The 72,089-nt window shown below is 34.5% G+C and overlaps 2 protein-coding genes across 2 annotated transcripts in view; one reads left to right on the forward strand and one right to left on the reverse strand.

Annotated features, from left to right (window-relative positions):
• The window catches only part of LOC128548826 (uncharacterized), a 6,927-nt gene extending 4,959 nt beyond the window's left edge, over nt 1-1,968 (reverse strand). The window contains exon 1 of the mRNA XM_053524329.1: nt 1,861-1,968. Within this exon, the coding sequence (XP_053380304.1) occupies nt 1,861-1,968 (108 nt within the window). The remainder of the gene's footprint in view (nt 1-1,860) is intronic.
• An 18,379-nt stretch (nt 1,969-20,347) lies between these two features.
• LOC128549180 (RNA-binding protein RO60-like) lies at nt 20,348-47,838 on the forward strand. Its single transcript, XM_053525688.1, has 9 exons — nt 20,348-20,705; nt 26,879-27,080; nt 27,232-27,559; nt 27,818-27,995; nt 31,340-31,505; nt 32,273-32,349; nt 39,145-39,325; nt 43,121-43,376; nt 43,460-47,838. Exons 1-8 carry the CDS (start codon nt 20,438-20,440, stop codon nt 43,320-43,322), a joined length of 1,602 nt encoding a protein of 533 aa, XP_053381663.1. The 5' UTR covers nt 20,348-20,437; the 3' UTR covers nt 43,323-43,376; nt 43,460-47,838.
• Nucleotides 47,839-72,089: the final 24,251 nt, after the last annotated feature.

Genomic DNA, 72,089 nt, shown 5'->3' on the forward strand with positions numbered 1-72,089 from the left:
GTGGTTTGGTCTGATAATAGATAATGCTGCTCTAAGCATTATATGACGAAACATCCCAACTGCCTGTGACGCAGTTCGAACCTGGGTCGCTCGGATGCCAGTCCAATGCTCTAACTACTGAGCCAAAGACTCGACTGCCTGACGCAGATGTGAGAAATTGGCTTAACGCGTGTAAGCTATGCTTAAGCGGCTGTAACAAAGTCTTCATTTACATCATATTAATAGAGATTTTCAACTTACCATGACGCGGGCTGCGGACAGCTGACTTCGTAGTTACAGTAGGAGTTTTCTCAAAATATTTAAATGTTTGCATGAAAGAAAACATACAAAAACACACGTTTGAAAATATATTGACAGAGAACTTGCAACTTTCAGATGCTCCTATTCTATCAATCTTTAGAAACCAGTTCTTGACATATTTTTATGATTCGACTCCACAAGATGCCTCTAGATTCAGCTATATATCTGTCGCATTTTAACATCCCTTTAGCATATTTTGCATATATACGTATAAATGTATGATTTAACGTTTTGTTTTGATATTGAGAGATTTCTAGCGTTACCTATCTTCGATTCAAATCGAATGACACGGCAATTTAAGTTTTGAACCCACGGTGCTACCATAACACTTCACCTCAAACTGAAGAGATGGTACCTAAAAATTCAAATTCATCTTTACAGATAATTACTGCCAATTTCAGAATAGTGCGCCGATTCAATGTTTGCACCATACACATGGAGTGACTGACTGATATCGATTTTCTTATCGTGAGTGGCTAATTTTGTAACAGTCATTTACATAAACTCCGCCCAAGACGCGAGATAAGTTATGTACATTTATATGATTTAATATTATGTGGGGTTTTCCCGTTAATTGTCTAAACAACACATAAACTGAAAAGTCAGTCATGCAATGTATTTACGGTTTTTAAAAACTGATGATATTGCAGTTTTTAGCCGTGTCTCAGAATCAGTTTCAAGTCAAACATTTTTTACAATCTCTATCCAGAACGGTACAGAATAGATTTTCTTTAATTGATAAACATTTCCTTGTGACAAATTCATAAAAAAACCACTCATTACAAATTACAAAGTTAGTCAGCGGGTGCATATAAGTTTTAAGATCAAAAGATGTCTTTATACATGTAAAATTACACATGTCCTAAACAACATGTGTATTTCTGTCGCTAGGTCATGGACTTTTCATGTTGAAAATACAATATTTAATTTAAACATAAATGCGCTGTTTATATACGTAACTCAAGTTATAAAGGTAATAAAGTTTTATGTGTTTGAGAATCTAGTAAGCATGCGATTGAATCAACTGGAATCATTTATTTTTGTACATTGAACATGTATTTACACCTAATCATCGATTCAACTTTCGGTCCTGTAGCCGTTGTACATGAAATCAAACGCGGAGTGGTTAAGGTCGCCAACTTCAAATCACATCCCCCTTATCGAAGTGGGTTTGAGTCTCACTCGGGGCATTTAATTCTTCATGTGAGGAAGTCATTCAGCTGGCTTACGTACGGAAAGTCGGTGGTTCTACCTAGGTGTCCGCTCGTGACGAAATAATGCATGAAGGGGCACTTTGGGTCTTCCTACCATCAAAGCTGGAAAGTCGCCATAATTATGACCTATAAATGTGACGATGCAACGTTTAAGCCCAAACAAAAATAAGTGCTGGACTCCTTCATTTAACTTCTTTATATAATAGGGAATTAAAACTTGATTCGGGATTCATGACTAAGTAAGTTTCCTTGCCAAGAAACTTGCTCACGACGGAAAAATCTTCTTTTTTTTTCTTGGGTTTAACGCCCGTTTTCAACAGTTCTTCAACAGTTTGGGGCAGTTTACCCAACCATCGCTCCTGGGAAGAACCAGTACAAGGCTCCCGTCCTCCGTAAGAATCTGCCAACCGTTCTCACATAAAGAGATATGGCCGGTAGCAAGGCTCGAACCCATCTCCGACAGGTTACAGTGATTTCAAGTCAGCGACTAACCACTCGAGTACAAGGGCGATCACACGATGAATGGTTACTACAATTCGGAATCTAGAAACAACATGGGTACATAGTTGCAGTAATGCCAGACTGAAGTCGACATAGAGCTTCCAAATAGATTTATGTCGATGGGTTCGACTAACAGCTTATTTTTATCTCTACTTTTTTTTTTGTTTAAAGTTTTCATGACATCGCATACCACATGTCTTCAGTAGGCAGTAATTATTTGACGGATTTCTATAAATAATGTATATCTTTTCATATGGAATCTTTTCTTATCGATGTTAATTCTTTGGTTTGGTATTCTACAGTTTGAGAAAAACGGTAAAAATGGAAGACTGGAAGTAGTAATCAGACTCAGATGGAGGTATACGGTTATAATGACCGCATCACTTTGTATTTTTTACCGACGATTGTTGCGTAAATTCATACCCAGGAAAGGAAATGCATATATGTTTAATGAAAATTGGCTGCGTGTTTATCTGCACCATTTAGCAATTTTTTAAGCAGTCTAAAAATAAAAAGTGCAAAGACTGCACCCGGTCGCACTCAGCGTGCGTTGTGGTCCGATACACATGTGTAGAGGAAATGACTTACTGAACTAGACTTAGTGCTATTGTATTATAGTAACCTGAAAGAATATGTAAAGTAATATCAGTTAGAATAGCAATGCATCGAGTGGCGCCTGCGCAATAAACTTTTTTTACAAAATCGTGTGCAAGGTCATAGATTTCCATTCTCTATGTAACAAGAGCCAAATGTTCTATTATTTGCAACAAGCTGCAACAGAACTATGTGCTTTTTAAAACAGAAGGGCACTACACATATTAGTCCGATCCTAGGAAATACTGAGATATTTTTTTCAAATGGGCAATATCCCTACTCGCGTCAAACACTCGAAAGACCAAAATAATTGAACAATTTCCGATGAAATTTTCATCGCTGCCTGACGCTTTACATGCTACAAGTTTAAATGCCGATTATTTCACGAAATGGCCATAAATTAAAATAAAACTTACATGCATCGAAAGGGGATTCAATTCCTCATTGACTTGTGTAAAAATCATCAAAGAATATCCAACATGACGAATTTTCTGGTGATTTAAACCTATGTATGTACTGTACACGATTAACGTTTACCGTGCTGACACACTAATATGCACAAACGATAAAACCAATACATAACTTTACATGACTGTGTTCTGTGATTTATCCTCCATTATTTTGGTCCTTCCAAGTTTGACGCATAGATTGCCCGTCACAAATATAAAACAATCTGAACGTCGAATTATTTTGACTAATACATGTACTAGGTATTACCAAACGTTCACGAGTCTAGGGACAAAACTTCCAGTTCATTTCGACAAGATACTGCATGTAGTTTTAAATAAATAAATGGATGAATATTACTTATAGTTCAATGTGTAAAGACAACATCGAGTATGCGATATTTTCCATGACCGACATTCGTGGACATTTTACGAAGACTGGATACATGTACATCAATTTAAAATAAATACATGAAACCTACGAGACAAAATCTGCGGTAGCAGTTTTGTGTTATTTCGTCGAGAGTTGCTATATAAATACATGTATACATTTATAATCTACATAGATTTAAGTGTATATGCTGCACATGAATGTATTTATTATGCAGAATCAGAGCTATCTTGAAATAAATACCAGTGATATTTTGCTTTTGTAACTAACCCGTAACGATCAATAGAAAACTACTTTAGGGCGGACCAAACTACAAGCGTGATCAAATTAACCTCTCACCGATAACTAGCGTAACACCTACGCCATTTACTACCAGCGTTTGGTGTAAACGCCCATTCGGCGAGCTTTTCTGAAATTGGCAGTATCTTTAGAGTGAGATGCTAGTTTAGTGCACCAATTTACTAAAGATATTTGTGTTTTCCTCCATTCCATGTAAAAAAGGAAATGTTTGATATTTAAAAAATGACCTTCTCAAAATATCGGAAGCAAAATGGACAACTGTTGATTTGACAGTTTTTCAAAGAGTTTGGGATTTCTCCAATTATAGTCTATATCAAAAGTCTCCGCAGCTTAATAAATTCAACAGAATGTAGTGTAAATGTAGTCTACTTTCAACACTTTGAAAGAGTCTATACTGAACTTTCTTTTGAAAGTGAAAGAGAATGTTCTTTATTATAAGTGTACCGAAACCATACCAAAAATTGACCTGAAAGAAGTTATTAAAGATTTTATAATAAAAACGAACCCCTACAACTTTTTTCCATCAATATTTTCCACTCATGAATGCTCTCGATTCATATGATAATTGTTGATATAATTGTTAATGAGAGGCCCCAACAGAAAACGTTTTTTTCATGTTGTGTAAACAGTTAAGTTGAAAATTAATGTTAATATCTGAAGTTACCCGCTCTCCTTGCTTACAACAATAAATAAAACACCTTATAGTTTGTTTAATGTAAGGGACCTTTAAAGAAAATCGTCAAATAACGTAATATCCACATTATTTTTCAGCATTTGTTCATTTCTATTGGAAAGCAGTGGTCATGTTAAGCTATAGTTCCATCTTGAGAATGCTGAATTGCTTAAAAATACATAATTACCAGAAAATGCAGCGAGTCTTTACCTTTCCACTACATTAAAATGTTGTAATTACATTTGATGACAATAGCTAATTTGTGTTACATTATTTGTTGCAGAAATGCCTCAAACTGAATAAAGCATAAGAAACACTTTCAAAATAATGAATTGAAATGATGGATATAACAAAAGTCTATCTACGTTGCTACATGTATGTAATACCAATTTAACGTTGTTTTTTTTTATTATTTAACAAATAATCGAGTGGTTTATCGTCTGATTTACCACGGTTCAGAGTTCAGATGCGTAGGAACTGAACCACGGGGGCGTTAGCCCGAGTTGTTAAAACCTGAAGCATCTGAACGATGAACCGTGGTAAATAAGACGATACATCACAAGAAGGCCTTGATTGTTTTCATTCTGACATGCTTATTGATATATTTTAATAAATATTATGCTGGACTTCATTTACGCGAGGAGTAATGTATCAGACGTCATGCGGCAATCTGACGTCATAATTGACGTCATAATGCTCTCGCGCGTCAATCGTTGTTTATCGCAGAATATATAGAGCTTGACTTTCTTCTTTGTTAAACTGGAAATCAAACCGAGCCATGTTAGAATGTTGGATATTTACATTTTATATTCAAATTCATGAAATATTGTGTTGACCAAGGTATCATAATTGAGAACAAAAAAATGGCTACTTTCCAGATTTTTTTGGGGGGGCTAAAAAGCCAAAACATAATAACGTTTCTTAATGTTGTAAAATTTCTTTAAAGTAATTTATGCATTATTTTACATTCTTTTGATGCACTACTAAGTTTTCTAGCAGGGCCTCAGAAAAACTTGAAAATGATTGTCAGTGTAAGCAATGAGAAAAGTGTACATTTTGTATATCGAATACAAAGAGATATAAACAATTGTAAGTCATATTTTGTCTGTCCGATCAGTTGTTGGGAAAAGGACCTATTTAATTTTTCTTTCACTTTTGACCACATTTTTAGTTTGGATTCAGCTTCTTGGTATATTCAGAGTTGGTCCCCTTAGAGTTTCTTGTGTAGGTACCATCTCTATAAAATGTTCATGCATTTGAAATATAAAACTTGCAATATGGATTTGAAGATAACGGCGATACCTTTAAAAACAGTTTGGTTTAATTTGTGGCCGTCCATACGATCTCTAGACTTGTTTGTTCTTAGCAAGATAAGAAAAAACGCAGTACAAAAATAATTAGATGTTCCGAATAAAATGAACGTCCGTTTATTTTTTACATGATATAAAGACTGTATTCGTGTAGACCTCCGTACGGAAAAAGTCATTGTCTTTCATTATTTTTTATTTTAAAATTGTAGAATGTTCCATAGATTAAAGTTTTAATGAAATATCTCGAATGATTGTTTTCAACACTTTGTCTAAACATACATGAAGTTTTCATACTTGTATCTTTCATCATACTTTCTTTGTTTCTTTTATTGTTCCTTTAATTGTGTCTAATCAGATTGTAATCAAGTAATGGATTTCGTCGACAGTTTAACAAAATGATCATTTACACTTATGTATGTGTGTTCACTGACTGCTTAATATATGTAAAATTTCACTGTATGTGTTTTTTTTTATAATTTGATTATCCTATCCCGGTTGCCAAACCGCGATAGAGTTATTTAAGCATGTGTATAAGTTTTATAAGCATACTTTGTATATTAGACATGAAAATTGCATTGGAATATTTGTTCCAGTTACCAATCGCACTGTAGTAATGGTAGGACAAAATGCACCTCAACAAAATGCTTCCTCCCCAGTTTGGCCAAGGCGGACACAATATCCCTTTTATTTTGTTAATAACATAATACTAGTATTGGAGATACAAAATATTGAAAATTACAATTTTTAAGAATAGTACAAATCCATCTGAAACGGCATAATTGGAAAGCAGTATAATTTCACAGCCGGTTCATTTTGTATCAACAAAAATTGTATTTTTGAGGAAATTTGGACAGGTATAACGTAGGCCTAACTAAACTAAAGGAACCAGCGTGGGAGCCATCTGGTCTAGTCGCGTAATGGCTGCCAGGTATCTGAACACTAATTTTTCACTTGGCATGGCAACAGAGGTCTAAATTTTTGTTTAAATTTCATTGTGGATGTATTGTTGACATTTTGGTAGGAAAAATGTGAGGACAGGTTGTATTTGGTGAAGTCAAGCTCAATTTTAGTATGAGTAGTACTTCCAGGTCACAGCAGTGTGATTTTGATGTCAGTTTACAGTAAGTAAATGTGACCAGAGAAATCTCTCTTAGAAGATACATGACCCCTACTTTTCTCTTCATTTTATATCAGTTTTATCATAACTCTTTAAAATGAGGTAAGGATTTGTTCTCTGAAATGGGTCTAGCTATGTTTGGTAGCTCTTTGAAAAAGGTCAGTTTTATATAGAATATATAGGGAAAACTATTTAGGCTATTGTGACCTATAAGAAAATGTGGGCAAAAATTGAGATTTGTCCAGATATTGATATAAATGAACTAGTTTGGTCAGATTTTGGTGAAAAATGAGCATTTCATTGAAATTTTGCTGCAAAAATTGATAAAAAAAAAACATCACATTTTTTCTATTTTGGGGGTATTTTTTTTAAAAAATGCAAATTATGCCCATCTATACCTTTCAGAGGGGACATTTGGTATATTTCAAAGTGTTAATGTGTAATTTGCTTGCAAATTATGGTGAAAATTTATGAAATAGGGCAAAAACCAGCTCTGGCTAGAAGAACTGGTTAAAAATTATGTCGCAACATCAGCTTCGAAGGAAAATTGGCGCAGGGACCCGCGTTACTGAAAATGCCATAAAACCTGGAAAACTGATTTAATCTAGCTGAAACTTGGTATTTTTCATGCAGATGTGTTACTGGTACTATACAAATGAAATTGAGACTATTACAGAAAAACAGTTTTTCTTATAGGCCTAACTAAACTAAAGGAACCAGCGTGGGAGCCATCTGGTCTAGTCGCGTAATGGCTGCCAGGTACATGTATCTGAACACTAATTTTTCACTTGGCATGGCAACAGAGGTCTAAATTGAGGCTAGTTTTTGTTTAAATTTAGAAGATACATGACCCCTACTTTTCTCTTCATTTTATATCAGTTTTATCATAACTCTTTAAAATGAGGTAAAGATTTGTTCTCTGAAATGGGTCTAGCTATGTTTGGTAGCTCTTTGAAAAAAGGTCAGTTTTGTATAGAATATATAGGAAAAACTATTTAGGCTATTGTGACCTATAAGAAACAGAAGAGTGTTTGCCAACGAATATTTACCACAATATCAGATACGAGTGACGTTAGGGATGTAAGATCATAATTTTACTACAATTAAGAATATTTTCATACTCTGAAGAACATTAGTTTTTGTACCCCCCACCCCCGACAACAAAGTTGTAAGGGGGGTGGGTATACTGGTTTCATGTTGTCTGTCTGTCTGTCTGTCCGTCTGTCCGTAGACACAATCTTGTGCGCACCATCTCTCCTCATCCCCTTGACACAATTTAATGGAACTTCACACAAATGATCAGTAACAACAGTAGTTGTGCATGGGGCATGTAAGGTTCTTTCAGAAAAAAATGCAGAGTTAAGGGACTTTGTCTTTTGTTACTATACTATATACATAGACACAATCTTGTGCGCACCATCTCTCCTCATCCCCTATACACAATTTAATGAAACTTCACACAAGTGATCAGTAACAACGGTAGTTGTGCATGGGACATGTTAGGTTCTTTCAGGAAAAAATATTGCAGAGTTACGGGACTTTGTTTTATGTTACTATACTATATACATAGACACATCTTGTGCGCACCATCTCTCCTCATCCCCTCATCCTCATAGCATGGTACATGCTATGTTCTTTTAGATAAATATTCTGCATAGTTATGGGACTTTGTTTTTTGTTACTATACTGTATACATACAGTCTATATACATACAGTCCACATAATTATGCAATCGTGTGTGCGTCAAATTGCAATGTACTGTGTCAGTGCATTCGGGTGATACATTCATCACCTTTAGTGATAGCTCTAGTTATTTGATGAAATAACATGATTCCATACATGGCTTGGTTATGTTTATCTACTTAGTTTGTTGAAGTGAGCTAGTAAACAATCAAGAATATGCATACTTTGAACTTATCACATGCAAACTGATGAAACAGTGATCGAAACGCAAAGATTTGTATTATTTATGTTTGTTTTGCTGCAGAAAGTGCAAATTTTGGAGGGAGTATTCGTGCAACTGGCGATGGAGATGCATGTGGTATGTATTTAGTTTTTATAAACTCACTTTTTGTACCCCCGACAACAAGGTTGTAAGGGGGGTGTATTCTTGACACAATCTTGTGCGCACCAACTCTCCTCATCCCCTTGACAGAATTTAATGAAACTTAACACAAGTAATTAGTAACAACAGTAGTTGTGCATGGGGCATGTTATGTTCTTTCAAGAAAAAAAATTGCAGAGTTACGGGACTTTGTTTTTTGTTACTATACTGTATACATCGAGTTTGCATATGCAATCTTGTGCGCACCAACTATCCTCATTCTCTTGACACAATTAGTAGTTGTACATGGGGCATGTTAGGTTCTTTCAGAAAAAAAATTGCTGAGTTACGAGACATTGTTTTTTGTTACTATACTATATACATAGAGTCTGCATACGCAATCTTGTGCGCGCCTAATCTCCTGAACCCATGTACACAATTGAATAAAACTTAACACAATTGATCAGTAGTAACCATAGCTGTGCATGGTGCATGTTAGGTTCTTTCAGAAAAAAATTCTGCACAATTATGGGACATTGTTTTTTGTTAATATGCTATTATACATACAGTTTGCATGTTCAAGCTTGTACGCACCTAATCTCCTAAACCCTTGCAAGCACTTTAATGAAACTTCCCACAAGTGGTCAGTACCAACCCTAGTTGTGCATGGTGCATGTTACGTTCTTTTAGATACATATTCTGTAGAGTTATGGGACTTTGTTTTTGTTACTATGCTATATACATAGTAGTCTGCATATGTAACATTGTGCACGCCTAATCTCCCAAACCATTGCACACAATTTAATGAAACTTCACACAAGTGATCAGTACCAATCTTACTTGTGCATGGTACATATGTGGTTCCTTCAGAAAAGTATTCTGCAGAGTCAGGGGACTTTGTTTTTTGTTACTTTACTATATACATAGAGTCTTTGAATATACAGTCCACATAATTACGCAATCTTGTGTGCGTCAAATTGCAATGTACTGTGTCAGTGCGTGGGGTGGGAGGGGTGGGGGTACATAAATCACCTTCAGTGATAGCTCTAGTTATTTCATAGGGCATTTTCTTCACCCACTGTTTCAGCATTTTTTATATTAGGTAAAACTGGAACAATAGAGGAATAGGGCACTTTCTAGAACATATAATATTCTACTTTTTATAGGTATTTCAGGGCTTACGAGTTACATGGTTACATCAGTAAAACAAAAGCATAGATGTCTTCATTAATCTCCTTCACTTTTATATGTTGACATAATTTATCCCACCCACATTTTTTAAATTGTAAAAATATATTTACATCTACAAAAAAAAATTGTAGTTTGCTGCTTTAATGACAAACAAAAGTTCTCTAAAATGGAAAGAAAAAAGTTTGAGTCACCGTTCATCTTAGAGGTGTATTTAGAAACAAAAAGCAATTTTGATATTTTTTGTCCTTTTTATTTCAATTTATACTACCTAGACAAAAGAAAGCATTTTGTTGAATACTTCGTTTTAAATTGTAGCTTATTATTATATTATATATATCAGTCACCAAACCTGAACTACTTTAATAGATATTTGAAATTACCGACCCCTATCCCATTGTACATCTTATATCAATTTCAGGCAAATGCCGACCAAAAATAAAGGTGAAAAAAGTTTGGGTTTTTTTTTGGCAATAAGTAGAATCTGTTTGGTAAACTAGTACATTATAAGTACATATTTTAATTATTTAGCATTAAGTTTTTGCATAAATTTTGTTAGAAAGAAATAACCGAGGAAATATTTTTCACAATGGCGGATGTCCTAAAAGCCATCGTACATCCTTAACATAAAATATGTCCTACAGATATATTGTAAAACGGCGTTAACTTTTATATTATTTCAGCACCACAGAACCAACCGCTGTTTACCTCTATCAGAAACAGAGATCCGCAGGTAAATTTTGTTCACATTGTAACATTACTTCAAAGAAATATATATATCATCATCTTAAAAGTACATGCTTTTAACACAATTATATAGTCATCATAATCCTACAACAAAGACTTAGTCTGCTATTTTCTAACAAAACCTTGTCTCTTTTTAAATGGACGAGATTTATAAACTCTAGCTTTTTAATATAATTATATTTTATCATGCAACTACTATGCAAAGTGCCTGGTATCACTTGCCTGATACTTTATTTTGTTATCAGGTCATTGACCTGATATCAAATTTTAGCCCCTCCCATATTGACGGACTAGTTTTTACATAATTCCAGATTGAATTTTATAACCGAGTCCAGTTTTAATGTTGCACAACTTTTTTTTTTCTAAATGTAATCTCAACAAATTTCCTCAAATATGGTTGTCTCTAATTTTATCGCACGGACAATAGCACTGAATGACGTCATTGTGAAACGTTCAGTATGACATGACAATTGGGAGGGCTGTCGCTAATGTTGTTAAAACTTGTAGCCCGACCCATTTGCACTATATATGTATACATATGTATTGTTTTCATTCATGTCTGTAATAGTTGCAATAAAATATTATTAAACTAAACAATGTTTACATGGATAAATTCTTGGAAAGGTTTACAATACACTTGAAAATGTATTATATTGTTATTCTTGATTTATGCCTAATCTAAGGCATGCACATTTTATTAAGTATTAGCAAAAGTATTTATGTGAACACTGTAAATCTAGTGATTTTAAAAACTTTAAAGTATCTCAGAGAGTTTGGACATGTAGTTGTTTGAGTCAAATGTTTCATGATATGGAAATAAAGCATGTTCTGGTTTATTCAAGAGGACATTGTTTAATTTTTAATGCAGGTAAGAGTTTATTTCATTGTTACTTTTTACAAGAATATCAAATTCAAAACACATTGTCGGAGTTGAATTCAATATGGCTGCCGTATTGACTATTGTTTCGTTCAGATGTTTTAGGGGCGGATGGATTTTCAAATCCGTAAAATATAATTTAAATTTTTTTGCTTCAGTAGACATTTTTACTAAATAAGAGATGAAGACATATATATGTTGTTCTAAGCAATTTATGTGAGTTCCCTCACCCCTTCCAGCCCATATCAACCTCGACCTGATAACACTGATATCAAAAGACAGTAGCCTGTTATTCTCTATCAATCGACTGGAAAGGTTGATATATTGATTGACTTGAACACCAGTATAACCGTTATAATTCTGCCCGGAATAACAATAATATTATATCCCTCTTTGTACTCACTTTTTCTTCCAATTTTAACGTTTTGACACCAACTTACTCTGCGGCGGAAGAGTATTTAACGTAATAATTGTCATGACTAGAAATAAACAGAAGAACCATCACTCTTTAATGTTACTATGTAGACTCATGTTTTAAAATTTTGAGAATAACTTTAAATAAGTGGGGGCCAGAAACGTCTAGCACGCACCCCGGGCCCTAGACTTTTTTTCATAGGCACCAAACTGTTTGGCAGGGCCTGCCATTTCAAAATAAAAATGTTCCTATGTAATAAATTGTAAGGATTTATAAAATTTATGTTTAAATGCCAATTGCATTGTTGTCACAATTCAGTTAAGTTTTACGACCTCTATTTAAAGTACAAATACCTATCTGATTATACAAATAGGAAAAAGGCATGAACAGAAAGCATTTTTGCTACATACATGTATATATTGATGTACGTTTTAGTGGTATGTGAACGTTTTAGCCATTTTGTTTGAAATAAAACAGTTAAGATATATCACAATGCCAAATTCCTTTTATTGATATCAACAAAACCTTTTAATGTGTAGGCCTATGCTATGAAATAGTGCCAAACTATCATTAACCATGCATTTGCTTGACATTATGAATAGGTAGTACAGAATTAAGAAGTATGACGCGTATCGTATCTGTATGTTGTTTGGTCTTATGAGTAATGTTATTGGTTATAATCATTATTGTTTTAATTAATGTTTAAAGTAACGTATGTTTCAACCCATTTAAGAATGTAGTACATGTATCAATAAAAGAACTTCATGATACATGTATTACCACGAAATAAATCATATAACAAAAAAGATTTTTACAACATCAATTCACCACTGACGTGTTCCAAACAAACGGTGCAGACGTCTTAAGCATGTACGTACGCATCAATTCATATATGACGAACTTATCCTGTTTCCAAAAAATGACTTCTCGCAACCTCTAATACATAAAATGTTAGATAATATTTCTGTCATATGTTGTTCTTCTCCTAACACCTCATTACTTTAAATGTTAGAGCAGTATTAAATTAATTTATACTTATATCATATTAAATTAGTTTTTAATATTGTTGTTTTTTTGTCTTCAAAATACATATTGTTGTTATGATATGTCTAAGTTACCCTTATGTATTTTTCCCAAAGTAAAATTTGTTTCACTACCCATCATGCCCATGTTGTCCTGTATATGTATGATGTACTATAAGAACAAAAATTGCAGTATTTAGTTACATAGGAATTACATTAGAAAATTTGAACACATAATTGATCTTGATATAAACCGATAAGTTCAGTAAAGAATACAATCTTACCTTCCATTTAATATCAAAACACATACGCATTTAAAATATAAAAGCCACTGTCGTAAAGTCGCCACAGTACAACGAACCCCATACGCTATTATGGCTGCAGTGTTACTTAAAGGCACCTCCAGATTTGGCTAAAAATAATCTGTCTTTCAAATTGAAGTTTGGTTATACATTGCATTATGAACATTAGAATATGATTTTTTTTTCTAAAATGTTAAAAATATCTAAATCAAGATAAAAAGATGACCGCGTCGGGAATCGAACCCCGGACCGCCTGAAATGCTATATAAATGACTTAGAACGTTCTTTGCATTGCCAATTTGCATGATTTATGCATTAGTCATGCTTTTTACCCACAAGAATGACCATGTAAATATTTTGATCATATGAATGAACAGACTGATAGTATTGTGTGCTTTATTGAAATTTCATCTAAAATTATAGTTACACAGAATGTGTAGTATATATTTTAGGCAACTTTCGAGTTAACAGAAATCAAAAATAATCTAAACGTCTGCCTCTAACAGTTTGAATAAATCAGTATGTAGATAATTTTGGCTTCAGCGTCTTCTTACATAACTTTCGTAGTGGTAACGTTCTTTTTAATCTGTGTTACGGAAAAAGTCACACTATCTGACAATTAAAGAGGCATACTGCAGTCTTATAGTACAAAATAACTTATATTTGCTGTGTATTTATAAATTTTCTAACTAATTTATGCAATTAAAAATGGTTGTTAAAATGGTAAAGTGACATGTGTAAAGTATGTTACATACTGATTTCTCCTTTGATGAAGTCTTTACTGTATGTCTGCGAACAGTCAAGAATATATAAGTCTTATTTCATTAACAACAATTAATTATATCATTTTGTTCAGTGTTAGTGGTCTCAGGTTTTCAGTCGTTGGTTGCGGCACGCGCTCATTCTATGCAAATTAGCTCAGGATACCTGTTTTGGAGTAAAAGAAATACCATAAGTATAACAAAATACTATTTTAGTAAACTCAGTTATTTAGACATTGATTGTGGCATTGGTTCATTGTATGCAAAAGAGCTCAGCGTACCACAAAATCTTGATCAAATATGATGATTGACAAGCTTGTAGTTATGGAGTTTGAATTATATTGCTATAATTGTATTGTATATTGTAAATATGTTAGATGGCGTATCTCATGAACAATCTGCAAAATATTTATATGGAAAGTATATGTTGACAAGCAGTAACATTAGTATGATACATTGACATAATTGCTGTCGTAATATTAAGATTTTTGCACTTGAAATAGTCAAATACATCAATTAACAATGTTGACACAATAGAATATTTCTTATGCAAAGTTCATTAAAACACTAGGTTGCTAGGTCAAAGGGTCACAGGGAAAGTTTTCGGAACACTGAAATACCACTATTTCCTTTAGATCGGTTTGAATTCTGCACAAGAACATAGTAGCACTGAGAACGTTAAAATTAGGATTGAATTGTTACGGTCTTTAAACAAATGTAGCTCAAATGGGCTGCGACCAGTGTGAAATGATTACCTATCAAACCACACTTTATAAACAATTTTTTTGTTCTTTTAATTTTAAATGTTAATTAAATCTGATAACGTGCATTGAAAATCAATTTCAAAAACAAAGTTTCCATTGCTTTAAGAAATATACTATGCAGCAAGTAACATTTCTCCATTATAAATGACTGTTAAGACAATGCTATGATGATATTAATTTCCTTAAATGTCATATTGATTAATAAACGTATTGAAATTTATATCAGTGTTTATGTCCAGGTAATGAACAACGCGGGTGGCTATGTATTCCGTGTAGACGACCTCAAACGTCTCCAAAGGTTTGTTATCATAGGCGATGAAGGCGGAAGCTACTATATAAAGGAACAGACACTCAGAAGAGAAAATGTTCAATGTATTGACAGGTATAAACTACTTATTTTTGTTTAATTATTTTACTACATCTAGTTTTTAGAATAGCCCTTTACCGGCTAAATTATGTTAGATTGAAATATTTTTTCATCTTTGCCGAAAGCGAAAGAAAACATGTATATGCTCTAGGGATTCCTTCAATGACTAAACGTATTACATTTTTTTAAAATAACCAATATTTTTGACATGACAACGCTCATCAATTATATCAGAAATATAAACAAGTGAAGGGCAATGTTGAGATCATAACAAGTAGTTAGAACTTCTTTTGGAAGTCAAGAAAATTAATATTCATTTGCCTTAATGAAATTTCCTGTTACTGCGAATATCAAAGCTATTTTGCAGCGGACAGTCCGTTTTTATCGATTCTGTTTCTCGCTAAGTAGAAATCTATTTTATTTTCAAACGGTATCGAACAAAACAAGCTAGGTGTGAAAAGGTAATATGGTTGGTTTCTATGTAAATGAAAGACAGCTGCAATGAAAAAGAGATACCTATTTATAAGACGACTGAAAGTAAAGAAAATGTAGCTTTTGGTAAACTACTAGTGTAGCATCGAATTTCTACAATTTCAGCTGAATTCTAATTCATGTTCAAGCATTTTTAAGTGTTCCATAAGACACATGTGTAAAGGGCCATTTGCCTTAATCTAACACCGAAAGAATGAAACAATGCAGGCAGATAGTAGAGTTATGGACCCTGGCTTAAACGAACCAAAATTAGAGAAACATTTATATACTGCAGAAAAAAGCATGTACACCCTTGAGTTTCGTGGTTTCTTCCTGATTTATATGACATAAATACGAGGAATCTTTCATAATATTTGTCACAATGAATTTACCTATCATACAAAATATTTTACTACGTTAATACAACTGAGTAAAATAAGAACAGACTTTTAAGTAATGTAGCGGCGGTGTGCGTAACCATTGCAACTGCTGGTGGGACAGGTCAAGTTCGAAAATTCAGATTATAAAAATTTATTTTAAACAAAAACGATTGAATATTTTTTCAGCGAAACTTGAGAAACGATATAATTATCTATCACATAAATTTTGCATAATAGAGATTACTATCTAAATGACAAAAATTGGGGCGCACGTGCATAAGTTATTATTTTGTTTTTTAATTAATTCATCTTAAAAAAAGTTTTACAGCGTCATTTTATGTCACTGCAATTTTTTTATGCAAAAATTTCTACTGTTTATAAGTGGTCAAACAATAGGTTCAGTTTGTAAAAGGATGGGCGGTAAAATCTATATGTTTTCATTCCAGCTCCATTACTTCAACAATTTGCTCCAAAATTGAAAACAAAGAATACCAAATTATCGTTCTTTACCACGATGACTTATATTCTAAACATTGTATATCCCATTATATCCTTTTAAAAAGCAATCAGAAGGCTAGTTTAGGACTACGTGTAATGGCAAATTCTCAGTATTAATGAAAAACTCCGGATACCCAAACCCCGAACAACCCACCCCGACTCCTCCTTACTCAATTTGGGTAACCTGAACATATCTTTGACGTCGCGATGCTCCAATTGATTCTTCATTGCAACTTAGTACGCCGCTCCGATTCTTATTGATATCGACCTGCATCGAGTAAAAATACCGGAAAATTATACATATAGATGACGAGAAATTTATTAAACCAGTTGCTTCCTTCGCTCTGAGACCGATGCGCCATACTAATTGCCAAATGCTAAATAATAAATAGAAAATGCTAAATGCTAATGGTTCGATGTTAAATGTCTTAATGCTAAATGCGACTTACAAAATGCTATATCGATAACTAACTGATAAAATTCAAATGCTAAATGCCATAAAAGCTAATTGCCATATGATGAATGGTAATTTTCAAACAATTCAATGTTATTGATAAATGATCTTTATCTCTTCCGAAAATGGATGAAGCTTTTACACATTTGGAAAACAAATATTATTTTCTATCAGTCTGATTTGCACCTTTAAACTATTTAGCTTTACAATGTTTACAAAAATATCTTACAGAGCAAACGCAAATGATTATATAAAAATGCATTCATCCGCTGATATATTCGGCTCTTTATTTCAGTAAACTCTTAGGATTAGTATTTAGCATTTATTTTCTTAACAGTTAGCGTTTATCACTGACAGTTTCCATTTGAGAGTCAATTTTTGACATATTTTAATAGCATTTTGCATAAACGATTGGCATTTATCTTTTGAAAATTTGGCAGTCGGTCTTTCATAGGCATATAGTATAGAAGACCGATGCGGCATATTATTTGATAAAATGCCAAATGCTAAATAATTACATGTATTGCTAAATGCCAATTATTTGATGAGAAATGCCAATTACTTCATGCAAAATGCTACATACAAAATTCAGTTCTTTATGCCATATGCTTAATGCTAAATGCCGAATGTTAAATGTTTACTCGTTTCTGCTTATTGCTACATGATAAATTTCAATAATCGACAACTTACCTAAACTTATGAATTAATGAATTCTATTTCTTAAACTAATAAATGTAACTTTTACCGGTGCTAGGGGGCGTGAGAGGTGTTGCACATTTCATTACCTCCCATGAACAGACTCATGGAAACCAAGTCTGCTATTATTCTTGTTGGTTGCATTCTTTGCTTCCAAAGGATCTTTTTACAGATTTTATTTTAATTATTTGAAGACAAAATATTCTACCAGTCTGACTTGAAACGATAACATGTTTTACTGGTAATAACAACATTGGACAGGAACTGTTTACACTTGAAATGTTAAGAAAAACATTTTTGATAGAGACACGAAGACAAATTGCTATTCAAAGGATTCATACTGATATATTCAGCTTTTTTATAAGCACTTAGCAATAAGAATTTGGCATCTTTTGTTTCGAGTGTCACAGAGCACATGAAGGTATCTATTTTTTTATAGAAAAAATGAAGTTAAAATTCAATGTCGATGCTGAGTTTGCAACCCACACTGCAAAAGATCTGTTAAACATGGAAAGTACGCTTTACCTCTTAGCTAATTTGTAATTGGTACAAATAAAATCTGGAAAAAAGATCACTCGGAAGCACCGAAAACAAGGCAAACAGTGAAAATTGCAGACTCGGTTTGATTGAGTCTGTTCATGAGCAGTAATGGAAAATGCAACACTACCCACGCCCCCTAGCACCGGCTTAAGCAGTATTCAATCTTCAAATCTAAATGAGTTGAAATCAATGATCCCGAAGGACCAGAAAATATAACAACACTGAGATGAAGTCGGGGCGACTTTTTACTTTTACTTTTACTTTTTTACTTTTTTTTTTACAAAAACTAGCAATATTTAGATTTTAACATGTTAGAAAAATGTTGAAATCCCTATGTTCCATTTAGATCTATTTATAGGCATGTTTGTAAACATCAAGTATCGTTGGGCCAATTAATGATATCATTTTATTCAGTTTTAGAGGTCCCTTGTTTTCAGACTATGATTGTGGCATGCATGTTAGCTCAGTACACTTGGTTTGAAGTGAAACTTTACAATAAATTTAACAAACTTCTATTTTAGTGATCTCAGATTTATAGACACTGATTGTGGGTGGCATTGGTTCATCTTATTCCAATTAGCTCAGTATAACTGGTTCGGAATTTAAAAAATACCATACGTATTTTTCGTTGGGTTTAACAAAAAGTTCCTTTAGTGACCCCTTTTAAGTAATGTTTGAACTGATCATATTTGTCGAAATACTTGGCAGCCAAAGGGAGTGGTAACACTTTCCTATATCTTTATAGTAGAAACGTTAAAAATATTCTTGCACGATTTTAAGGAAATTTTAAGGAAATATTTCTTAAGCAACTATTGACCAATACAGTTACAGTTCTTTCAATTCCCCAAATCATGGCCATCAAAGATAAAAATCAAAACGACATCTGTTTAGCCGTTCAAATAATTTAACAGAATGTCTTTTTAGCAAGAATGTCCGAATGTCCGTATTATTTTGATTTAAAGAAAACGTACCGTCACAGCTGAAAAGACAGTAATCTTCGAACGTCATGTTCCAAAGGACTTGTCGGATTTTTAAATACTTTCACAGAGTTTGACAAGGAACAGGAACACATTTTGACTGCTAGGTAGGGTCTAGCATTCCTGTATAGCACTTACGAAAACTTCTTAACCATTAGGTGTTTTCAAGGCGAGGAATTCTATCTATGCATGTTTGACTTGTAAAAATCTGGTTATACCCCAGTCACACATACGGCGCGGATAGCTACGTTTAGCCATGGATAGAAACTTAGTAATCCGTATCAATCCGTACCTGAACCGTTCCTGAAAGTAGTAATCCGTATCAATCCGTACCAGTCCGTAGTAATCCGTACGGCTCAGGTTCGCATCGATACGGATTACTACGTTTCTATCCGTAGCTAGACGTAGCTATCTGCGCCGTATGTGTGACTGGGGTATAAGCGGGAATATTGTCGTCAAGACCCTCTCGGGTTTTAGTTTCAGCAACACCTGTCCTGTCAAATGTATGCCAACAGCTATATAAACTGAATTTTGGAGCTAACCGTGATTATGTTTGTCCAAAAAAATTTAGAAATCCAGAAACGGTCACTGTTGCAGATATAGAATGTAATGTAAAGAAAGTTGAAGAATCGACGAAGCATGTATATTAATTGTATCAAAAACGATGGATTCAATACAAATTAAAATTTGTTTGTTTGTTTTGGGTTTAACGCCGTTTTTCAACAGTATTTCAGTCATGTAACGGCAGGCAGTTAACCTAACCAGTATTCCTGGATTCTGTACCAGTACAAACATGTTCTTCGCAAGTAACTGCCAACTTCCCCACATGAATCAGAGGTGGAGGACTAATGATTTCAAACACAATGTCGTTTATCAAATAGTCACGGAGAACATACGCCTTGCCCGAGGATCGAACTCACGACCCCGAGATCCGTAGACCAAAGCTCTTACCTACTGAGCTAAGCGGGTGGGCACAAATTAAGAAGGAGTGAGCAATAATAAATATCTTAGTTCACAGAAAGGTGTTATCTAGATTGTTATCCGGACGTGTATCTGTGAGATTGCAGGATTTGACTTATTGTGAAAGAATGATTGAACCACAATATTTCTTCTATGTTTTCAGACTGATTAGTGAGGATAAGAGTATAGAGGCTGTCCAGATAATAAGAGAAATAAGTGTCAACAGACGCTGCGTTAAACAAGACTCACTGCTTTTAGCCTATGCAATCCTTGCCAGATGTAATGACAAGGCAACGAAAAGAGCTGCCTATGCTATTCTGTCAGAGGTCTGCAGAATACCAACTCATCTATTTATATTCATCAACTATTGTGAACTAGAGAGCAGAGAAGATTGTGGTATTTTACTTTTACATACTAGTATTTGTTGAAATATGTTGTAAATGTTTTTTTGTTTTGTTTTTTTTTCTAAAAAGCATTTAGTTACAGTTGTGTTAACTGTAGTGTTTGGGACACTCAGGGTGTTGTGTTACCTTCTCTCGGGTAAGTTTTATAACTATCGTAACCCCACATAGACCATTGTATAAATACAAAATATATATCCCGTTTCTTCCAGAAAAAGAAGCAAAACTAGATTTGTTTGGAAATATATATTTTGTCTGTAATAGTCCGACCGTTACGTAGTAAAAATCAAACTTCATAATCAATTTATTTATTAATTAGTCCCCTTCTTGTTGAAAAGCAGTTTCGGGGACTATAGGAATGCGCTTTTCCGTCCGTCCGTCATTCCGTCCCTCTGTCCGTCCGTCCGCAATTTCGTGTCCGGTCCATAACTCTGTTATCCATGGAGGAATTTTAATATTACTTGGCACAAATGTACCTCATAATAGACATTTGCGAATTAAGACGAAGTGGAGTGTGAACACCTATGACGATAGATTGTTCACGGTACCATCTCAACATTACTTTATTTTATTATGCGCGGAATGGTGATATGACTGGCTTATTATGCCACCAATATGCGATGTGGATGTAGATTTGGCTTCGTCTGTTCTTCAGTCCGTCTTTCCGTCAGAGAAAATTTGTTATACATGTATCGCTAAAAGTAGAAATTGTGTGGGAATTTTATTCAACATTAGGAGTTGCACACCCAAGACTTTAGCACATCTGAGCCTAAAGTGAGCTATTGTTTTAGTGCTGTGTTTGTGCCCATCTTCGTCCGTCGTCGTTCGTCGTTCACAATTTCACTATTAGCACTCTAGTGGTTGCAATTCTAGTCCAATCGTAATGAAACTTAATGCTGTGTAGAAAATTTCGACAGAGTTTGACACTAGGTTATTATGTGACGAGGTCAGATCATAGAAAAACCTTGGTAACATTCTATATTCCATTTTTTTTCTACTAGATCTATATACGACCTGGTCAGAATATGTCTTAATAAAATCTACATTACGTTGAAACTAGATTATCTATAGGTCATTAGATGAAGTTATAGAAAACATCGTCAACCCATATTTTCGATCTTTAAAAATGCTTAGTTACCTAGTTAGAATATTTGACATTATAAAGTCTAGATACCGTTTTGGAGTTTTCTGGGATTAAAAACGGGTTCACGAGGCTATGTCATAGACAATAAAACATTGTTAATACTGTAGAGGCAATATGTTCTACTGGACGTTATGAAACCGGGTCAAAATGTATGCTGAATTTGAAAGGGGATAAAAATCTAGGTCATAGAGCCAAATAACAAAAAACTTTGTATCCACTAAAACCCCTTGTATACACCATACAGACTAAATTATTGACCTGATTTATATGAAACACAGTCATAATATTTGCCACAATCAATTCAAAATCAAGTTTGAAACTTGGTCATCTAACGTTAAAAGGTAGGAAAGTAAAATGAATCATAGAAAAAACATCCTTAACACGCCAGATGTCATATTTATACATGCATACTTGTCAGAACATTTCTCTTTATAAATGTAGAAAAAGTGTTATCTGGAATTTGATATATCATAGACATCTTTTTTGTCCGACATTTTGTTAAGACAATGATTCTGACCAAAGATCGGGCGATAAATGTTATCCCTGGAGTGTTCAAAGCAAAAACTGTTTACGTCGGACTACGACCACGGAGATAAACTGGGCGGTCACACTAGCACACACTGATACCTTGTATCAGATGCACAATTTATAATGCTGACAGAAGAACATTTCTAATAAGGTGTAATGATGTTAGACCACAAAGTTTTGGTTTTATGTATAAAACAAATGTTTTTTGCTCACACAAAGCCAAACCTATATCCCAAACAGGTTGTTTTGTGAATGAGGGGTGGTATTTTGAATGATATCTTCTTTGCAGATACACACAAGTTATACTCACACTATTATTTTTAAGAATCGAGAACAATCTCTGCTCTGTACTGATCTATAAGTTTCGTGAAGATCCATCAATAGACGACATCGTTCAGTAGAAATTAATGAATTTCAAAACAGTTAAAGGGCAATAACTCAGCAGTTACTGAAGAGATTCTGATGGAAGATACGCATGCATCACCATCGTTCAGTGGTCTATATAAATTTTGTGTTAAATTTCACGAGACTTCATCAATAAGTTACTTTGTCATGTTGGAATTTACAGATTGTAAAATAACTAAAGGGCCATAACTCTGGTTGATAAATAGACCCTTACAAAATTGGTATGCCATTACCTTATAGTTACTTAGATACCGTCAAAAATCACTATTTTTCCCAAATCAAGGGGAAATGATTTACATTTACATGGTAAACTTGTTTGTTTGTTCTGGGTTTAACGCCGTTTTTCAACAGTATTTCAGTCATGTAACGGCGTGTAGTTAACATAACAAGTGTTCCTGGATTCTGTACCAGTACAAACCTGTTCTCCGCAAGTAACTGCCAACTTCCCCACATGAATCAGAGCTGGAGGACTTATGATTTCAGACACAATGCCGTTTATCAAATAGTCACGGAGAACATACGCCCCGCCCTAGGATCAAACTCACGACCCCGCGATCCGTAGACCAACGCTCTACCTACTGAGCTAAGCGGGCGGGCTTTTACAGGGTAAAGGGAGTAATACTACATATGAATAAATATCATGTGCTAATTAACTATTATGTGATGTTTGGTAATTCTAGCAATTAAAAGCATTTTCATTTTTTTACCAAATCAAGGGAAAAACTCTGCTTTTAAAAAGTTGTAATAATACGGACACCACCAAAATATTAAGACGAACCTTATCATTATTTTGGGCATGTATTTTCGTCTGCACATATTATTATTATTTAAATTATGGACATATATTTTCGTCTGCACATAATATTATTTAAATTTTGAGATGCCCCCACCCCCTTAAAATATCGATCGTGCTAGGTGTTCACAGTCCACTTCGACTTAGTTCGCAAATGTCTAGTAAGACAATGTGTCATGCACAATTTTCAGACCCCTGGCTCAAAGATCAAGGTCACACTTGGCAGTCAAATGTTACCATGGCATGAACAAGGTCTGTTTCGTGTCCGGTCTATAGCTCTGTCATTCATTTAAGGATTTAAATATCACTTTGTACAAATGTTCCCCATGATAAGAAGACGTGTCATGCGCAAATCTCAGACTCCTGGCTCAAAGGTCAAGGTCACAAATGGGGGTCAAAGGTCAACAGGGTTTTTTTCTGTCCGGTCCATAACTCCTCTGCCATCTATGAAGAGATTTTAATAGTATTTGACACAAACGTTTCCCGTGATGAGACGACGTGTCATGCGCAAAAAACGGAAACCTAGCTCAAAGGTCAAGGTCGCAATTGGAGGTCAAAGGTCAATAGGGCTTTTTCCTGTCCGGTCCAGAACTCTATCATGTAATAAGGGAGTACAATATTACTTGGCATAAATGTTCCGCATGATGAGACAACCTGTCATGCGCAACACCCATAGCCCTAGCTTAAAGGTAGAGGTCACACTTAGAGATCAAAGGTCAACTGGATTTTTTTCCTGTTCGGTCTATACCTTTGTCATGCAAAACAGGATTTAAATATCAGTTTGCACAAATATTCCCCTGGATAAGACAACGTGTTATGAGCAAAACCCGGACCCTTAGCTGCAATGTCAAGGTCACACTGGGAAGACGAACGCCAAAAGGGCATTCTTCCTGTCCAGTCTGTAACTCAACAATCCTTGAAGAGATTTTACTATTACTTTGCACAAATGTTTACCACTATGAGACGGAGTGTCATGCGCAAAAACCAGGTCACTGGGTCTAAGGTCAAGGTCACACATAGAGGCCAAAGGTCAGATAGAAGAATGACTTTGTCCGGAGAATTTCTTCTTCACGCATGGAGGGATTTTAATGTAACTTTGCACAAATGTTCACCACTATGAGATAGATTGTCATGCGCAAGAACCAGGTCCAGTCTTAACTCAACAATCCTTGAAGAGATTTTACTATTACTTGGCACAAATGTTTACCACTATGAGACGGAGTGTTATGCGCAAGAACCAGGTCACTAAGTTTAAGGTCAAGGTCACACTTCGAGGTCAAAAGCCAGATTCAAGAATGACTTTGTCCGGAGCATTTCTTCTTCATGCATGGAGGGATTTTGATGTAACTTGGCACAAATGTTCACCAAAATGAGGCACCCTTGTTTTTAGAATAACGTCCCTTTGTTTTACTATAAATTGTATTGTTACTTTTTATTACTGATCCTGACCACTTGTCTGTGGTACAACATGCATGTTGCATCCAATGTCTTGGTGTATTTGACCTAGATTACCTGGTGAGGAGTTTCTTGTGGACTTATATTATATAGATTTTTTCTAGGATTAATTTCCCTTTGTTGTTACTATAAATAATTTATATGCTACTTTTTTATTGTTGGCCGAAACAAATCTATATGAAAACAACTGTCAGATTTTATAGATGCTAAGTTTAATCCAAGTGTTTTGTTATAACATATTGTATATGTCGTACAATATTGTTTATACATCATTGACAGATATCTGTTCATTATGTTAAACTGCAGTTAAGAAAATTAGGTGCCTTCCAGTAGGTGACTTTGTATTTCATTCACTTGTTATGTTGGGTTTAACCTCGCACCGACACTGTTATCGGTCATATGGCAACTTTCCAGTTTGATGGTGGAAGAAAACCCGAGATGCTCCTCCGTGCATTATTTCATCACAACCGGGTACCTGTGTAGAGCCACCGACCTTTCGTTAGCCAGCTGGATAGCTTCCTAACATGAAGAATTCAATACCCCGAGTGAGGCTAGAACTAACATCGATGAAACCTTAACCACTCGGCCACGGAGGCCCCTTACTTCCTATTTAAAGACATTTTATCATTATCATTATTATTATTATTATTATTATTATACCAGATTTATATAGCGCCCTTTTCGTGATCAATTTCACGTTCAAAGGCGCTTTACATAGTTCAAATGCAGCCACACAGAGCGCATAATTCATCCTCTACTAGTACAGACACAGAGCGATCTGAACAGAGGGACAGGGTGAGACAAAGCCTCCACGACAAAGAGATCAGAAATCAGATACAGGCTTGTCCGGCTAACTTAGCCTAGCTTGTTGCGAATAGACAGCCTGGTTCTTTAACGTGCCCAGTGTATAGCACTGATATACGCAAGGATTGCCTGGGTTCCTGACCAGTACACCTCTAGTTGGGTGAGAAACACTGAAAAGCGTTTCTGAAAATTCCCAAGTAGCTGCCGGGAATCCAACCCCCGACCTCAGGATTGGAAGGCCAGTGTGCAAACCACTGGGCTATCCGTCCACCACTTTCCAGCTTTAATGATGGAGGAAGACCCGAGATGCTCCTTAGTGCATTATTTCATCACAACCGGGCACCTGGGTAGAACCACCGATCTTTCGTTAGCCAGCTGGATAGCTTCCTAACATGAAGAATTCAATACCCCGAGTGAGTCTAGAACTATTATCGATGAGAGGCAAGTGGTTTGAAGACAGCTTGAACAGCTTACTATTTTCAAGGAAGTCATTATGCATTTAGTTATGTGTCTAACGAAAACGAAAGAAAATTGTATATGATTTGAATTATAGCACGTGAAAATTGTAGTAGTTGCACTTTCATTTATAGTTTAGTCTTTTTTTTAAATTATGTGAGATGTACGTTTTGTGGCATTCTCCCCACTGGTATTACCCTAAAGCTATGTAAAACACAGAACAAATAATACTAACAAGAAGTTTGATGTTGTAAGAAATAGTGTTTATTATATTACATTGAATTGGGCACATAGATATTTTCAAACAATAGAAAATCTTTCTTACATGTTTTTTACAAGTTGACACATTTATCATTAAGAGCAAATAAGTATCACGTGCTGGAAGGTAACTAAACAACTCCTAAACTCTTAAGATACAAACCACATTGAATTCACTTCTTGTTGTAAAACTAAATATTCATTATACTAAACAGCAATACAATGTAATACAACACTACCATGCGATATGTAACGGTTAATAAATTAAAACAATATGTCAAAACTTAAAAAAGAGTATATGTAATGCTTGATGTTATTTTTTCAGCATCTAAACCATCTAAACATCCTGGTTGGGGACGGGTCCACAAGCGTGCTGTAAGCAGCTGGTACACAAGCTTTGCGAAACAGCCTGAACAACTCGCACGTCTAGTTACAAAATACAGAAAGCATGGAGAATGGTCACACAAAGATGTAATAAAGTTAGCGCACACAAGTACGGACGATAAAGCCATTGGATTCATATTGCGGTATGTATCAACTTACAGTTTACTATTTTGAAATGTAGACATAACAGAACAAAACCTAAAAGGTTTATTAGAATAGAGTATTTATTGTTTCTCTAGTGAAAAAAAATCTTGTTACTATATATAATAGCTTACCTATTAATTTTCTATGAAGGTATATTACCAAAGGCTTGGTCAAGGCGCGTGAAATGTACTTGGATAATGTCACAGACGTTGATACTGACACGCGCACAACGATTGACAGAATTGCAAATCTCTTTCAAATATGTGACACAGCGAGACGATGCGCGAAGAGACAGCATCTCTGCACCATCATTACAGAGAACAAATTATCATGGGAGCAATGTAACTCAGACTTATTGAGAAGCAAAGAAGTTTGGAGTGCCCTGCTTCCCCATATGCCAGTTGAGGCCACCATACAAAACATTGGTAGAATGACCAGCTATGGAATGTTTGCTGACAATACTGAAGATGAAGAGCTGGTAAATTAGCTTTCGATAATATGTACATGAAATATACTGACTAGGCTATTTCTAATAGTTTCTTCTTTTCCTTTTGAAGGAACGATTTCAGGTAAATCTTATGATAGTATGGTAGAAATTTTATTGTTTTCAGGTTAGACTATATCACTAAACCATGAACCATTATCACTAAAGATTTCTAGAGCTAGGTATATAATTTCTCTATTATGTCAGAGTATTCATCTGTCTTGCTTGAGCAACATTTACATTGTAATAAAGGTGCTGAATAAGATCCGTTCGATCAACATCTTAGCAGAAACATCAATGGGAACAATTAACTATGGAGGAGACGGGAAGGTAGTTAAAACTGAAGCCTCTTACGAGAATACTAAGGAAAGGAGGAATAATATTCTCCATCCCTTCAGCATCCTTTTAGCACTGGATACTTATAAAAAAGGTAGATCTTTTGACAATATGCCGTAGCGGATACATATTTGCTCTGTACCATTGCATTCTAGTTTAAGTGTTTTAAGTTCGCCGTGACGGAGGTCACAAGAGTTAAGACGATATCCCCGCGTCGTGTGCAGACACCTTGTTAACGATTCTCAGCAAGCCCATATTTCAGTTTTTACTCACTGTAACTGTTTACAGGCTCAAAATACCCTCGCCATGATTATACCATGTGCAATTTATGCGTTATAACTCTAACTTTCACTTAGTTTAACATAATGTCCGTTGTTTTGTACTTACCCATTATTCAACAACAATTTTTTTTTCTGACATAAAACGTCAGTGTTACTTTATACTCGCTTCCAGTAGTATTATTTAAGTTTCATAACACTCGATGCTATTTTGATAAAATCGTTTTCCTTTTTTTAACATTTCTTACTGAAATAAGATTTCAGGTGTCTGTTTGTTTGCTTTTCTTGATAAATAGTTTATCACCCGCCCGCTTAGTTCAAATGAAAGGCACAGATCTACGGATCGCGGGGTAGCGAGTTTGATACCCTGGCAGGCCTTATGCTCACCGTGACGATTTGATAAAAGTCATTGTGTCTGAAACCACCTCAGACTCATGTTAGAAAAGTTGGCAGATAACTGAGTAGAACATATTTTGACTGGTACAGATTCCAGAAACACTGGTTAAGCAAACTGCCCGCCGTTAATAACTGAAATACTGTTGAAAAACGGCGTAAGACCCAAAACATAACAAACAAGGACGTCTGGAAAACAGCTCAACACACCCGCACCCCCATCTACGCCGCTGTTATGGATAGTGAAAGGGGTGATGATATTGGTTGGAAGCATTGACATTGTTAAGTATATTTTATAGTCGATGTATGACGCATCAATGAATTTGAAAATCCTTCAAGGGGTTTACGAGATACAGAGTAGACATTAAATGGAAGGCTCAAACGTTTGACCTCAAGTTGTGACCTTGACTTTGATCCGACATGGCCGATTCATGTGTTTTGCACAAGTTTCATAAAAATCCTTCAAGAGGTTTAGGAGATACAGAGCAGACACAAAATGGAAGGCTCAAACATTTGAATTTGAGTTATAACCTTGACTTTCAGCCGCCATGGCTAACTTATATGTGCTACACATTGTCTTAATAAGGTTATTATTTAACCTAAGTTTCATGAAAATCCTTTAAGTGGTATAGATAATACAGAGCGGACACAAAATGGAAAACTCAAAAATTTGATCTTGAGTTTAGACCTTGACCTTCAGCCGACATAGCTGACTATTATGTTCTGTACATTGTCCTGATGAGGAGATCATTTGAGCCAAGTTTCATAAAATTCCTTCAAGGGGTTGAGGAGATAGAGAACAGTTACAAAATGGAAGGCTCAAACATTTGACCCTGAGTTGTGGCATTGACCTTAAGGAGAGATGGATAATTTATTAGTTCTGCACAGTGTCTCGATGAGGTTATTATTTAAACCAAGAAAATCCTTCAAGGGGTTAAGTTATATAGAGCGGACACAGTTGTTATGGACGGATAGACGAATACCATTCCTATACTTCCCCACCACTCTTTCTGTCTTACATTTTCACTGTTTGTCATATCTGATTGTATGCTTGTTATACCATGATGGGCTAATAGCCTTATGGAATAAATGAATAAACTCTAAACTAAACTAAAGTTAATATGATTAATGTATAAAAAAAACCACAACGCTTGTGATTAATGTTTTGATACTTTCTACCTTACATTAAGAAAAATCGAAAAAATAATGGATTGTTACTATATACATTATCTATAAAACATCCAAAAAATCTTAAGCAATCTCCCTATATACGTGATATAATTTCGAAAGCCTGGTTACGCAATAAAAATATTGATTATTTTTGCAACGTTACGACAAAGTTCTTTTTTTTTTTTACATAATATCATTCACTAACAACAAATTAATTTTAAGTACTTAAATAAGTTATGTGTATTTTATTCTGATAAATTAGCGAAAAAGTTTAGACAATAATGAAAAAACACATCAAATCCGTTAAGCTACATAGCGTTGTAAATAAAATGAAATAATTTAAAAACATAAATATATATAATTATTAAATTTCACGAAAAAAGGCATTTTAATCCACAGTGTACCGAGTTTAGTATGTTTAGATTGTCATAATAGTGTGAAGTGTTGCTGACCATGGAGGTTTTTATTATCTTTCTACCCTAAAGGTCATTTTAAATACGCATTTACCTAATGCGTTATTGTATTCCGCGAAATGTTAAGACTTCTATGAATTTATTTTTATTTAAATGTATATTAGATCCAAATTTCATATTTGAAAACATCAAATGGGCGGAAACTATAAAAACGTCATAACATTTCGAATAATTATTCTTTTTTGATCAACTTTGTTGACTGTGATGGCCTTTCATGTTTGGTTTTCATTTAATGTATTCATGTATAATTTTGGAAATGTTTGTTATACAAAAATGCGTAATTATGCGTAAACATGTATAAACAACAAATTCTGATTTAAATGAATGTCATGTCACCATTTAATGCAGTTATGTTTTATTACGTACATAGTCGATTTCATTTGCATACTATATGAATGATCATTTCATTACTTACGATTTTGCTATGTTGCATGTCTTATTATCATGCGTAGTTATAAATTCCAGTTCTTGTGTTAAACTTATGAATGTCTCTATATATAGATATTTGATTATCCTGTATGAAATCTTTAAAAACAGACGTATAAATACAGAATGAAAAATATAATATTGAAAAATAATCATTTCTCCTGTGATTTTACTATATGAAAAAATACCATGCTGTAACAACCGTTATTTTAAGCTTTATGTAGTTTTGTATACAAGTTACATATTTTCCTGATTAAATTCACACAGTCAGAAACAATTTCAATTTCATATTTAATGTATCTAAAAACTAGAAAGAATAAGTTTATTATATAAAACGTCCATCCAAGGTAAACAAATATAGCCTCCAAGTTTCGCAAAATCATCTCACGGTACTCGAAATGACCTATGAATTAATTATAGCCGCAAAATCGGGCGGAGTAGCCATAAAGTACCGCTAAAGATTATATTGTACTTGTATAATTTTAACTCGGAGTTCCGCAAAGTAATTTTTTGAAGTGACTTGATGGAATTCCGTTAAAGTAATGAAATACAGTCGACGGTGATCCGAGTCAGAAGCAGTTATCGTAGGAATTCCTCGCTTTGCAATAATTTTCCTTCGAGCAAACCGGAAAGTGGGTTTTCGCGTAGGCTGATCCGTATCTTTAAAATTCAAATCAGTGTACTTATTCTTTCTGTAGGCCGTGGTGACATAGGTTCTCTTTCTTGGATTCCAAACCAGAAAATAGTTCAAGCCTTAGACCGAGCATTCTACCAAGCATTTGAAACTGTAGCACCTACTGGAAAAAAGTTCTACCTTGCAGTAGATGTTAGTGCCTCTATGTCGCAACCTGTTCTTGGATGCACGTAAGTCGTGATGAATAACTTCATTTTTCTAAGAAATAATATAAACCAAATACACTTTTTCGTGTGATTGCTTCAATAATCAGTAATCGTTTTACTATTACATTGTATTTAAAACGTATTTTATTAAAATGTGCAGTCTTACCAGCATTAAACCTTTGAAAAGTTCCTTTGGAACCTTAAACCACAAGCAAGTAACATAATAGCACTCGGCTTAATTGAGTCTGCTCCTGAAAGGTAATGAAATGCGCAACATCCCCTATGCACCTAGACGGTGGTACTGATACATACTTTGCTAGAGGGCGGTAATGAAATTTGTCAGAAGATACTTTGGAGGTGTAAAATACAACCAAGTTAACATTAACAGATACAAGTCGATTATGTTTGTGCACAAGAGTTAGTTAGATATGCTACAATTCAAACACACCATTAAACTGCCTGAGGTGGCTAAAATCCTATACTTTGAAACATTGCAGAAGCGTTGAATGGACTCCATGATCCCAAAGGGCCAGGCATGGAACTGTCAAAACTAAAGAAGTGCAGTCAAACTATAATTTATTCAAACCAATGCACATGCAATGTTCATTTATACTCCCGACCAATATATTCAAGAACTGCAACTATTTCCATATTCGTTTGACATATTCGACTCTCAAAAATAAGTACAAACCAACTCTTTCCAACAGAAATAATTTACTTTTCTTACTTTTAATGCATTAATGTATTTTATTTGTTGTTATGTTAGATCTTTTTGATATAAATATTTTCAGAGATTTAAGTTGTTCGACAGCTGCAGCGGCAATGATGATGTTTACTGCTAGAACAGAGGAAAATCATATTATTAAGGGTAATGATCCTTTGTTAATTAAGATAATAAATTTCTTGCACAGTTCTACAAATATCGCATTAATTGGGATCTTAATTTCACCAGCCGTAGAAGCACATACCACATATTTAGTTTTAATATTTACGCATGTGCCCGATTGATAGGGCCAGTATTGTGTCATGGTTATAACTCTGCCATCCATCAAGAGCTGTTTATGTAACATAGCACACATGTTCCCAATACCAAGGTGATGTTTTGCAAGCATACACAAACTGTGAAATAAAAAAGACGCATGTACATAGTTCAAATGTACAGATCGCCTTTGGTGATTACAGGATCAAAGGTTTTGTTTTGAGTTTTGTAAATAACTGTGGGATTCATCTATTGATTTAAATACTTCTTTGCAGAATTATTTCCCAATATGAGGCGATGTTTTAGCAAGATCTATGTCTGTAAATTCTATTTCATTTTTCCGAACCTCAGATTTCAGACCCATACAGCAAAACTGGACTAAATTTAGTATCAAATATTAGGTAACATCCAAAACACACTACTCAGCAGCTATGATCGCCATAGACCTCACCGTTTTATATTATAATGAAAATCAACTTGTAAAATTTAAGCAAACATATGAAAATGCACTAAAAGTTTCAATTTGCTTAAATAGAAGGTAACTTGTTTTGTAAAAATACTAATATACACAATTTATTTAATACTCCTAGCAAGGCGATACCTCTAAATAATAATTATCCAGGTCATTTGTATTTCCCTGCTTATGCAAAGGCATGCAGATTTTGACCAATTTTCTTGAAAATCAAAGGACCGATATCACTGTCTTGTAAGCTGTACGGCCGTAAATGTTTAGACACTTCCAAGATGGCGGACGCTGAAAGTCAACACAGGTAGGTGTTCCAGTTTTTCATTAATAACATGTTTTCTTCAACACTTTTACCAGCCACATTTATAGCAAATGATAGCGGAATAACATGTTCCTCCTCGGCATTATCTAAGAGTTTGTTGATTTCATTGTTTCTCGAATTATATTGACGCAAAATGTGCCAATCTGATGAAATTAAAATCGAATCGAGGAACGCACATTATTTTCGGTCGTATCTTATTCAATATTTATATCTGTTTGAATATTTCTGTGGTATTTTGAAGCTTTTTACTGGTTCTTTACGATGGTAATGCTTGATTTTACGAAACATATCTGGAAATATAAACTTTTTTACGATTTTTAAATTGTCAATACAGCGGCGTAGACTATACCAACATATTCACGCTGAGCGGTGTAGATACGTTTTTTTGTGAACGGTTTATACATAGAATTAAGCGAAAAAACTGAACGGTGTAGATACAAGTTTTGAATGGTGTATACATGGTTTTCCATTATGGGTTTATGCCATTCACGTGTTATTACTGTTGCCACTCAGAAAGAAGTTAACGTATCTGACCATTTGTTAACGTATCTGACAGCAGTAATTTTCGTTTTAAGAATAAACATACATTGATTTTTAATATGTTTGGTGTATATTCCCATGTACATGTGGTGTGGTTTTAGTGTATACACTGATGTATACAACTGATGCTAACGGTTGGCTATAAAATGGGTTAACGTATCTGATGATTTTTTTCTGTGTACAATCAAATGCATATCTATGTCCAGACTATTCATCAAATGTGAAAAGGTGCTTTGCACAGGATATTGTTACATACTTTCATTAAGAACGTATGCTAAAATCTGTACTTTTTCATTTTTCAGGTCTATAATGGCGAAAAGTCGAGCTTAATATAAAAAAGAATATATATAGAGAAAAAAGAAGAATGATTAATCATACCTGGAAAAGGAGCTAAAGGAAACCGAGAGTCCATTCACAAGCACAAATTCGTTTGAGAATGATACAACAAGAATGCAAATGATGCCTAGATCACAACATGATCTGAATCTTCTTGGAGTAAAAAATCATTCTAGAAAAGTAATAAAAAACTGGAGATGTCAAATGCAATTATTGCTGAAGGGAGAGAGGCAGCACAAAAAAGCAACATCTCAGTCAATGAAAAGAGTATGATGAGAGTAGTCAGTGGAAGAATAGTAAAAAAGTGTAAGTGTTAGACACAATCAGAAAGCAAACAGGTCTTGGTAGAAAAGGGCTGAAAAGTTCCAACACGAAAATAGTGAGACCTATTTGTCGAAAACGACTCGACGAAGAGAGAACATGATGAAAACAGAAATCATTTAGTTCCTTGAAAGGGAACATCATGTCAGTATTCAGATGCCTGGGAAAAAGATACCAAAGCCCATGAACCAAGGTGATAAGAGACAAGTGCATATCCTCAATCATTATCTAGAGAATATATATCAAAAGTATAAAGCAGAAAACCCAAACATAAAGATTTCTAAATAAAGTCCAAGACAGTAAAGCCGACAATGAAAACGTAAAGTGACAGATGAAAGTTCCTGTTGTTGGATCATTTGTTTTGGCTAAATATGAGGGCAAACAGTATGTGGGCAAAGTCCTATAGGTCGACTCCAATGAAAAGGATGCGCATGTTTCGTTCATGGAAAAGACCCGTGTCAAATGGTCGATACCACTGTTCAGATGGCCTTCAAGAGCTGATGAATTGTGGGTAGACTTTGAAAACATCATATCTTTAATCGAAGAACCTTCCCCCTATGGCAAGACCAGAAGGCAGTATAGATTGAACAATAATGACTCTGCTTTCTTTGCTAACTGATGTTCAGACTGATGTTCAGTTTACGACAATTTAACTTTAGAGTTTTTATGTAAACGTATCTGATGACATTTTTTCTTTGACTCCACTAGCAATAGCAGAAGTACTAGTATAAGTTATATTCACATAATTATGTAAATTTACATTGAATGTGTTTGAGAACATGCAGTATTCTTTATATACCACTTTTCCTACTGAATTTGCATTTAAACTTTAACCGTAATAAATGATTAATTTTTAACTGTTTTTTTTTTTTTATTTATTTTACTGATGTATGGACATTATACAGAAACGATGCAGTAGAAAAAATTGTGAGGTATAAAAATCGGTCAAACAATATGCATATGTTATGATAATGTTTGTTGTAATAATTCTTTTTCACATTTCCATTCATTAGATGTGTTCATTCATTCATTGTTGCTTTTCATCAGATATACCTCTGGTTTACGCATAAAATTATTATCATATATATACAAATAAAAATAATTAGTATAAATCAAGTAAGGTAGTTAGCAAAAGATTTTTTTAATATAGTTACCTTTGTAATATGATAGTTATTGTAAGATTTGTGTTAAACAATAGCGGTGTTATTTTGAAAGAGATATGGAAGTGGTCAGTTAACAAGAAATGTTTCATTTGATTACACTATGCAAAACGTAGAACAAAAACGAAACATTGTTAATTTTGATTTACATACATAAATGTTTCTAAATTTCCATAACAAAATTTTACATGATACAAAAGTGTAATTTTGTCAAACTTAATTTCACTGATTAACGTATCTGATGAGAAAAGTCAACACCTTTAAAAAATATGATTTTTTGGTGTATTAAGTTGGTTGGGAATCACCCATTATCAGTTTTATGAAACTTGTATGTTGTAATTTCAATGAACATTGAGATAGGTTTGATCAGATTTACTTTCATTTTTCCCATTTTCAAAAATGAAGTTGGAGCTTTAAGTGAATTTGAACGCGTAGTTAATTTACATATATTTTTAAATGGCATTTTTAGCATAGCCGAAATTAACTTGTATCTACACCGTTCAGTTTTTTCGCTTAATTCTATGTATAAACCGTTCACACAAAAACGTGTCTACACCGCTCAGCGTGAATATGTTGGTATAGTCTACGCCGCTGTATTGGCAATTTAAAAATCATAAAAATTTTGATATTTTCAGTTATGTTTCGTAAAATCAAGCATTACCATCGTAAAGAACCGACAAAAAGCTTCAAAATACCACAGAAATATTCAAACAGTTATGATTACTGAATAAGATACGACCGAAAATAATGTGCGTTCCTCGATTCGATTTTAATTTCATCAAATTGGCACATTTTGCGTCAATATAATTCGAGAAGCAATGAAATCAACAAACTTTTAGATAATGCCGCGGAGGAACATGTTTTTCCGCTATCATTTGCTATAAATATGGCCGTTAAAAGTGTTGAAGAAAACATGTTATCAATGAAAAACTGGAACACCTACCTGTGTTGACTTTCAGCGTCCGCCATCTTGGAAGTGTCTAAACATTTACGACCGTACAGCTTACAAGACAGTGAATCATTTGAAAATATTTCTAATGAATGATAATAACACATCCAGCCATAAGATTAAATGTTCCGCTTTGAGATTCCCTGACGACACATTTCTTCAATTGATATATTTTACCGCTGCTAAGATCTCTTTTATTAGAAATGTCATTCTTAAATTAAATTTGTTCAGACTCCTCTGGATTAAACTCCTGACAATTCATCATCCTCCATTTTAGTTTCAAATACCCGATTAAAATGTTGAAACCATTCTTATAAAGATATTTATGGAACAGGCTTTTCAACCGTATTTTTTCCAAAATAATTTTGAGTCTCTTACCGATGTACATGTACTTTATTAAGACAATTTTTTCCCTCACCTTCCTGTTTCAATCTACATGTATGTTTTAATTGTTTTACAGTCAGAATACTGCAAATATGCAACAGTCCTGGATAAATGAAGCTTTCCTAATAATGCAATGCCTTTACGCTTAAGATTATAGCATTCGTTCTCAAACCATATTTTTTGAAGAAACAGTATGCTTTCGCGTAATCACTTCACATTTATAAAGCATTTACACAACCAATAACAAATTCGTAACATCTGTTTCATTATCACCTTGCTGATCAGTTGTGTCACATGATCAACTGCCTATATAGTAAAACATCAGTTTTAAATGTATCGTTGTTAATGTCAAATTTATCATTTATTTCCTGTTTTACCTCGTTTAATCAACGTTTTCCTGTACGTAATCTACCGAACTAGACAGACGACCAGGTCAATTGTCGCTACCCGATATCGATTGGATTGTCATATTCATAAATCTGCCCGTTCACGTGTACCTATAAATATTCAAAAGTGCTACACTAAGTATTATAAATCCACTTCGACGAATTTCTAATAAGCCACCTATTTTTTTATATTTTATGAAAAATTTAATACATTTTATACCTAATAGGTAAAACAAAAATCAAGAAACTTAACAGAGGGTTAACATGGACACCCTAAAAACAAAAACTGCAAAATCAAATCACGTCGTACTTGATTTCGTTTCAATAATTTGTATGTCCATCTGCTGCGGCAATTACTGCACGGCACCTTGTCTTCATTGATATAATGCGTTTGTGAAGATACCGTTGTGTAGTAGCCGCCCATATCTAACAACGTGAGCTACTGAGATACGGTATGTTTGCAGCGACTGGACGCGCACCTTGCTCTTCAACAGGTCCCACACGTGCTCAATCGGATTTAAATCCGGACTTTTGCAGGCCATTTGCGTGTTCGCTCGTTGCTTGCTGCAAGCATTAAATGTGAGCGCCTCTTGCCAGTCTTTGCCTTGCGGTAAGAATCGGAATCCGCAGGGAACGACTGCGCACGGTCTCTGGGTGGATTGTGCGGTTGTGTCTGCCCACTGTGTTACGTGTCATCGTCGCTGCATGACAACCTACCATACCGTGCACGATGGCTGTGAGCACACTAGCCATTTTTGCACCTACAGTTCTGAAAGGATTACTTTGTAAATGAATATGTGTTTCCTTCTGTAAGTCAAAAGATTAGTGTGTTCAATATAAAAATAACCACTCTTTAGTTGTTTTGATTATATATGTCGCATAAAATCATATTTTATAGGGTGGCCAATTAGAAATAAGTCGAAGTATATAGTATAATTGCCGTTAAACCTATTATTCAGTATGTATAACGAGTAAGCTTTTCCAGATGAAATGAATATTCAGTTGTATTTATTTATTTATTTTACTATCACAGCTTTTTTTTCAAGGTAAAACAATATTGTCGTCTAAAAAATCAAAATATTAGTTCATTTAGGGATATTTTGTTCAAGGATACAGTGTCTTGAAGATCTCCTATGTGTGTTTTTAAACCACCATGAGTAAATATTTTATAATCATTAAATATGCCATGACTTTCAACTAATAACTTTTGAAGACATTATGTACCCAATAAGCATTTACCAACATAGCATGGGAAAAGTCATGATGGCAAATAAATGCATATAAGTATCAAATCACGTGATAATTAAAAATAGACATTTCGAGATGCATATTCATTCCACCCAATAAAGCAACTGTAGTCTGATAATAAAATTTCTGTACGATTTAAGAATCCGAGAGCTAAGTTTCGATTATGCATATAACTAGTATTTCAAATGTTGTGACTATTAAATTAAATTGAGTCATGTAACTTTTCACGTAAACCATAAATATTCCATTATATTATGCTTATGTTACATTATACATGCGATGGACGTCGTCCGATGTCCTATTCAACAGCTGGTGATGGATCATAAAATGTAACGTTTTCACTCGAAACCTTTTCCATAACACTTCTTTTTGCTAACGCCGAGCTCTGCATTGTCAATATTACAGTTTCAACCATTCTACCCGCTTAACAGTTTACCCTGATTTTATTTTTAGTGTTTTCTTTTCTGTTAGGCAAATACGTAGTTACCAGGAGCTAACTGTTTCTGTTTAGAAGTTGTTACATATTCTTTAAGCTGGTAGTTTACAAGTATTTGAATGATCTTTTGTTTAAGGTTTTAGTGAGAATATGGTAGATATCGATGTGCATGAAGCTGACACTGTTTGGGATGTCCAAAAGAAAATGAAAGCTATCCCTTCAGGGCGTTCTGATTGTTCTCAGATGATGATTGATGCAATGGCTAATCGGATTAAAGATGTAGATGTGTTTGTAGTTTATACTGACAATGAAACGTCGTAAGTCATGCTAGAACGATACAACTTGTGATTTATTGCGATTGTTTAAAAGGTTAAGTAATCAATTGATTTTACGTGGCTCGCTACTTTCCTCATGGATTTCGGCACCATCTCAGATTGTGATGATTTTCGGTATAAATAAACGGAAATACATCCCATTCAAACGTTGCGTTATATATATATATAGAGAGAGAGAGAGGAGAGAGAGAGAGAGAGAGAGAGAGAGAGAGAGAGAGAGAGACGAAGGCTCCGTAAATGTGGGCAGATACTTTTGAATTCCAGTACCGTTAGTCTGCCCAGATGTACGGTTCCATTTCTATAGTATCTGCCCACTTTTACGGATTGAATATCATATATCTGCCCTCTTCTACGGTATATATATATAGTTTTGGACATCGAAGCGCCCCCTACCGGCAACAGTAAATGTGCATCTTTTTGTGTTAAACGCCAATGATTTTGACATATTTTATTCAATTTTGACGGCAAAACATACATTTTATTTTATCACAATATCTACATTTGAATGAATTTTCACAATGTAACACGATTATTAAGTGCAAAAGATCACGCAAAACCAAATTTGACGTCTGGAAATTTTGATTTATCCGTCAAATAAAATAGCTTCATAGTTTTTAGCAATATCTATAAACAAAATGATCAAGGAAAAAACATTTTATTTTTGAGGCCCCAGCTGGGTAACCCCGTTTATTTACCTTGGCATAGCATACATATGACATACAATTTCATATACAATGTCAGTGATATATATATAGTCAAAAAACATTAACTTAACATGTTTCAATACGAATATTATGCAAGGAAAAAACAGTTGGGGTCAGTGCATTAGAGTTTTCGCTATTATGTCTCCCAACATAACTTTCTGTCGTAATTTTACGAGAAATTAACGTCATAACTGAGGTAGATATGTTTCAGTTACATACCTGATATTCAGTCATTGGCAGTCAAAATATTGTTGAAAATATATGCCAAATAATAGTAATTAAAGCTCCAAAATCAATGTATTTCATAGGCTCTGAATGTTTCTGCATCAATCTTGCTAAAGAATGATTAAATAACCTCAGATTCACATTTAATAAGTTTTTTTGAGATGAGCCTAGAGGAAAAGGGGTTTTCTAAATTTAAAAAAAATGCCATTACGAAGAAAAATACACTCTCTTACAGATTACTTGATCTGAACAGACTTTTAGTCTAGGTAGGTGTACGTTTGTTCATATTAATTGATATATCCATATAATTACTTCATATGTATAGTTTTCTTTTAATCCTTTTATCATTCTGCAAATTTAGTAAAACATGTGAACAAAGACCACTCTCTGGAAAAATTCCGAAGCGGCCTTTGTTTACAAATGGTCTTTATTCATAGTTGCTTCTACTTCGATAACAATCGCACACATACTTATAAAGTGTTGTCGAATGTATTTGCATTTGAAAATAGTGACAATCAACCTACACAAGATGAAAACATTACGAAAAAGGTGTCTGACATTTAATTCTAGCGACTCTGTTTTGTATTATGATCGCTGGCAAATACGTTTTGCGCTGATTGTCTTCATATATCATATCAAGAAAGGTCGTCAATAAAGAAAATATAGGAGACATTATATTTTCTCCTCAAAATTAATTAGCAGTCAAGAACCAAATAGCTATTTTTGTCATGTGTTAGCAATTATGAAAAAATAGATGAAATTTTTATTTGCTGTAATGATTTTATGTGGATTGTATAAGAAATAACAAACATTGCAAATACAGAAATAACAAAAATATGTTCCATAACTACGAATGCGTGTTATCAACTTATACACGATCAGGTTTATTAAACTTTTTAAAGTTATTTTTAGAACCATTCGGAAAATTAATTATAGTTGCACATAACGTATTATTTGATTCAAAATTCCTTATGAATTCTTGTAAAAATTTCTGACTGCCGACGGATTTAAGGATAAATTGTTTAATTTCAACAATAAAATCAAGAGCGATAACAACAAGGCCGATAAAAAACGGGTGAATCATGTAAAAGATATCTAAGGCACTGTGTATAATGCGCAAAGCGCAGACAATGCTTTTGAAATATTATGAAACTTTTGAAGAAAAAAAAACATATATTTAATTCAAGAAATCAGATGAAGATTGTAAATGAGAAGAAGTATCTGAAATCTTGCGAATAATTTATGAACTATAAAATATGTAAAAAAGATCCTTTGGAAGCACAGAATGCAACCAGGTGACAGGAACGAAAGTAGAAAAAATATCGGGTACTGGTATTTCTATAGAACACTTGAAAACATTAATGGCAGATCGGATGTGAAGGGAAAAAAAAACAGAACAGCAAAAGATGGAGTTAAGTATTTTGAAGAGGTTCAGGACAGTAACTAGGATACAATATTACAGGCGTATCAATCTATCGTGAAAAGACATTGTAATGAAATACATTTAGTTATTTATTTAGTTAGTATTATTTCCGTTTTACAAAAGGCACTTGATTACACTAATATTAAAATGATATTTATAAATGACTGGACATAAAGAACGTAAATTAGACTAATCTACCACAGTTTTGACACTAATGCATTAAACCCCATTTTTTCTCGTTTATCATTTTGTTTTTGAATGGCGCACAAAATATGGAAATATGAAAAATATCTTTAACGTCCAAAAACTTGCTTTTTTGCTATTCTATCTGACGAACAAGACACAATTTACCGACGTCAGAACAGGTTTTGCGGCCGGTTGCACCGCATAATCGTTTGAATTTATAAAAATCCATTAAAAGATAGATACAGGGATAAAAATGTACCATTTGAAAGGGGATACGTGTTAACGAAACGTTATAAAATTTTATACTAGAAAGATAATGATAACATTACATTTGCATTTTCTGAAAATTGTTATTATCCCCCGCCGATGAGTATTGAAATGGCGTTGTCCGTCCGTGCGTCTGTCCGTCCTTTCGCAGCCATTTCTCAGTAACTAGCAGGTAGAATTTCATGAAACTTGAAATAAATATGAACCAACTTACTGCGATGATGCCCGTTAAGTTTTTTTTTTATTGGTCAATTTTTCTTAGTGTTATTGCCCTTTATTTACTGAAAAATGCCCAAAAATGTCCGTCCGCAGCCATTTCTTAGTAAGTAGCTGGTAGAATTTCATAACACTTGAAATAAACATGAACCAGCATACTGCGCTGATGTCCGTCATTTTTGGGGGGATTCAGTTTCCGTTAGAGTTATTGCCCTTTAATTGTTAAAAAATCCATAGATTTGTACGTAAGAAACCAACCGATTGGTAGAATTTCATTAAATTTCCATGTACATTTCTTATAAACATGTGAAGTTGTGTAACCACACCTGATCACCACCTTGCCTTGGTCCCCGCACCCACAAACAAAAATCATTCCTTTTTTTTTTCAAATCTTCCATGAATATTTTATCAACATGCAAAGTTGTACCGTTGCTCCACCTCACTCTCCACTCAGTCATGCCCACCATCCCGAGCATGCATCTGCCCCGTAGCTCCCATTTTTTCATTTTTAATTTACCATCAATATTTATTATCAACATGTAAAGTTCTGTTAAAATGATTTTAAATAATGAAATTATTTGCTTCTTAGTAACATCCTTAACTTTTTGCAGGATACATTTTTTTGCCATTCCTCACCACAACCGCTTTCGGCGGGGATACCAATTCATCATATTTGCTTGTATATACAAATTTCAAACTCGAAACATAATTTTGATTAATGAAATAAGCTGTAATCTCGACATAATTCTATTTTAGGCTTGGAAAAGTCCACCCATGCGACGCTCTGTGCAAGTATAGACTGTACTCAGAAAGACCAAACGCCAAGCTGATTGTTTGTGGAATGTGTTGCACACAGTTCACAATCGCAGATAAAGACGATCCTAACATGTTGGACATTGTTGGTTTCGATCCAGCTGCCCCAAGACTAATTGCTGAGTTTGCAATGGATAAAATATAACTCTCTAACTGACATGTCAAGAGATGTAGAGGATATTTTATTTGTTTGTTTTACGTGAATATGAAATATATCTCACCTCGTAGGAAGAAAATTTCAAATAAATAAATATGAAAATATGAAACTTTTCTCACTTCGAGGTGATATATATTCCATGTATACGAAAAATAAACAGACGCGCGTAAACAGGCATGACGTCAGACGTGTTGTGACGTTAGAAAGACACACATAAGATAAAGTTCCATTTAATTTTAATTTTTGCTGCTTAACGTTATGAAATTCTCATTCAGGTGGAATAGAACTTTGTATTTTTTACAACCCGCAAATGATTTTGATATCATATTAAAGAAGAAGTTATCCCCGACATGAATGTGTAACTGTTTTCTTGGTTATTAGTGAAACCTTTTAGCTATGACGTCGCAATCATTACCATGTACGTCGTCTGTTTTGGCGCCACGTTAAAAAGCGATAAAATCGGTTTATTTTTTCTCATTTATTTTTTTTCAATTTACAGCAATGAAACTTACATCGTCATTTGTGTTATACAACGGTCTTTGGCGCTAGGCAATATTTGTCACTTTTATTTTCAAAATTATGGGAACAAAAATGAAGAAAAACGACATTCTCAATTTTTAGACTTTTAGAAAAAATTGCACACTTTTTTCTAATTAAGAGGAACACGGCTCGAATTTTGTTTGCAAAGTTTTTATATTTTCGAGATAAGCTTATGTTTGATAGACTATAAAAACAGTAAGCAATTTTATCATCCAGTTATGTTTTAATTAATGGTTTATTAAACATATCCGTCAGTAAAATGTGACATCAAAATATAACGCATAAAACCCTATCTAATTAACGTTGCGTCAATAGAATAATATGGATGAACAGATACAAGACGTTTTCACTCACGATTTGTATGTATGTGCATATGACAGAAATATCAAAGTAAGCTTTAAGTATTTTTGCATTATGTATTGTTCTTTAAAAGTTACTTTATGTTAAATGTATATATGCATGTATAACATATTATGTACTCTTCCTGTGTGGAGGTAATGAAATAAGTCTATCCTATTTTTTATTCAGAACATTTTTTATTGAAAAAAAAATCATCATATAAAAGGAATAAACCACTGAACATAAGTGATGGCTGTCTTGCATATCCGCGACAAATTTGTTTTTATAATAAATCAAACTTGGCTATTGAATGAAAAGAACACAAGAAGTACATGTATCTGCATTAACTCATTTTCATACCAGTTGGAAAAATGTTTTATTTCATCTGATTTGATTAAACATTCGATTTAGGTTGTTACGCGCAATATCGATGCGATCCCAAACTGTTACACGTACGTGCAGTGAACTTCATAAATGCATGAATGTTAAAAAAATCTTGCATATCTCATTTTTTTGCCCGCTACACATAGCTACAAATATAACTTATCAGATTTATGTTTTACAAGTACATTTTAAGCGTATACAATGAAATTGCACAAGCTATCGTACTCTGAATTTTAACAACTCGGGAGTTTAAAGAAATACGAAATTTAGAAATGAAATGATACTCGTATATGTACACTTACAACAGCATTGAAACGTACACTAAAATTGTATTTGCTAAAGTACATAATCATTTTCTATCAAAATATGATGGCATTGAGTTCATTATTATTGACATGTTTGTTAAAGTAGCAGATTTTTCGACCTTCTCAGTTAATATTGCGCGTATACCCTGCTCACGGTCACGACAATGTGACAATTTAAGCATTTCATACTGTTGGGAAAAAAGTTGCAAATAATTTGAATGTTGATAATACTTTTAATGTCTTTATTCTCTTTAGAAAAATCCATGTCTACAAACAAGATCAAATTTTACAGTGTTAATATTTTAAGGATACCAGCACTGTATAATGCGATGTTATGTTTAGGAAAAAGACATTTAGTTTAGATTAAATCATCTTATCCTGAGCCCATGACGTCTTTTATCGAGCGCATGACATCTTATCTCGAGCGCATGACATCTAATCTTATGTGTTCGACATTTTATCTCGTACGCGCATATAATATCCTGCGCATAACATCTTATCTCTTCCCTTGAATAATGCACAAACGGGAACATGGGGTCTCCTCAATCATCAAAAGCTGGAAAGCCTCTATTTGACTAAAATTGTGTCAGTGTGACGTTATTCTCAACATTCGACAGTTTAACTTTTGTTGCTCCACATTGGAAAAATGCTGTGTGATGATTTTTGTGAGTACAATCTTTGTCTTACCCCTCAGTAAAGTGTGACATTTGTGTTCTGCTGTAATTTTTTGGTATATTTCTATGAAATTCTTTAATAATTTTGATTTTAATAACTATACGTATTCGGATGTAAAGTTTTGTTTTATTTTATGAAATTCTTTTAATTTTGATTTCTAATAATTGTATGTATTTGGGAGTCTAAATAACTCGACATGTCCAGACATGACATGTTAAGGTAGATCTAAACGAATAAAAGATGGATATATAATTGAATAGCGTAACTTGCAAGTTGGAAATCTCTTGCTTGAAGATGTCTAACGCTATATCCCTTTAATAATACATTACCTGCGATTACGCATAAGGACCTTAAAACAGAAATATCTAACTGAGATGTCAAACACATTTTACAATTAGCATGCTAGTTACATGACTTTAATCAAACACAATTTTACAATTAGCACACTAGTTTTGTTTGTTTGTTTTGGGTTTAACGCCGTTTTCAACAGTATTTCAGTCATGTAACGGCGGGCAGTTAACCTAACCAGTGTTCCTGGATTCTGTACCAGTACAAACCTGTTCTCCGCAAGTAACTGCCAACTTCCCCACATGAACCAGAGGTGGAGGACTAATGATTTCAGACACAATGTCGTTTATCAAATAGTCACGGAGAACATACGCCCCGCCTGAGGATCGAACTCACTACCCCGCGATCCGTAGACCAACGCTCTTACCTACTGAGCTAAGCGGGCGGGCTAGCACACTAGTTACATGGCCTTTAATCAGTAAATAGCGTTTAAATTATATTATCAAAGATTTACTTAGACACCATTTTTGTATTACGGGCAGTTAATTTGCTTAATTGCCAAATCATGTTTTAGGGTCCGAGACGAACCAGTTTTTATGTACGTATTTTTCATTGGCCAGTTGAACTTGTAATACGATTTTAATTGGATAATTTCGAAGAAATCAACCGTTTCCAAATCCTTTATAAGCACATCAGCTACCCCGAAAAAGCCAAAACTCTGGCTTCGTAGAAAAGTGAATGTTAAAAATAAATGTCATTGGGAGCTGACAAGATTTCTATTCTTTTTATAGGTAAGTCAAATTTTGTACTCTGTTTTTTTTTCGACTTTGTAAAATCTGGATTGGTAACTTTTAAATTTTAATGGAGATCTTATCTTAATGCTTGGCACATGTGTATTGGAATTGTTTGTTTTATATCTATCCAGCTATTCAGATAACTACTTAGTATTGTTTTGTTCATGTGTAAGATTTGTACTTCTACAGAAAACTTAAAAGTATTTTTGTTTATGAGTAAGATTTAGTAGATTCTTTTTACTGTTGAATTATTACAGAAATTATGTTTTATAATGAAATCTGAACTAGTTATTATTCACATAGAGGAAAGAAACTTATTGAGAAGTACTCTAATTTCTTGATCTCTTAAAGTGTACTTTCATTAAGAACTTGTCGCTTAATTTGCGTCTTTCGGTCTATTTTAATAATATTCTAGGCCGTGAGTACTCTTCATAGGAAAACAAATTTAGATGTATTTAGGAAATCAAATAACTGAATGAAATCAAAAATATTTAAGAAACAAATCTAGAATAGACAGTATGTTGGTTGAGTGTCGATTAAATGAAAGAAACCAGTATAAAATGAAGCATCAGTATCCGAAATGTTAGTTGTAATTAACTGAAGCTCCCTAGGATAAATAGTACCCACCAATTGACCAATAAACGGATTATCCATATTAAGAATATCATCCAGATAGCGTGATGTATTATTAAATGCAGTTATAATATCTGCCTGCTTATCTGGAGAAAGGCTCAACATAAAGTCTCTTTAATAACAATATAAAAACAAATCTGCGACAAGGGGTGCACAATTTGTTCCCATGGGAATACCAACAACTTGTCTAAAAACGGCATTCCCAAACCTGATGTAAATGTTGTTCAATAAAAAGGAAAGGGCTTTACAAATTTCGTCACAGGTCCACATTGTATAATGTTTAATAATATTGCTAGTAAAAAAAGCTTTATCAAAATTGCAAGCGATAAATGAAGCATTCTCTCTGGCAAAAGTCTTTTGAATTAGGGCAGTTAATTTGTCATTTATTAATTGTCATTTATTCGCGAAGCGAAAATGTATCGAGATTTCACGAAAAACAGAAATTTTTCCGCCAAAACATAAAAGCTTTTCACGAAAAGATCTGCAAATATTTAAAAGGAAAAAGCGTGCGTTAGTGCCCACTACTGCATATGAAATCCAGATAAGTTTCGCGTAAATGGACTAAACTTTCATGAAAAACGGTAAAGTGTTCGTGAAAATAAAATGTTTTCGCGAAAATAATATTTTATTTTCACCAAAATTTTACCGTTTTTCATGAACATTTGGTCTATTTTCGGGAAACTTATCTGGTTTTCTTATGCAGAAGTTGGCATTAACACAAATTAATCCACTTAATATTTAGTTCCTTTCGAGAAAAGCTTTTATGTCTTCGCGAAAAGCTTATATGTTTATTAATTTTTTTTACGTTTTTCTTGAAAACTCGATACATTTTCTCGACACTTATCTAGTTATCATATGCAGAAATATGCCACCATAGTAGGATTTTTGTTTTATATTACAACTGTTGGTTTAGAAACTTAGAGTATGATTTTCTGGTTCATTAAAGAGTTAGTCTCTAGGCTTGGTGAAATATATTTTCTTAAGTTTATTGAGCATTGATTGAATGTATATTTGATGTTATGTATGTGATTTATATGAATGTTTGTATGAAAAAAAAAAAACCCTCTGGCTTCTTACAATAGACAAATAAATGTTATTGGGAGCTGACAAGAGTTTTATTCGTATTATAGAGATCCACAGAAATCTGGAAGCATCCCAGAGTACGATAACTCCCCATCCATACCCGGATTCTCCACCAAGTTTTCTGCACGGTTTTCTCTTCTATTGATTTTGGGTATGGATGGGGTAGTTAGTTAAACATATTACATTAGTTACTAGCAAAGGTAAAAGTACATATATAAAATCTAAACCTCTATATACTAACACCTTTCACCGTAAAGTACTATAATTTGAAAGGAAAGCAAGGTATTGTCAAACACTACTATATTTTAGTAAAAAATTATACCTGCGGAAAAGTTTTCCTGTAAGACATTGTCTTTATCACTACACTTGATTGAATCTGTTATGTCACATGTTCGTGTGACCTCACTGTATCCATTCGATTCTTCTTTTGATTGTTTGTCTTGGGTTTTTCAACAGTATTTCAGGTATGTAACGGAGGGCAGTCTTCCTGGATTCTGTACTAGTACAAACATGGTCTCCGCTAAATAATTACCAACTTCCCCTCATAAATCAATGGTGGAGAACGAATGATTTCAGACACTGTATTTTATCATATCGTCACGGAGAACGTACGCCTCACTCTGGGCTCAAACTCACGAACCCGCGATCCGTAGATCTGCACTCTCCCTATTGAACGAAGCGAGCGGGCTCGAAATCCTTCTTTAACGTTTTTCATCTCTTACGTTCTTCCGCTATTAATTTTTTTTTAATTATTTTTCATTAAAAATAAAAATAAATTGGCATATTTATAAATGACCTTGATTGCCTACACGACAGCACATTTTTGCTAGATTAAACAAAAATCTGGAAACAGAATTGTTATAAAATTCATTCATGAACTATTTTTATCATAATACAGTTAACAATTGAGAAAAAAGAAGTACATTTATACGGCAATATTCAGTGCATACATGCCTTTTAAGTATATTGAATATTCTTACGAAACTATACCCGCATTGTATCTAAGAACGCACTTTGACGTCACATGTTGTTCATCGGATAGGGGACAAAGTCATTGATTACAAACAATACTAGATGGTAAAAGTTCTCATTTTTTTACATTTTATCAAACATAATTTCATCTCAAATATATCAAATGTTGGCAAAAATTTGGAGCCGTTTCTCCGTTAATTAAACGAGTGTGCGATATTTTCAATAAAACTAAAATTTTGAAAATGTCGTTCTTCTTCAATTTTTCTATCGTTTTGAAAACAAAAGTGACAAATACTGTCCAGCGCCGTATACTTTTTATAACACACATTAAGATGTAAGTTTCATTGCCGTAAATTAAAAGCTTAAATGCTTCACTAGTAACCAAGAAAAAAGTTAAACATTCATGCTGGGGATAACTTATACATTAATATGTCATCAACATCAACTTAGAGCACAGAATTGGCGCAATTTCGTGACATACGTTGCATTTGTTACAATCATAACATCATGAAACATAATATAACATTAAGTAACATAAATAAAGATCATGTAATATATTTTACTGCCCCACACCTGACAGATTTAAGAAAAGGACTACAAAAAGAAGCCTCTTCTCAGACACACGTAACATTAGTAGCATCCATGTTAATCCTTACTAAAGACATATAGTAGAAACTCTGAAAACCGGACCCTGTCCGGACCAAGTCTAAAGTCCGGTTTTCAGGGGATTCCGGTTTTCAGAGGATTTTGCACAAACTTCTGATAGGATTTATATATGCATATTCTTATTTATTTCATCTAACCGTATTGTGCTCATTGTCTTTTAGGTTTTTTTTCTTTTCCAAAATCTGCATTGTATGTCTCTGTTTCATATCTATTAAAGCCAAATTATTTCTTTACAAAAACCTTAAACATCACTTCCATCCCAGTGGAAATTCGCATATGTTGCCCCCATTTTCAAAAAAGGCGATAGGTCAAATCCAGTAAATTATAGACCAATTACATTAACATGTGTCCTATGCAAAGTTCTTGAACACATTGTTTCCTCATCAATTCTTAAGCACTTCACCAACCATGGTATTCTGTATGACCTACAGCATGGTTTTAGGGAAAAAAGGTCATGCGTTACTCAGTTATGTTAGTAAATGATCTGGGCACCTCAGTCTACAATAAGAAACAAGTAGATATTATACGTCTAGATTTTAGTAAGGCTTTCGACAAGGTTAGCCATGAGAAAGTCCTACTAAAAATGCATAAATATGGAATCAGAGGTAACACACTAAGATGGGTCAGAGGCTTCTTAGATAATAGGATCCGATCAGTAGTCCTAAATGGCACTACCTCTGATGCCATCCCTGTATCATAAGGTGTCCCGCAGAGGTCTGTACTTGGTCCCCTGCTCTTCCTGTCTGTTTGCAGATGACACGGCAATATATCTAACATTGTCAATTCTGCAGACCAATCTGTCACTCTCCAAAATGACTTAAAACTTCTAGAAAAGTGTGAGTTGGAGTGGGATATGGAGTTCAACCCCTCCAAGTGTCAAGTGATCCACGTCACTAGAAGGAAACATCCTATCCCTACCCAGTATTACCTACATGGAGTCCAACTTGAATCGGTCAGCACAGCTACATACCTAGGCGTGGATATCTCAAAAGACCTATCATGGGACAATCACATAAATAGATCAACCAAAAAAGCTAACCAAACTCTAGGGTTCTTTCGGAGAAACATTAAGGTCAAATCCCAACCCATTTAGACCATTGCTTACCAGACTCTAGTCCAACCCCAGCTTGAATATGCCTCTGAGGTATGGTCGCCCCACTCCAAAACCCAGATAGACCAAGTTGAAAATGTCCAAAAGAGAGCCGCTCGTTGGATCAAGACTGACTACGGCCGTACTTCCAGTGTAACATATATGCTACACTGCCTAAACATTCGTCGACTGGATTTAAGGCGTATAGATTCTAGGTTATCACTCTTCTATAAGATTCACCATGATCTGGTTGCTATCCCAATCACAGATTACCTTACCCCAATGACCCGTTGTGTCCGCTATGGCCATTCCCTAAGCTAAACGCAACCACAGACTATTACAAGTTCTCTTATATTCCGAGAACTGTGTACCATTGGAACCAACTTACCCCCCCCCCCCCCCCCCCACCTCCCTACCCTAGAACAGTTCAGTGCTGCAGTTTGCAGCCTTGAATATGTCTCGCCCTAGTTATCCTGAAAACTCAAGTTTTAACCTTTTATTTCACCAAAGTTATTTTTTAGTTTCTTTCACTCTAAGTTTTTTATCACTATTCTCTTTCTCCTAATGATTTTGACGCGCAAAACTTCTACGTCCCCGCAAGGGGATCGACGGTCACGGAAGATAGATTAAAATGATACTTTATCATGAAAAGATTTTTTTTACTCATCGTGGCGATATAAATAATCATGTGATCATGTGATTTATATACTAATTCCAACAATAATTAATAAGAATAAGAATCTGTTTCATATTCCCCTTCAAACGAAAATATGATTAAATGAAACATCACCTGTTCATCAAATAGATCAATTGACTTCTCCCTACAAGATTAAAATGTTTTGTACTTTGTATAAACTTATCTTTCATAGTTAAATAACAAAATACAAACACACAAATTGATGACTTTCACACCTTCTTAAGTAACATATGTGCTTGTTAGTCGGTAGACAAAAATTGTCACCAGCTTGAGATTATGTTTCTAAAATCAATTCAAAGTGACAACACACAAAAGTTTTGACACTTACTGTCCGGTTTTTAGAGGATTCTTTTATGAATAAAATACCTTTGTGACCCTGGAAAAGCGTCCGGTTTTCAGAATTCAGAGGTTCTGTTATTCAGAGTGCTTTTATAATTGAATTTATAAGAGAAAAAAAAATGGACTCTGATTTTCAGAGGATTCCGGTTTTTGGAGGGTCCGGTTTTCGGAGTTTCGGCTAAATCTACGAAATGAGGCTACAAAAAGACGCCTCTTCTTAGACACGCGTAACATAAGTAATATCCATGTAACATCCTTGTTACATCCTTGTTACAGCTATATAACACTATTAAACACGTCCGAAATAAAGAAATGAGGTGTAACATGTGTAACATTTTGGCTACAAAAGGACGCCTCTTCTTAGACACGCGTAACATAAGTAACATCCATGTAACATCCTTGTAACATCCTTGTTACAACTATATAACACTACTCAACACGTATTTCGGCCAAATTTAAGAAATGAGGTGTAACATGTGTAACCTTTTGGCTACGAAAAGACGTTTGGTTGCGTTCTACGCTTCTAAAAGGCCTTCTTATTTCAGTCACACACATACGGCACAGATAGCTACGCCTAGCCACGGGTAGAAACGTAGTAATTGGTGGATTGGTACGGAGTGATACGGATTACATCTTTAACGTATGGCTCAGGTACGGATCGATACGGATTACTACGTTTCTATCCGTGGCTAGAAGTAGCTATCCGCGCCGTATTTGTGACTGGGGTATAGATCACAGCTACAACCCGTGGTGCACATCTGTATCTAACTTTTCCTGACGTGAAATAGACTTATTTTATCATTTATATATGATTTTTGTTTTCATGTAAAAGTTGTCAATAAATTTAAGGACATTGATATTTTTTATTTGTAATTTAAGAGTGCAGTTACTTTGAGATTTCCCCCGAACTATGATAGTTGTCCGCTGTCCACTCACGTGCTTGTCATAATCCATACACTACTACTCGCATGTGCATGAATTTGCGATTAATTGTCTTGTAAGAAATTTGTCGTCGATCCTTCGGTGGCAAGGTTTTTATGTATCATATATCCTTAGGATGGCCAGCACATATTTATGCAACATCGCCAGGTATATGTATGTTTTTGACAACACAGAAAATGACGTCACTCGACCTTAGCTATTTCTGGAAGTAAATAAAATGAAAGAAGAAATGCTAAACTTAAAAAACGAAAGCCGCATTTTGATTCGTAGATAGTCAGGGGTCACGCGCACAGGTCACCCCGTCTAAATGTATGCGCTTGGACTTCTTTTTATTTTTGCTATTGGGGGCCAATTTTCAGCACTTTATTACGAATTGAAATTGCCTGGGCTTTAGTGCAGCATGTCAGCTTTTAATCTAAGAAAAAGTATTTGAGCTCTGGATAAACACAAATCCCACAGGGGTCCGTAACGGACCAAGGGTACATTGATAATTTTGGAACTTCATCAAATCGCTCAAAATGTCATTTTTGATGTTGTCTGAGAGTGTCAGTATATGCCGCAGATGTAAGATTTAACTGTATTGGAGAGCTGCAAACCTAAACATTTCAGAAATATTTTCAAAATAAGTTTCGTGTAATAAATGTTATTTCTACGGAAGCGTGAAAGGGCCATCAGACGCCAAAACGTTTTAGTACGTTAAGGCTGCGGAAAGGATATCATACATTTTCCTATTAGAAAAATATTTACCGAAATTAGGCACTCAGATTGGGCTGAGCCTGTCTAACATATGACTTTGATAGAAGAGTAGTACTCGTTTTTATGTATATATTTAGTATAGTATGTTACACCTCATTTCTTAAATTTGGCCGAAATACGTCTTTCGTAGTGTTATATAGATGTAACAAGGATATTACAAGCATGTTACATGGGTGTTACTTATGTTACGTGTGACTGAGAAGAGGCGTCTTTTTGTAGTCAAAATGTTATACATGTTACACCTCATTCCTTTAATTCGGCCGAAATACGTGTTTAGTAGTGTTATATAGATGTAAAAAGGATGTTACATGGATGTTATTTATGTTCCGTGTGTCTGAGAAGTGGCGTCTTTTTTGTAGTAAAAAACTCGCATTTAAATGTTCCTAATATGGCCAAACTTCAATTTTAAGGAAAGATCATTTTAGCCAAAATTTGTAGGTCAGTGCCTTTAATGAGAGAAGTTTTATTAATCAAACCACACAATCGGTCAAAACAATATCTGGCGGTCATTATATTTAGTAACTTTCGTGATATACTTTAATCATACTTTTGCACTTTCTACATAATTTCAAGTGAGGCTTCCATAGTGGAATTGGAAACCTCACATGAGATATTTCAATTCTTCATGCTCATAAACCGTCCCGATGGCTTCAGCGGCTGTAACCGGATGTCTGCCCATGCCAGGAACAATGCCTAGAGGTGCATCTTTGGTCTTCCTGTACAATTAAATGCCATCGCATGACCAAACTGTGTAAATACCAAAACAAAAATAAAAAGTTAAAAAATGCTGATTTTATTGACTACTTCATCTGTCAAATTTAGAACTTTGTCAAATGCGCTTTAATTTATACTTACAAAGTTTGTGTGAGACATTGAAATGAGTTGTTTAATTATTTACAAATGTCAGATAATCAGAAAATTTTAATGATATTATACATGTACTATCTACTATTGGTTCTGTAAAAAAAACAAATATATATGTTTCTGTATATATATATATATATATATATATATATATATCAATTGACCACAGAAGCCTAACGATTTCAAAAACAGTTCTGATGATATATGATAAAAAAACATAAACTGTCATATTGTCCATAACAACAAATGCACTCATTAACAGACTAACACGGCCATTAATGATTCTATGATCTAGGGCACTGGAGTCAATATAGAGTTATGTTACATCATGAACACATTTGCAATGACCTATAATGAGATGGTGATTATTATAGCTAGGATGTAAATTGCCCAGCTCAGATCGCATTTGTCCAGATGTTCTTAACATACCCTAGTTTTAGTTTTATCTCAGCAAGAAAACCGTTTCCAAAGAAACCTTCCCGCCCTTTTATCCACATTGTAGTTACTGTATTAAATAAAAAATAGTTATTATTTCAAGGGTTAAAGCATATGGCATTATCAAATCAGAATTATTTAGTTAATATTTGCAAAAATTAAAGCATATGCTATTATCAATACATATTTTTAGTATATATTTGTAAGAAGTAAAGTGTATAGGTTACCCAACAGGCCAACAAAAATAGGAAGTGTAGTGTTCGGAATAGATCATTAATCATAAAGGTTCGCCTCACAGAACCAGACATGCTAGTTGAAACAAACTGATCATGTGTGCGTATTCAAGTTGATTGACCGAGTTTCTAGCATATCTATGACATTCTGTTTTCATGATACCCTTACGTACACCTTGTGGATGGTTACTTTTAAAATGAGTGTGGGCATGTTTATTATGTTCTTATTGGTATATGTGGAAATAATCTTGCCCATTTAAAACAGTGTTGAAACTGATATGGAAACTCATATCTCTGAGTTAGTGAACATTTTGTTAAATGTGAATTCAATTTCTAACTCCGGAGGGTACATGTCTAGTATTCACTTAATACGTGTGTTTAAATTTCGCAGAATAAAATGACAAAAACGGCGTCTACAAAAAGGAAACAAATCTATGATATTACTTGTTTCAAGGGAATTTATCAGCTGAAGTTCACATAACAGAATTGCCAGATTTGCGCCATCAAATGAAACAGAACTACCCATAGTTGGACCAGATGTTTGTAGGAAATAACTGTCCATATTGTTGAAAGCCCGCCCGCTTAACTCAGTAGGCAGAGCGTTGGTCTACGGATCTCGGGGTCGTGAGTTCGATTCTCGAGCGCGGCGAATGCTCTCCGTGACTATTTGATAAATGACATTGTGTCTGAAATCATTAGTCCTCCACCTATGACTCATGTGGGGAAGTTGGTAGTTACTTACGGAGAACAGGTCTGTACTGGGACTGATTCCAGGAACACTGGTTATGTTAACTGCCTGCCGTTACATGACTGAAATACTGTTGAAAAACATCGTTAAACGCAAAACAAACAAGCAAATCATCCATAGTGCTTAAGATAGAAATAATGCTTTGTCTTGTACGAGATACCGAATATTATCGTCTAAGTTAAACAGTTGCCTCAAATGATCAATGGTATTGAAAAAAAACTGGAATTACTGAAACATGTACATGTATATAACGAAGCTTCATCAAAGAAAAAGATAAATGAGTTTAGGTTGTTTGTGTCCAGATTCATGTGTTTTAATCTGGTAACAACTTCCACAAAGCTACGTACAACGGGTGCTTTGTAACAGGAAGTCAGAAAGAAATTTAAAATGTTGTTGAAGTAGCATCTGCGCATGTATCTAAGTAACTTTCATGTTTCGGTGTTCAAAGTCGGAAACCTTTTTTATTATCGGTCTGCCCCTTATTAATAAGTGTTCATTTTTATCATTTTGGGTTGTCCTTTATTATATGAACTTTGAGCAATTTGGGATTTATATCCTTTTTTGCAAACATGTAGGAGAATTTGAGTATCGAATTACTCAATTGTCACTACAAACTCAAATTAATTTTTATTGTATACATTATTCAATTCTGTGAAACCAAATTCTAAAAGAGCCCGCCCGCTTAGCTCAGTAGGTAGAGCGTTGGTCTAAGGATCGTGGGGTCGTGAGTTCGATCCTCGGGCGGGGCGTATGTACTCTGTGACTAATTGATAAACGACAATGTGTCTGAAATCATTAGTCCCCCACCTCTGATGATTCATGTGGGGAAGTTTGCAGTTACTTGCAGAGAACAGGTTTGTACTGGTACAGAATTCAGGAACACTGGTTAGGTTTACTGCCCGCCGTTGCATGACATAATACTGTTGAAAAACGGCGTTAAAACCCGAAACAAACAAACACACAAAATTCTAAAAGTGTATTTATATCCCTTTCTTCAATGGTTCAGTTGTGTGTTGTATTCATTAATGTACCATGAGGTGTTGAAATTTTGTATGTATAATTGTTGGTCTGTATGCTTTGTCCATGGGTGTGGTTGTGCTCAACTAAAATAGAAATTAATAATTATTTTTTGAACGCTCGGACTTCATTCATTTCATTATAAACGGCTTTATGTTGTGTGATTCATGAATATAGTTGCAAAAGCACTTGTTAAAAGGTCTGATATCCTACACATATACAAACAAAACCTCATATCGTATAAGTTTAAAGGTACCAAGGTCGAAGTTTCTCATGGTCGGATTTCACAAGTCGTTCTGATGCAAATACAATGTAATTAAATCACTCATGCAGCACACTCGTGATTAAATTATTATGCATCCATACTCCTGACTATGTATTTGATGGAGACGTTACAAAAAGTTAAGTCAAAGTCGCGAAAGCAACTAGAATATCCAGGTTGCAAATTATATACCTTTTCACTTTAAAAATTGAACTCTGTAGACAATAGATATAGCCATTAGTTTGACCCATCATAATTTGTGCCAACTCAACATTTGGGTAACAGTTAGTGATTATAAAGAGCAAAGGGAATATTATATGTTATAACTTTGATCTTACCAAATATTTCTTACATCTTTTTTATTATTGACAAACTTCTAAAATTAATAAGCTTTAAACTGAAACTGCATGTTTTGAAGGCCTGGAATATGCATGTCTTAATTTTCATTTTCCAAATTTAAATGTCGTTCAGTACCCGCCATACGGCAAACGACATTCGAACTTTCACAGAAAGATTTGGATATCGTTCGGTACGCGACAAACGACATCAAAAAATAATGAATATTGTTGAAAAAAAAGTATTGGACAAGCGACAATCGAAATTTGACAAACAAGATTTGAATGGCGTTCAGTACCAGGCATACGACTTTAGAACTTTGACAAACAAAGCTTGAATATCATTTGGCAAGCGGCATACAACACACGACATTCGAAAGAAAAATGAATATCTTGCAAAAAACGACATTAGAATAACGACATTTGAACTTTGACGGAAAAAGTTGAATATAGTGCAGTTCGAGTGGTATAGTCTAAAGTCTACACTCACCTCTTAATTTAACATGCGCTCCTGTAGTTCTGGGTGTTTTTATCTTATAAATTCAAGAGGAGCCAGTGACTACAACAGAACAAAAACATCGTCTATCCATCATCAAAATGGCAGCATCATAAGCATAATGCCTTTTAGCAAAGGCTATGCCTGTTCGGCACAGCCTCCTGAAAGTCTTCAAAAAATCTATAAATGTGGCAGTCCAGTGCAATAGGATTCGAACCTGTTGGTGATAAATATAGGAGGAATAACTCGTTTGCCACTGCCTCCGTAACGTCTGCGAGTGTTCCTAAAATGTTGCATACCATTACAAATCAAAATAAACCAGTAAGGGAACTCTATGAGAGGTTGAACTCGTTTGGCACTGCCTCATAAAAGTCTGCCAATCTTCTTTAAAATGTTGGAGACCACGACAAATGAAAATTAACCTGTTAGTGTTGTCTTTCGCGGGAAGAACTTTATAAGCACCACCTCCTGAAGGTTTGCGAGTGTTCTGTAAAATCACAGACCAGTTTAAATAAACTGGAATCTGCTTGTTATTTCAACTGGAGGGCGAAATCAGTTAAGACCACCTTCTTAAAATATGCAAGAGTTCCGGCAATCGTTGCAGACCAGTACAAAAGGCCTCACTGGCCTGTGCTATTTATCAGTGATTTTAGGATAGTAATCGCCGCCAAGGTTTCAAAGTCGGCGACACCTATTCTGATCACAGATAATTGATTCTAGCCGCATATTTTGTTGAAAAGTTAATTTCTGCTTTCATAGTCTGCAATTTTCACTGTTTGCCTTGTGTCAGATTATATTCAATATTTTTTAAGGTTTCGAAGTAGGCCTTGAGAAACAAAAATCAAACAACACCAAATCGTAGAAAGAAAGAGTTGTTTGTCATGAAAATTGAACAGCATGTAAAACATGTATATTACTTTACAAGTGTCAGTAAACTGATATAAACTTCGAATTCCAGAAAATGACTGCCTATAGGGGCCCCACTTCCGGACAGTCAAACGCCTTTAAAAACTCACCACTTTCAAAGAACTGTTACACATGTTCGTTTTGGTGCATTTACAACAGCCTGCGAGTGGTGAAATTTCAAAGTTGATCCACACAAAATTATAAAGATATGTACGGCCCTACTCGTACATATTAAAAAAACCCTCCTCCCGAACGGCATAACACCAGCTTGGCCGGGAGGAGTCACCATGCTAAACTAAGTCACAGTCAGTGCAAGGATATGTATCAATGACCGACCATATTTTGGTACAATGTCCCCTCTAACAGGTTGCAGCCGGTTAAACCCTGCAACAACAATATAAGACATGGTCATTCGATGGCAAATATTTTCGGCAGATACTCCTGACCAAGCTAGACATGTGAGCGTTTTTGATTTTTGATACAGCCGTTGTATCGTAATGCCAAGGAAGGCTTTATCGAAATAGGTGTGGATCAATTATAAAAATATTTATGCTCACTTTAGAACGGACAATTTAAACTTTAACTGCAACAAGCAAAGTTAAAAATGTCTTCGCATCCAGTCCTACACTAGAAATGTTCGTTGCTTTAAGAAAGTCGCGACAGATATATTTGTAATCCGCGCACCAAAACCCTAAAAACTCCTATTGAGAAAAATACGGGAAAGCGTTGGATTACATTTAAAAGCAGCAAAATTGTTATTATATCTGCATAAAATTAAATACAAGTAATAAAAGAAATAGAACAAAGAAAACAAAAAATATCATAAAGTTGTTACAGTGATTGAATAATATCATTTTCACTTTAAACCTCGAAACTTAAAATGTTCACCTCTTTCAGAAGTTACCACGAAACATCAAAACGTTCGTTTCACTATTTCATTTAACTAAATAGATAATCACTGCGACAGTTTATAGTAACATGAATAGGTGAGTGCAAGAGGCAGCCTTCTGAACACGCCCCGACCCTTGCGAATATCACGTTGACATGCCTGAGACTCCGTAATTGTATCAGTCAGGATCTGAAAAACAAACTTGACAGCAGAAATACGTCAAATTGATACTATGCATATATCATTCTTAAAGGGAAGGGTGGGGGGAAATTTTTCTATCGATGTTGTTCGGACGATTTCAGCTAGCAAACTGGTTCAAGGGCGTGGCAAATACATGCACGGACTTCTCGTATTTTTTGCCGCCAAGTGTGTAGATAATAGATAAACGAAACAAACCGTATAACGGAATGCAAATAATGATGAATAATAGCTGACAAGTAATCTCTTTCAACATGACAACAAGTGCATATATATCACCAAAAAATAACACCATTTATTTCTACAAGAGAACATAAATGCATTTATTTCTAAAGCGGCTTTATACACTTCATAACGAAAAGGATTACACATGTTAAACTATTTATACTTTGAACAAGAGTCAATTAGTGGGAAATAAAACACAAACAAGGACATTTTAAAGTATTTAACGATATATCATCATCATGTGATCACGTTTGAAGAGAAGATAAGGTCAAACTTGATTTGCACTTTAGTTTAATACTTATTATTTGCATTGTTTTTACAGCTCTAATATACAATTTGATGCATTTCAACAATAAGATCAAGCCTTTATAAAAGTCAAATGTTTTCACTTTGCTCTTTAAAGATTTTAAATGAAATACTTCAGTATCTGTTAAATTGTTATGCAGGCTGATTTGTGCCATCTGATGCAGCGACAAAACAACAAACGTCATTCAAGCTACTCGCCCAAAGTTTTAGTGACGGCTTACTACCTTCTACAAAGTATATTTGGTTATTTGTAAAAATGTCTTGCAAAAATCATATGTCATTAAGTTTGCTCCACTAGTCACTTTCAAAGTACTCACCTTTTATGGATTTTGATAGAAATTAATTTTCGCCTAAAATGTGAGGGTTAGTCCCATTAAGGCGCCCTGCCGAATGTTGGTATTGCACGTCGCCGAGCGGCTCCCTGCCAAACGTTGCCTCAACAAACGTCGCCCCAAACGTCGTCCGCCAAAAATTAGCCTTCCGATCGTCGCCTCGTAGAATATCACCCAGCCAAACGTCGACCTGCTGAATGTCGACCCGAAAAAAACGCCGCCCGTTCGTCAGGGCAACGTCCGGGGGCGACGTTCGTCGATGTGGTGGTGCCATTACGACGTTCCGCGGTGCAGTGTTCCGCTGGGTGCTATAACGAGATTTGTCGTTGTGTTGCTGCGACAGATCGAAATAATGAAATTTTAAAATTATCCCACCATACAATGTATTAAGATATTTGTACACTTATGCTTTCAAGTACCACACTAAAATAACTCTTCTTTTCCTTGTATTAACCATGAAAATGATTCAAATACAAGAAGAACGAAATTATTATATCATTTTTTTCCCTTTTAAATACAAGGAAAACTGTACAAGGAAAACGCTGTGTAATTCTCTTACATTTAACCGCATGTGCATTTTCATTTTATTTCCAGGATTTTAACTTTCAAAGATCATACTGATTATTATATTTATGTTCAAAGTAAAGCGTCTTAGCCTTCCGACCCAAATGTATTGTTTGCATCGTACACTTCTTCAAGACTGTGGAAATTTCTCCTAATTTAGATTAATAGTTTCAGTACATTGTTTTATGTTAAACCCCTTTCCAACACTGAGAAATCATACTAATGTTGGTACCTAAAATTAATTTAATTAGTGTTGTTCGGTACCACGGACTCCATTCAGTGTGGTTTATGACAGCCGGAGTTTCTATAGAAACTGGAAAACCTTTTTATTTTTGTTTCATAGTAATTTGGTATTAGTCGAACGATTTCACTTAAACACTTATCGTTGAAGTGATCGCACGTGTTCGGGAAAAAAAGTACTGGCAAGACTTGCAACGCCAAATAAGGAAATAATCGAGGATAAAATATGTCAAATGGTAATGACATAAGCTGAGGTCGGCTAATTGGCAAACACTTCATGTCAAAGTTATTTCTAATCCTAATTGTTCAAGGAAATTCTATTAGTAGCCTATACTATCGTGACAGAATACAATCAGAGGTGAAAGTACATACTTAATGGGCGTAAGAGATGCTGGCTGTATATAAATGTAAAACTCGACTTATTGGATAATAGGAAGAAGTGCGAGCTGAGCTGCTGGTAAAAGGTATGTGTATTTTTAATTAAATTCTTATTTTTCTCTCAAAAGATTGCATCTATTGCAGTGATAAGCAAAGTACTTTTAATTAAATTTTTGAGCGTTGTGGAGTTCAAAAGGAGTTTGTATATAACATGGTAATCCCATTCTGAATTTCACTTTACTCTGAAACTAACTATCTAAAACTGGTGTCTTTGAATGAAATCTGGTTGGAAAAATTTGAAGGCAAATTATAAAAGAGAATTACAACTTAGATTTGAATATCATTTATTTCAGATCTCTTGTAGCATTGAGTAGAAGAGGAACACAGATTTCTACTTACCACTGAGCGACAATGTACCACTCTCTTGTGTTATCAGCCTTGTGCGTCATTGGTTTGACACCAGGTGTTATTAAAGGTAAGGCTAAAAATAGATGTATTTTGATGATGAGTAGCAGCTTGTTATAAGCTTCCATGTCAGTTATTAGTGTGTCAACGCGGCAGTATTCTCGATGTGTAGCCTATTTACCATATCTATAGATGAAGAAAATGTTTCTTTATGAAAAACACATATGTCGTTACATATAAGCTAAGATTATACGTTCTTATTGCCTGGTAAGACGTTTAACCTTATATATCTAGGGCGTTAATTCTTGCTTCCGATACAAATTTTATGAACAAGAACGTATCTAAAAACATTCCCGTTTCGTTCCATTACATTTTGTATGTATGAGCTTTTGGCATTCTACGGCTGTTACGAAAAAGCAATTTTCTGACAAAGAATGCCAAAACAGCATGAGGGAGGGCAGTTTTTCACTAAATGGAACATTTCTATCAATTTTAAAACGTGAGATTATTCTATTTGACGTGTCATGTCAGACTTGTAACCCGATATAGACTTCTTGCTGTATATAAATTTGTAAACGCATAACTAGTTCATTGGCCCTTTTGCTAAATTTCTATGCTAGTAATGGTTAGAATACGTTTCAAAAAGATGCAACAATAGTGAAATAATTCGGTATTTTTTCTCTGGTGGAAATGTTTAAATTGATTAACATATAATGTTCATGCGCACTGTTGATTCGGGCATTGTGATATTCGTCTTACTAGTATTCAATTCAATGTGACATTTATTTGCTAATCAAACAGATCTGTGATCGTTATTACTAAGTTTAAGCGAAATGTACACGTTTGAAATAATTTTGAATTTTACATTTTACTGCACCGTGATTTACTCTACTTAAATTTGATTTTCTTTTCATTTTAGGTGACGTTGATTGCAGTTCGAAAATAAGACCAACTGAGACACGCCCCTGTCCTGCTGAATTAAGGGATGATGGGATCAGTTGTTGGAAGGACTCATAGAGACGTTTTGTGGGCCGGGTACCAGACAATGTGACGACGGTAAAAGCTGTTGGATTGATTCTTACAACAGAGGTGTTGGTCGTACAGCTGACAAAGCTACTTGTCCGTCGGAACTCCGAGATGATGGAACAAGCTGTTGGAACGACGCCCATATTTATGATAAGGGATGTTGCTGTACGCTTTGGGGATGTTGCAACAAATGTCCAAACGGATACCATGACGACGCTTGTACGTGTAGAAAGACCAATGTCGGTATAGTCAAGACGCTGTTTCAGAGACTAAGCTGCAATAGCACCGAAGACAAGTACGGTTCTCATTGCTATCCGAAATGTGCCCCTGGATACAGCCCTGTAGGGTGCTGTATTTGTGAACCTGATGGTGGTCCCAGAATAGTTCAGACCCTAGCAAAACGACAAAGCTGTCATGAAAATGAGACTATGCACGGTGGTCTTTGTTATCCTAAATGCAAGGGTGGTTACCGGTCTGTGGGATGCTGCGTCTGTGAACCAGAAGAAGGACCGGGTATCAAACTTACTCATCCTGCACGCCAATATTGCACAGGTAACGCTGTGAAGTTCAATGGTGTATGTGTAGACATCGAGGAATGCTCCGCATCAGATCTGGCGCGTGAGCTGCAGAAGAAAACGAAACTGACGTCATCACAGATAGAACAATTCAAAAAAAAGGTAGCTGCGGAAAAAGTGGGAAAATAATTGTACTAGTATTTCTTGGAAATGAAACCACATACGTTCTTAAAGAAATTATAGCTTCAAAACATCATATGGCATTGTATATGTGCACCATATTATACCCCAGTCACACATACGGCGCGGATAGCTACGTCTAGCCACGAATAGAAACGTAGCAATCCGTATCGATCCGTACTTGAGCCGTACCTTAAAGTAGTAATCCGTATGAATCAGTACTAATCCGTACGGCTCAGGTACGGATCGATACGGATTAATACGTTTCTATCCGTAGCTAGACGTAGCTATCCGCGCCGTATGTGTGATTGGGGTATTACAATTAATTACATTTGTATGTATTTGTGGGTTTAATAACAGAAACCTGTTACTTGACATAACCCTAAACTTTGGTCACCATACTCAAGCTGTAGCCCAGCAAATGGTATTTTTGAAAAGAGTATGTACATGGATTTACTGAATAAAACGTACATAGATTATTAATAGTTTAATTTCCTATTGTTCTTTATTTTACTGAACTTAAAATAATTACCGTAGTTTCTTACATAACAAATCGTTATCGTCTGATCAAAATCTTTCAATTATCATCCTATTCTCCAATCAGGCGACTGAAAACGTTCCTTGTTCGTTGTTGATGATAAATGTTGACCTATGTTTTATATCACAACAGAAAATCATTTTACATTCAGATATATTCAGCTTATTTCGTGTAATGAATTTTCAGTTTTTATTTTTTAATAAGGTACAATGAATTAGTATATAAAGATTAACATGAGAATTATATATCAATGATTGCTTCAAAAAATGTGAATTATTTGCAAGATATTGGTTCACATATTTATCAAAAACTTTTCAAAAGACGGAAACATAAGTCATGCATTAAATTAATCAACAACGATGATTGCAAAGACAAACAAACTAGTTAAACCTTAATTAGAGCGTAACTGCTCCCTTAATTGCATTTGCACGTAATAGCTACGATACCGACGTAGGCGTTTTGCAATAACATACAACAAAGATTACGAAAAGTATTTTTTGACTTAGTGTTTTAGTGACGAAAATATTTTGAAACATACATATCTGGGCCGTATTCATAAAGCATCTTAAGTATAAGTTTTGACTTAAGTTGACGATTTTACTTGAGTTTGTGGTGATTTCAGCTTAAGTCTAAGTAAAAACTTAAGTCCTAGTCATAAAACAGCTTAAACTTAAGATACGTAAGAAATGACTTAAGTCAGAAAATAAAATAGCGTGGTGAGTACGATTAAACATGTTAAAGTGTTGTACTTCAGATAAAAGCACTTTAAACTTGATGGTACATGTTGTATCTGTCTGAAATTAATGTGTTTTTTTTAATGTTTTCGTCCACAATATAAAACAAGAATTACTTCTTAAGTTGTTTTATGAATAACAAATATATTTAAGTAAACTAAATTTCTTACTAAGTAATACTTAAGTAAACAATCAATTCTTATACTTATAATTAAGATGCTTTATGAATACGGCCCCTGGTCTATACTACCTGCTGAAAAGGGGCTTCCGTGGCCGAGTTGTTAAAGGCACTGACTTCAAATCATTTGCCCCGCACCGATGAAGGTTTAAACCTCACATTGGACGTAGAATTCATCGTGTGAGGAAGCTATTCAATTGGCTTACCGAAGTTTATTATTTCTACCAAGGTGTGTGCCCATGATGTAATTATGCATCTGTGGTCTTCATCCACCCTGAAAAGCTTGAACGTCGCCATATGACCTATGACTGTGTCGGTTTGTTTTTCTGGATTCTGGACTGGTACTAACTTGTCCTAAACAAGTAACTATCAACTTTCCCACATGGATCATGCATTGGCTTCTATAATAAATAATTTGTTTTATCGACCACTTATTTTAGGCAAGAATGAAAAGCAAATTTTCTGATTCTTCACAGAAATGTAGGGGGTCATCACGTGACCACCTTTTTATCCACTGGAAGTTCTCGATTTTATGGGAAATAAAAGAAAACTCAAATGCAAGCCAATTAACGATTTATACGGTATTCTACTGTTTGACACATTCATGTTAATAATCCAACTCTAACGAAAAATATTATTTTACATCAAACGCATTTCCCAATACATATACCCTTAAAACGTCATGAAAAACATCTCTAAAATATATATATAATATTGTTAGCCATGCAACCGCAGTCTAAACATACATATGTTAGGTTCTTTAGGTAGAATATCACACCTATAAAATGTCAAGCAAGCTTGAAAACAGAAACAATCATTTTGCTCCATAGTTTTTCGGCGACGCCGTCTAAATTCGTTTTCGTTACCTATGCCACGTGACTTCAGTTTGCAAATCAAACTACTTGATAACGCATTATAGATAATTTATCAAAATGGAAGATTTATGCAACACTCTGCCTGATTGGACGAGAGTGTCAATTTCTTTCACTCTGTTGATTGTGCTACGCTGAGTGAAGTGTAGACAAAGCGTTTATCCTAAACGACGCTGTTCACAGTTTTAAAGCTAACTTTGGCTCAGTATATTTAGCAAGAATATTGATATATCTCAAAATGATAAGTAAGTTTAATAAATATGATAAAAACCTGTTCAAATCCCAACATATATCAAATTAAAGAAAGAGCTGAATACGGTCTGCGTATCACATGAATAAGGGTGTGATAAGAGTCTTTTATGTAGAGAAGTGCTTTTTAAAAAGATTTTCCTTGTTACAATTATCGTCTGTATATGAAAGGGTTTCTTGCTTTTGTGACTTATTCAGATTGCATATTAAAATGAGTACTTGTTTGCTTTGATATATTTGTTATAAATTATTTAACTGATTTATTATATATGAATATTTTTCTTTAGTATGGTATGCAAATATTGAACTCAGTTGAAATCTGTTTTATTATATATATGCTATATAATGACTGAACCTCATTTCACTGAGATGAAGGTAAGCTGCATACAGTTTATCTATGTGATATGTACGGTCAAACTTTGCGTATGAAACAGAAATATGGAAATAATTACAATTGTATGTTTTGCTTGACCTTCGCTTTTTTATAGGTGTGACGTCATTGTCCAAACATTCATGAATAACGAATATGCATTTGTTAAAGCGGGATCAGTTGGCCTATTTTAGAAATAAATAAAAATAATAAATAAAAAAATCCTTTAATTGATTTATTTCTCATGTATTCTAATCAAACTTGATTTGTAGCATCTTTATTAGGCCCGCAGCCAACTTTGTTCAGCTGGGACATTTAACCCCTTTTAGGGGCTGCTAGAGCTAAAACTAGAAATGCCTTTATACAGCGTCTCATGAACAGCTTGGTGGATCTTTGTCATACTTGGTCTGAAGCATCATTATAAGGTCCTCTTCCAAATTTATTTATATAGGAACTTGGGCCCTATTAGGGACCACTATAGCTAAAAGTAGATATGCCTTTCTTCGCATTAACCACTAAAATGTAATGGATTTTTATCAAACTCGATGTGTAAAAATATCGTAAGGTCTCCTGCTATTTTGTTACAAATGGGGATAGGGACCAATTTAGCTAAAAATATAAACACGTTTAATGACCTCTTCTCATGAACCGCTTCATGAATCTTCATCAAACTACTGCTGTAATTATTCGTCTAAGGATAAACGAAACAAAATTGCAACCCTACGAAACCTTTGCGAAAAATTAAAAGAGAACCATTTAAATTGTTAAAGTGCGGTGTTTAGTTTTGCAATTTGAAAAATGTTAGATGAAACATGAATGTTAGATGAAAAATTCATAAACTTCTTTACTTATTACAATTCGGCGACCATCATTTTTAAAGATATTTCTTGTTGAAATTATGATATAAAAAATCAATTTTCGTTTTGACATGTATATGTATTTTTGGTACTAAAGGTTAATATCAGTGGCATTAGATTATGTGAACCCTTGAAAAATTATGTCAATATAGGCGATAAACCAGTTCATAATATCTGCTAATATCTGATATAATATTATATATCGGTCAGACCTCATATATGTATATATACAATAAACTACTTTCTTAATTACATGTACAACTGAGCTAGATAAATGAAATCTGTTTTACGTTTTCTGTAAATAACACCTTCTGGCTGGCCTTCTTCCCAATAAGATTGCTACGATGAATTCTTACAGATGCATGTGTTTTAGTTTTTAAACATATAAAATGAAACATTTCTGGATTTAACTGAAAGTAAATATTCAAATCAATCACTCTATCTATTTTTAGATTGACCCAATAAACAGTCAGGTTTATACAACATAGAGAGATGTGATAACTGATGTGACCTGATTACAGAAATACTTCTTTTGCTCAGGTGAGTTATTGCGATCGTTCGATGTCCGGCGTCCGGCGTCTGTCGTCTGTCAACATTTAGCTTGTAGATGCGATACAGGCTGTATTTTTCAACTGATCTTCAAAACATTTGGTCAGAATGATAACCTTGATGAAATCTAGGCCAGGTTCGAATATGGGTCACCTGGGGTCAAAAAAGTAGGTCACTAGGTCAAATCAAAGGAAAACATTTTGTATGCTAATGGGTCATCTGGGGTCTAAACCTGGGTCACTAGGTCAAATCAAAGAATAACATTGTGTATGCGATAGAGGCTGTAATTTTCAATTGATCTTCGTGACATTTTGTCAAAATGATTGCCTTGATGAAATCTAGGCCAGGTTCGAATATGGGTCACCTGGGGTCAAAAAAGTAGGTCACTAGGTCAAATCAAAGGAAAACCTTTTGTATGCTATAGAGGCTCTATTCTCCTATTGATCTTCATGAAATTTAGTCAAAATGATTGTCTTTAAGAAACCCAGGTCGAATTTGAATATGAGTCATCTAGGGTCAAAAATTAGGTCACTAGGTCAAATCAAAGAAAAATATTGTGTATGCGATAGAGGCCGTGTTTTTCAATTGATCTTTATGAAATTTGGTCTAAATGATTGTCTTGAAGAAATCCAGGTTGAGTTTGAATATGGATCATCTCTGATAAAAAATAGGTCACTAGGACAAATCAAGGAAAAATCTTGTGGATGCGATAGAGGCTGTATTTTTCAATTGATCTTTATGAAATTAAATCTGAATGATTGCTTCGATAAAGTCTAGGTCGAGTTTGAATATGGGACATCTGGGGTCTAAAAGTAGGTCACTATGTCATATCAAAGAAAAGCTTTGTGTATGCGATAGAAGCTGTATTTTTTAATTGATCTTCATGAAATTTGGTTAGAATGATAGCCTTGATAAAATCCAGGGCATGTTCGAATATGGGTCATCTGGGATTAAAAAGTAGGTCACTAGGTAATATCAAAGAAAACACTTGTTTAAAACTCAAGAGACCACATTTTTGGTCCAATCCTAATGAAAATTGGCCAGAATATTTGTTTCCATTAAATCACTAGGTCAAACATGTTTGCACTGTTATGGTTTGTTTGTCAGGTGAACGACCTAGGGCCATCTTGGCCTTCTTGTTTATCTTGTTTGATGATTAACATACGGTAATAATTAAGAGCAAATAACCACTGTTAGGAAGATTATCTGACTCATATTGAAATTAAGATTGACCTCACAGATCTATGACATAGTTATATTAGTACTATTTCAGAAATACAATTGAATAAAATCAAACTATAGTCTGTGCATTATGATTGGTGAAAGTGACCAAAAAATGACACTAAAGGAAAAAGAAAGCTTCCATTATGTAAGACCATATCAGTGATAACTTCAAGAATACCATTTTTCTGAAATCTGAAGGGTGTGATAAAAGTTCATTCCTATTTTCACCATAGGCTTCATTTTCAAATGAGTAGGCAAGTGTCGCTGTAATCCAAACATTCAAACAAGAACACATATCAGTTTTAGAAAATTGAACAAAAATATAATAACTTTCAGACAAACTGCATTCTTTGTCTGTAAAACATATATATTTTGAATTCACTCAATTTCGAAAAGGCAAAAATTTTCACTGCCCCCATCCACTTAATTATACAGTTCACACATACTGGTCACTTAAATAAATTCATGATTCTCCCTTAAGTAGCTCATAGGTATGTTCATCCGAAAATGAAAAAAAGTTCAACCAATATCAGTTACGAAATGTTAAAGCTAGCCTTTAAAATATTCAACAGCTTTTTTATCCGAAATGGAATTATCCAAACTTGGCACACTTTTTAACTATGAAATCTAGCTTACGGTCTACATGTAAAATTGTATTTGATGACATTCTTGTATACTTAAGAGGTATTACAGTATAAATGTACATTCTTGTAAGACGTGCAGCAGAATCCATTCGATACTTTTCTGTTTATTAGTGGTAATAAAATGAATATACAGTGCAACCTCTCAAGAGTGGTTATAAAACGAATATAGACGAATTTACTACACACCCTTTACATTAATAAAAAATACAAATATGTAACTATTTACATATCATAGTGACCTGTCATTATAAAATTATTTCTTCTTTATTGTGAACCAGATTTGGGGAACAGATTATATTTTCATGAACATATTTCTAAGTAAGTAAGACAGTTTAATATTCAGTTTATACTGAAACAACATCAGCATGTGAGCCAACTCAGAAGGGTCATTCGAAATTTCAATGACGTTTTGACCAAAGAGAGTACTCCTGAATTTTGTTGGGAAGTTATATGTAAGATATCATTGGTTCAGTTAATTGACTCTTGATTCCATTTACTCCTGTAAAAGAAGCTGTAATAACCTTTATACCTGCTTCACAAACAACTATAAACAACTTCTAAACACTCCCTATAAACTGAGACAGACTTATCTTCCTCAACATACAACTCGCTATCTTCAGACTTCCTTCTAATTACACTGTTTTACAATTCGACATTCTCCTTGATATCAACTTGAACAAACTCATACTTATTTAACATACTTACACTTCCTGTAAATGCAATCAGAAATGAACACATTCCCAAATACCATTGCGACAATTTTTTCACCCGCCACAAAGACAACTGCAGGCATACTGAATGCTTTTTTCAATATACAACAGTTACTGTAAACATACTTTACGCTTCCTCCAATATATAACTACAACAAAATTTGTACTCATCTAATATATAACTGGTACCATAACTTATACTTCTCCACAACCCAACTGTTTAGCCAGACTTAAGCAATCTGTAAAGTGATTTCCCTCGGAGCCCGAACAAGGCAAATATTGAAAATTGCGACTGCTGTAGATGAGTCTGTTTCTTGGGCAGTATGGAAAACAACACTGTTCCCCCCCCATCACCGCTTCTCTGCATATTCAATCCTCAATCTAAATAGTTCAAAATCATGCATTCCCAAAGAACCATAAATATAACAATACGGAGATGAAGTCAGCGACTTTTTACGCCTGCCACACCGCCTTAACACCGCTGTTTGAAGTAATAAAATATGGAAGTAGATTCCCCTCGGAAGCACGAGGAACAGGCACATAGTGAAATTTTGCAGAACTGGTTTTGATTGAGTCTGTTCATTGGAGTAAAACTCCTCCAGAGTACAACTGTAAACAAAAACGTTATCTATTTTCTCCAAGCGTCAAATCTAAACATACTTAAAGCTTTCATTATACAACTGCATACATACTTGATACTTCCTTCATAAACCCGCTCGCAAAGCTCAGTAGGGAGAGCGTTGCTCTACGAATCGCGGGGTCGCGAGTTCGAT

Source organism: Mercenaria mercenaria, chromosome 15 (assembly GCF_021730395.1).
Source record: "Mercenaria mercenaria strain notata chromosome 15, MADL_Memer_1, whole genome shotgun sequence".
NCBI classification, from domain to species: domain Eukaryota; kingdom Metazoa; phylum Mollusca; class Bivalvia; order Venerida; family Veneridae; genus Mercenaria; species Mercenaria mercenaria.

Excerpts from the sequence above, each read along its gene's own strand:
- LOC128549180 (XM_053525688.1), top strand. The coding sequence starts at position 20,438 with ATGATTGAACCACAATATTTCTTCTATGTTTTCAGACTGATTAGTGAG. Across the intron at positions 27,081-27,231 it reads GCCATTGGATTCATATTGCG|GTATATTACCAAAGGCTTGG; the intron begins GTATGTATCAAC and ends TTTTCTATGAAG. Across the intron at positions 27,560-27,817 it reads ATACTGAAGATGAAGAGCTG|GTGCTGAATAAGATCCGTTC; the intron begins GTAAATTAGCTT and ends ATTGTAATAAAG.